Source organism: Somniosus microcephalus, chromosome 5, assembly GCF_052327205.1.
Source record: "Somniosus microcephalus isolate GS21.2 chromosome 5, FLI_Smic_1.0, whole genome shotgun sequence".
Classification (NCBI taxonomy): domain Eukaryota; kingdom Metazoa; phylum Chordata; class Chondrichthyes; order Squaliformes; family Somniosidae; genus Somniosus; species Somniosus microcephalus.
In genome coordinates this window covers 238,293,194-238,365,282 of record NC_140991.1, presented here as the reverse complement: position 1 = coordinate 238,365,282, position 72,089 = coordinate 238,293,194, and positions in this window count along the sequence as shown.

Here is a 72,089-nt window from a genome sequence, read left to right as displayed (position 1 = left end):
GGAAGCGACGTAGTTCCAAACCCATAGCAGTTCCTGGTAGAAGACAGGCAGCTCCCGCAGGCCGGCATGCCTGCCGCCCACTTTCGCGAACAGGAGCTGCGTGTCGTAATTGAGGCCGTGCAGCTGGCGGAAGAAAAACGTCGCCAGCGCACACCATCTCGGAGGATTCTCGATGTATAGGTATCTCTGCAGCGTCTGAAGACGGAAAGTCACAGCCTGGGTGCGAAGGCACACCAGCGCCTGACCGCCCTCCCTAAGCGGGAGACACAGAACCGCGGCAGAGACCCAGTGCTTCCTTTTGTCCCAGAAGAAGTCGATGAGCTTCTTCTGCATCTTGGCGACAAACGCAGGGGGAGGGATCAAAGTGACCAACCGGTACCACAGCATGGCGGCCACCAGCTGGTTTATGACCAGCGCTCGACCCCTGTAGGACAACAGTCGGAGCAGTCCTGTCCAGCGTCCTAGGCAAGCGGTGACTTTGGCCTCCAGCTCTTGCCCGTTCGCCGGCCAGGCATCCTCGGCAGGGCTAAGGTAGACTCCCAAATAGAGGAGGTGCGTGGTGCTCCAGGCAAAAGGCCTGAACTCCTTCGGCAGGGAGTCCACCCGCCACTGACCCACCAGGAGTCCGGAACATTTCTCCCAGTTGATCTTGGCGGAGGATGCGTCCGAGTAAATCTGCTGGCATTCCCGCATCCTCCGCAAGTCAGCAGGATCCGTGACCGTGAGGAGCACATCATCGGTGTAAGCCGAGAGGACCACCTCCACGCCCGGCCCTTGCAGAGCCAGTCCCGTCAACCTCTTCCGCAAGAGGCGCAGGAAAGGCTCCACGCAAATGGCGTATAACTGACCGGACATGGGGCATCCCTGACGCACCCCCCTCCCGAAGCGAAGGGGCGCCGTCAAGGACCCGTTAACTTTAATCAGACACTCCGCGGCGGCGTACAGAAGTCGGATCCAGGCGACGAAATGCGTCCCGAACCCGAATGCGCGCAGAGTCCCGAAGAGATACTCGTGATCCACCCTGTCGAACGCCTTCTCCTGATCCAGGGAAAGGAAGGCGACCAACAGACCAGCCCTCTGGGAGTGGTGGACCAGGTCCCGGACCAGATGGATGTTATCATGGATGGTCCGGCCCGGGACTGTGTAGGACTGGTCGGGGTGGATCATGTGGGCCAGCACGGTGCCAAGGCGAGCAGACATGGCCCTGGCAAAGATTTCATAGTCCGTGCTGAGGAGGGAGACCAGGCGCCAGTTCTTAAGGAGGCAGAGATCGCCCTTCTTAGGCAGCAGGACAATGACCGCCCTGCGCCAAGAGAGGGGCATCTCCCCAGTCACCAAACTTTCCCCCAGGACCCGCACGTAGTTGCCCCCCAAGACATCCCAGAATGCCCTGTGGAACTCCACGGTCAGCCCGTCCAGCCCCGGGGACTTTCCCCTAGAGAGCTGGCGGAGGGCGCCGGTCAGCTCCGCCAGGCTTAGCGGAGCGTCCAATTTTTCGGCGCCCTCCGGGCTGACCTTCGGCAGGTCCTCCCACAAAACCCTGCGCGCATCCTCGCTGGACAGATCCGGAGACAACAGAGCCCCGTAATAGGCGGGTCTCCGCGTTGATTCCCTCCGGATCTGAGACCAGTGATCCGTCATCGGCCAGCAGCCCCAAGAGCTGCTTACGGACCCCCTGTCTTTTTTCCAGCGAGTAGAAGAAGGGGGAGCCGCGGTCCAGGTCCCGCAGGAGCTGGATCCGCGACCTCACGTGCGCGCCTCGGGACCCGACGAGCTGCAGGTCCTTCAGCGCGCCCTTCTTCTCTTCGTACACCTTCCGCAGGGCCGGGTCCTCGACGACCTGACCGAGACGGGACTCCAGGTCGAGCACCTCCTTCTCCAACCGCCCAACCCGGGCCTCCCGCCTCTTGGTCGACCCCTTCGCGTACTCCTGACAGAAGAGATGGATGTGAGCCTTGCCCACGACCCACCATAGCCTCAAGGAGGGGAAGCCCCCCCGCTTCCTTCTCCAGTCAGCCCAGAACCGACGAAACGAATCCCGGAACCACGCGTCCTCCAGCAGCAGGTTGTTAAAATGCCAGTACGCGGACCCCCCCCACGCGCGCAGCGGACTGAGCTCTGCCCACACCAGGTGGTGGTCCGTGCACAGCACCGGCCGCATGGAAGCCGCCGGAACGCAGGAGACGTACGCCCGGGAAATGTAGAGGCAGTCGATTCTGGACCTTCCTCCCCCAGACCTCACACTAGTGAAGGCGCTGGAGTCGGGGTGGAGATTTCGCCAGACATCCACCAAGTCAAAGGACCCGACCAGGTCCCTCAACTTCTCCATCGCCGCCGGGCTTCGCGGGGGACCCGAACGGTCCCTCGCCTCGAGGGTGCAGTTAAAATCCCCCCCGAGGATGACGCACTCGCCCACGTCGACGGAGCCCAAAAGAGCGGACACTTCTTCGAAGAAGCGCACTTGCTGCGCACTGGTCTGAGGGGCGTACATGTTCACTAGATGGAGCGGCACGCCCCCCAGGCGAACAGTGACCTGGAGCAAGCAGCCCGGCACGTGCTCCTTGACCCCCAAGATCTCCGTCTGAAAATGCGGGGCCAGCAAGATAGCCACCCCGCTAGAATTGTTGGAGAGGTGACTCATGCTGACCCCTCCTTGCCACTCCAGGAGCCATGTGGCTTCGTCTCCCGGAACGGTGTGGGTTTCTTGCAGGAAACACACCGCATACTTCCCGTCCCGAAGGACCGAGAAGTTGTTGAATCTGTTGATGTTGAGGCTGGCTATGGTTATCTTCATGTCAGAAGCATAGTGCAACCTTTACCTACACCTAACGGGGGGAGGGAGCGCAGCCGCTGGTCAGCCGCCACTTCCTCAGCAGCCCAGTGAGAAACGTTCTGAGCTGACGCAGCTCAAGCAGGTCCACGCCCTCGTCCACGCCCATGATTTTAACGGCAGTGCGGACGGACACGATGAGCAGCGCCAGCTCCGACCACCTGTCGAGGGCCAGCCGGATCTTATTTTGCCGACCCTGGCACGTGGCCATAAAGTCCCGGAGTTCCCTTACGGGAATGAGGAGAGACTCAGCGAGGGGCACGAGGTCATCCAGCGCCTCGTGGACGGTGGAGTCCAAATCGTCCTCCGTGCCCATCACCAAGTCCCCATCCTCCTCCAGGGGGTCGTCACCAGCGGCCGACCCATCCGTCGCGCAGTGCGCAGCGAACGGCTCGGCCGCACCAGCCGGCCCCGCCTCCGCCCGGATCCCACCCCCAGGATCGGCGGCAGAGGATTCCTCCCTGGGCTCCTCTAGGGGCGCCGGGCCAGAAGACGGCGGCGGTTCGGAGTCCCCCCCCGCCTCAGACGCCAGAACGACCGGAGAAACCGGGGAGAGAACAATTCCCAGCTCCTCCAGTACGTCCGGCACCAGAGACGCAGCCAGGGGGCAATCCTCCTCCCCGCCACCAGCCTCCGACCCAGCGGATGGGGTGTTTTCAATTAAAACCTCCACTGGGACGAGCAGCCCCTGGGAGATGTCCGGGTCGCATTGGGCGAACTCATTTTCCTCGAGCTCGCCCGACCCAGACCCCAGGCCGCCTGACCCGGCGAGGGGTAACGGCACCGATAAAATGTCAATCACCGCCGTGGGTTGTCCCGCACCCACCCCCACGGGCAGGGTCTCGTCCCCATCCCCGGGAGGCACGTGCCGGACAGACCCATCTGCCTCAGCCTCCCGAGGGACAGGCGACCCTTGCCGATCGCCGGTGGTAATGACAGCGGGGGGGGGGGGTGCAGTACCCGCGGCAGGCGACGACTCCCCCTGCTCGGAGGGACCTTCCTCCTCATGGTCCTCCTCCTCTTCCAGGGGGTCGCGCCTTCTTTTTAACGCGGAGGGAGTGAGGGAGACCTCCATGTCTGCAGGGGCCTCCTCGTCCGCTCCCTCCGGCGGAGCAGGTTTGTCGGGTTCCTCGGGTCCGAGCCCAGCCGCAGGTATTGGTGTTTCCGCTACGGCGGTTGCGGCCACAGGCTCGGGCACGAGGCCCCTCCCACTCGCGTCTGCCCCGATTAACTCCGCGAGGAGCGCGGGTGTAAGGGGCGCAAGGGGCAAGGGCTGGCCATCCACGGGGGGACCCGCCCTAAGGTGTTTATTTTTTCACCACGCCTTCTTTCCGGCCAGACGCGCTCCCTCCCCCCCGCCGGAGGCCTTGGTGGCATCGGCCCCCGACGTCGACCGCGCATCAGACATTCCCGACGCGCGGGCAGATCCGGGGGGAGGAGCGGCGGCAGCGCCAGCCTCAGCCACACGAGATGATCCGGCGGCCTTGGAGGCGGGCCACTTTTTCCGGGTGTGCCCCACCTCCTTGCAGGCGTGGCACTGCACACCGTCCGACGTCCAGAAGACGCGATAGGCGGTCCCCTCGTGGTGGACGATGAACGCCCCATCGGTGTCCTCCTCCCGCGCCAGCTGGATAAACAGCTGGCGCCGGAAGGAGAAGACGTGGCGAAGGCTGGCTTCCCGGAAGCCGAGCGGGATGGGCGTGATCCCCGACCTCACCTCCCCAAGTTGGCATTAATGGGGGAGGAGGAGCTCACCAGGAACATAGGGCGGGACGTTCGAGATGACGATCCTCTGCGCGGTGGCCTCGAGAGGCTCCACCGGCAGGAAGGTCCCGCCCACGGTGAGCCCCTTGGCGATGGCCAGGGACACCGCCCGCTCCGACCCCAGGAAGAAAACAGCCTTCCCGTACATTTTTGAGGCCGCGACGATGGCTGAGGGGCCGACAACCCCAGCCATGGCTTTAACGCAGGCCTCAATGGTCATAGTGGGGTGAGTGTAGCTCTTCACCCCAAGCTTTTTTGTCATAAGTTTAAAAGGTGACAGGGCAGCAGAAGCAGCGGGAGCAGCTGTGGCTGTGGCTGCCACTCCCGCATAAGTCCTGGCTGGCCCCGCCACCGGCGAAGATACAGTCGCCATTGTGGGGTGTTTTTATAAGGGCTACACTCATCCCAAGTCACAGGCCTGAAGGTGTTAATGGCCTCAGGTATTTTTTGGTCCTCTATTGAGCAGAGGGAGCTGTTTAAAATGAAGACACACCTCTCCCCTTATTGATTGAAATTGGGAGAGGGGCCTTCTCCCCTCTGCTCAATAGGCAATTAATAAAAAAAGATGAAATTGAGGTGCCTCAGAGAAATAGGCAGAGAGAGACAAAGAGAGAGAGAGAGGGGGGGTGGGAAGGAGGGAGGCCGCAAGGGCAGTGTTGCCACTCAGGATGGTGGGTGGGTGGGTGTTGGCAGGGGTGCACTCTCCGATGGGAATTTAAAGTCTTTGATGGTGGTGGTCTTCTGGCAGGGGGAGAAGATGTCTTCACCTGGGAAAGCTGGAGATGCCCCAGGCTCAGTCCCACACCAGGTCTTAACGATGTAATTGGACTTCACCTAGGCAGCTCCAGCTGTCCCAGGTCAGGCAATAGAAGGGGTGCTTATTAGTGGTGTGTGTGGCCTAGCTTTTAGCAAGAGCCACACACACACACAGACACCCCTTGATGATCCAGCCTTGTTTCTGCTTTTCTCCCCCCACCTAAAATACAAAGTCTTTGGGAGAGTGCCCCAAATAACACCCACCTGTAGATGTTCAGAAAAGATGATGTTGTTCTTCCCTCCTTCCAAACAGTTGGTTGTTGATGGTGGTTTCTCACCCCTGTCTCCCTCTCCTGAATTGGAGGCCAATTTGGGGAAGCAGTGATAGGAAAGGCCTCTCCCCTGGTTGGTGTTGTTGCTGGCCTCCCTTCTCCTTCTCTTCCTCTGTCCTCTCTCTCCAGGCACCTCTGTTGATGTGATGATGATGGTGGAGGTGGTGGTGGTGGCCTATCGTTGTCCTCCTCTTCCTGGTCAGGAGATCACCACTTTCCACTCTCCTGGTTTGGCTGCTCCTTCTCCTCCTGCTGACTGAGGCAGCTGCACAGCCAGAAATGAGGGTAACTTAAGACTGAAGGACAGAAGCCTGCTATGGCTTTATATACAGGGGTGGTCACTGCCGGTACTGCAGTATAGAATCAGTTCTTCTCTTAAAGGTACATACACAACAGAAAGATGATGGCGAAGTTGGAGGTCACCGTAGATCAGAAGCGGTGGAGAAATTTAAACCACTAGTGTAGGGGTCTACGTACTCCTAACAAAATATACTGAACTCGGAGAGGTTCAACAGAAAAGGTTTAATTGTTGAGACTACATGTTGAACACAAAAATGGCGTCAGAGACTACACCAAGTCCGACTGCCTTTCATCAGTCCACCGCTTCGACTGCTCCTCCCCCACTCTGGGCTTAATGATGTTGCAGATCGAGTTTCTTAAAGGTGTGATCCTTCTTAAAGGCATGACGCCTGATTTATAGTCTACGGACCTAAAAGCAGATTGTGTCCTTTCTGTGATCGGTATGCCACACAGCTCCCCCCAGAATCCGCTAGTAGGGAGTGTACGAACCGGCGTGGCGGCTTGATGGCACGGCCGGAACGGCACTTGGCGGTTGGTGTCGGGAGCGGGGCGGTCGGACACGTCGGGCTCTTAGGCGGTCTGCCCTGTGGTGGGGGTTGGCCCACTTGAACGGGTTCGTCGGGCTCTAAGTGCGCCAGCTTGAGCCGGTCGACCGACACCTTGTCAGTTCTGCTGCCCAATTGGAGGAGGAAGAACTTGTTCCCCGTCTGGAGTACCTTGTAGGGTCCGTCGTATGGGGGCCGTAAAGGTCCTCGGTGGGCGTCATGGCACACGAAAACAAATTTGGCCATGTGCAGGCTAGGTGGTACGCGGGTTGCTGGTTCGCCGTGCCGGCCGGTGGGTACCGGAGCGAACTGTTGTGCTCGGTTGGCGAAAGCGCGGCGTTGCTGGTCAGCCGACCAGGGGGTCGTGGCGGTGGGCAGGAACTCTCCGGGTACGCGCAGCAGCTGGCCGTACACGAGTTCCGCCGCCGAGGCTTGCAGGTCTTCCTTGACCGTGGAGCGTAGGCCAAGTAGCACCCACGGGAGGTGGTCGATCCAAGCATCGTCCTCAAGGCTGGCGCGGAGGGACGCCTTCATGGACCTGTGGAATCGCTCGCACGGTCTGTTGGCTTGGGGGTGGTAAGCCGTGGTGCGGTGAACGGCCACCCCGAGGTTTTGGGCGATGGCGGCCCACAGATCAGAGGTGAACTGCGGGCCTCTATCCGACGTCATGTCGGAGGGGACGCCGAACCGAGCGACCCAGGTCCCGATGAACGCCCTCGCGATGTCGGCGGTGGTGGTGGATGTCAGTGGAATGGCCTCGGGCCAGCGGGTGGTATGGTCCACGATTGTCAGCAGGTGCGTGTGACCTTGTGATGGCGGCAGGGGGCCGACGAGGTCGATGTGGACGTGGTCAAACCTTCTTTCTGGCACGGTGAACTCCTCGAGTGGGGCTTTGACGTGCTGGTGGATTTTGGCACGCTGGCAAGCTATGCAGGATCTGGACCAGACACGCACATCTTTACGCAGGCCGCGCCAGACAAATCGGCTGGCCACCAGTCTAATGGACGCGCGGGTGCCGGGGTGTGAGAGGCCGTGGACAATGTCGAACACCCGTTTTCGCCATGATGCCGGGACTACGGGGCGGGGTTGCGCCAAGGAGGTGTCACATTTGACTGTGATGGCGGACGGGCCGCAGGCGACGTCGGTCAGTTGCAGCCCTGGGAGGGTTGAGGACGCGGAGAGCAGATCGGGGTCGGTGCGTTGCTCCGCTGCCAGTTGAGCATAGTCCACTGCCAGGTGGGCGCCGTGGACGGCGGGGCGGGATAGGCAGTCGGCCACCACGTTGTCTCGACCGGAGATGTGCCGGATGTCCGTGGTGAATTCGGACACCGCGGCAAGCTGGCGTTGTTGCCTGGCTGACCACGGGTCCGCAGATTTTGCCATCGCAAATGTCAGGGGTTTGTGGTCGGCAAACGCGGTGAAGGGGCAGCCCTCCAGAAGAAATCTAAAATGGCGGACTGCCAGGTACAGTGCGAGGAGCTCGCGGTCAAAGGCGCTGTATTTGGCCTCCGGGGGGCGCAGTTGGCGGCTGAAAAAGGCCAGCGGTTGCCAGGCCCCGTCGACCCACTGTTCGTACACGGCGCCAACCGTGTGGTCAGAGGCGTCCATGGTGAGGGCCACCCTGGCGTCGGGCTGTGGGTGAGCGAGCATGGTGGCGTCGGCGAGCGCCTTTTTGGTCGAGTCGAAAGCGGTCAACATGTCCGCCGACCACTCGATCGCCATTCTGTCTTTCTTACCCCGGAGTGCTTCGTATAGGGGCCGCATGAGGGAGGCCGCTCCGGGAATGAAGCGGTTATAAAAGTTGATCATCCCCAAGAACTCCTGGAGGCCTTTGATGGTGGTAGGCCGGGGGAACTGCTGGACGGCTTGCACCTTGGCGGGCAGGGGAATGGCTCCGTCCTGCGTGATGTGGTGGCCAAGGAATTCGATCCTGCTGAGGCCGAATTGGCACTTGGCTGGGCTGATGATGAGCCCGTGCTCACTGAGCCGCTGGAACAGGGTGCGGAGGTGCTCGATGTGTTCCTGCTTGGAGGAACTAGCTACCAGGATGTCATCCAGGTAGACAAAGAGGAACTTCAGGTCCCAGAGGACCGAGTCCATGAGCCGCTGGAAGGCCTGGGCCGCGTTTTTGAGGCCGAAGGGCATTCGGAGGAACTCGAATAGCCCAAAAGGGGTGATTATGGCCGTCTCGGGAATGTCCGTGGGGTGGACTGGCACCTGATGGTAACCGCGCACCAGGTCGACTTTGGAGAAGACTGAGCGGCCGGCCAGTCTAGCCGAGAAGTCTTGAAGGTGTGGTATGGGGTACCGATCCGGCGTGGTGGTGTTGTTTAGGCGCCGGTAGTCCCCACAGGGGCGCCATCCCCCGTCGGGTTTGGTGACGATGTGGAGTGGGGAGGCCCAGGGGCTGTTGGAGCGGCGGATGATGCCGAGCTGTTCCATTGTGGCGAACTCGGCCCGCGCGATCTCCAGCTTGGCCGGGTCCAGCCTGCGGGCGTGGGTGGGGATCAAGTGTTCTACCCCATGCTTAGCAACTTTCGCGGAGAAGGTCGGGTTGGTGAGGGCTGGGAACTCAGCCAGGAGTGCTGAGTAGTCGTCCGTTGAGCGGGCGCGGCACTTCCACGCCATTTCGGTGGGTTGGGGGGGGGCCATGGCGCCCGGGATAGGTGACATGGTGTTCATGTCCACGAGGCGGCGCCGAGGCATGTCGACCAACAGGCCGTGGGCGCACAGGAAATCCGCACCGAGGAGTGGGGAGAGCACCTTGGCGGTGATAAACTCCCAGTGGTAGCGGCGGCCTGCGAGGTCGATGGTGACGGTGCGGGTGCCGTACGTCTGGATGTCGGTGCCGTTGGCGGCAGCCAGCACAGGGCCGCGGCCGCCTCGCTGGCTCTCGAGGGCGGACGCGGGGATGATGCTGCGCTGCGCACCCGTATCGCATAGGAAACGGCGTCCGGAGGCGATGTCCGTAACGTACAGCAGCGTGCCTGCTTGCCCCACGGCCATCGTGTAGGCCGGTGTGGGGGCGGTTGGAAACGTGCAGGGATGGCTGCAGCGGCGTGCCCGTGCGCCGAACCGGGTATGGAAGTAGCAGTAGCCCTGGGTCGGAGGGCTTGGGGGACGTGGGGGCCTCGTAGCTGAGCTGTGTGGCCGCGCGATAGAGGGTGGAGCGTGCGCCGACGCTGCGGAGGCCAGGTCGGGGGTGACAGCATGGTTGGAGCCGGCGGACAGGAGCTTATAGGCTTTGTCGGCCAGGTCCTCGAGGTCCGTGAGGCTGGACGCCACGATCGCCGGGCGGATGCTGGGGGGTAGTTGGCGGATAAAGAGCGTGCGGAAGAGGGAGCCGGGCGGTTTCTCGTCGGTCAGAGCAAGCATGTGTGAGAACAAGTCTGACGGCGTGGAGTCACCGAGGCCCGGGAGGTCGAGGTGGTGGCAGTTGCGCACGAATTGGGAGGCTGTGAATTTTTTAAGGAGCGCGGCCTTGAGATGTGCATACTTGCCTTCCTCCGAAGGGTTTTGTAGTGTTGTCCAGACTTTCGTGATTGTGGCGCTGCCCAGGGAGGCGAGGAGGTAGTCGTACATTGTTGCGTCGGCGGTGATGCCGCGGAGTCGGAATTGCGATTCGGCTTGAAGGAACCAGGCGGTGGCTAGTTTCTCCCAGAACTCCGGCAGCTTCACAGAAACTGCGTTTGTGTCAGCCATGGTTACGCTTAGGAGTCGTCCTGAGCGTCGGGGTCACCAATGTAGGGGTCTACGTACTCCTAACAAAATATACTGAACTCAGAGAGGTTCAACAGAAAAGGTTTAATTGTTGAGACTACATGTTGAACACAAAAATGGCGTCAGAGACTACACCAAGTCCGACTGCCTTTCATCAGTCCACCGCTTCGACTGCTCCTCCCCCGCTCTGGGCTTAACTATGTTGCAGATCGAGTTTCTTAAAGGTGTGATCCTTCTTAAAGGCATGACGCCTGATTTATAGTCTACGGACCGAAAAGCGGATTGTGTCCTTTCTGTGGTCGGTACGCCACACAAGTTTGTAAACCAACAAAGCTGAAAAAGCAGTAGAACGAGTCACCCAGCTCAGCAGAGAACAGCAGTGGTGGGGGAAGGGCCGTTGATGACTAAAGTTACTTTAAAATTTTAGCAGCAGAACAGCAAATCAGAGACACAGCAGATGAGTCTTATGGCATAATCCAGTGTAGTCCAGTGCATAAGCATAGTCTTGATGTCCAGAGAAGTACAGGAATTCAGAAACCAAATTTGAGATGAGATCCAGCAGCTCAGTGAGAAATAGAAAGCAGGTATGGGGGTGGGGGATGGGTAAAGGCAGTTTAAAAAACAATTAACTTGTAGTTAACTTGTAGTTAGAGCTAAAATGCAGCAACCAATGGAGCCAGGGGGACTTCAATAGTGAAAGTGAGGTGATTTGGGAGAGAAAGGGCAAAGGATGGCAGCAGATTCCCATGGATAGAGGTAAAGCAATAAGGAGCTCTCTATGGAACTGCCAGCCTAGCTGCAGTCATCTTGATCCAAAAAGATCACTCACCACATAATAACCAGCCTCTGGCTTGCTCTAGTAGCCATGACATTAATGTGACTGGTCCAGTTAAGTTTCTGGGCAATGGTGACCCCCCAGAATGTTGATATTGAGGGATTCGCGGTGGTAATGCTATCGACTGTCAAGGGGAGGTGGTTAGACAGGGAATTCGGTGAAGAGGAGGAAGGAGTTGCCACTTTTTGCCTTTAATACTTGTAGTGGTTTGTGTAAGCTTGAGGTAATAAGTATTTAAAATTTTGTTCAGTGTGTTAGCGCTTAGTGCAAGTTAGTGTGTTTAAAAAAAACCAGACTATCAATAAATATAGATTAAGATAAGGTAAGGACCAAAGATAAAAAACTAGGATAACTAAACTGGGTTTCAAAAAGCGTGAGATTTTCCAGCAGCATCCAGTCCGCTGGGGTAAACAACTCCTGGACCCGGTGACCTCACAGGACAGCAGGTTGGTGATTGGTTGGTGAGTAATACATTTTTTTTGCTCTCTATGCTAGGGGAGTGGTGTAAACTGGAATTCGTAGCCTTAGCGCCACTCCGTAGCGTCATTAAATGGTGCTAAAACGGCAGCGGCTGCTCTTTCGCAAGCTGCTGGCAGGTCCAGCGGCAGCCACCGTTTTCGTCCTTAACTTTGCGCTGCTGGTAACGGGCAGCGTCATCCCGAACAAAATGGTGGTGTTGCGACATAAATCGGCGTGCAATGCCATCTTAACATCACAAGCCAAACTTCGACCCTAGTGCTGAATTCAGCGCTGGATCCTGGTGTGCAAGCAGGCTGACAGTGGGGATGTCTGCACCTCTTAAAGGGACACACCCATACTCCAGGCCCACAGCAATGTGGTTGACTCTTAACTGCCCCCTGAAATGGTCTAAGCAAGCCACTCAGTTGTAACAAACTGCTACGAAAAACAATAAAAAGAATGAAACCAGACAGAACACCCGGCATCGACCTCGGCACCGGCTACGGACACGGCAACGGCACACCCAGCCCAGTCGACCCTGCATTATGCTCCTCACTGTTGAGTCTGTGGTTTCAATTGCAGTTATACTGAATAACAGGACACAGACTACAGAAGTAAACAGGTCTTTAGTGATTGAGGGTCAGGGCTGAACTGGGATACACTTTGCTCTGCAGGGCTTATATACCGGTGTGGTCACCACCGGTACTACAATGTACAGGAGTCATCAAAAAGTAGTCCATCACCTTAAGGTATCCTCTTAAGGTGGTACAGGTTACATACACTACAATTCCTCCCCTTTTAGCTTAACAGTGTACACCCCAAATTAAACATTACATGGATAACATATATACAATTTACACACAACTGTTCAAAGATTCAGTCTCTGAGGAGGCCTCCTGATCCGGCCCGGATAACGCCTTTCAGGGGTCTCTGGTTCTCGTTGCTGGGGTGACTCATCCACTTGATCTCCTATGGATTGAACATCATCAGGTACGTTCGAGTCTGAGGTAGATGCTACAGGCTCAATAAGTTCTTCAACTGGTGTCTCTGCCGTAGACATGGGGTCGACCCTTGTTCTCGATTCCACAAGTTGGTCAGCATGACGTCATATTACGTTCTCTCCAACGTCTACCGTGTACATCAAGGGTCCTTGTTGTGGTGTATGTAACCTGTTCCGCCTTAAGAGAACTACCTTAAGAGATGTACTACTTTCTCTTGGCTGCTGTATACTGTAATACCGGTGGTGACCACACCGGTATATAAGTGTTGTGTAGGGATTTGCTGGGCAGTTCAGCCCTGACCTCCGAATAGTAAAGACCTGTTAAAAGTTATTCTTGTTGTCTGTGTCCAGTGATTGATCATACGCCTAACTGGGACACACAGACTCAACAGTGGCGACGAGTCCGATCTTACCCTGCGACAGTTTTACATCCAAGGCAGCTTCGTCCTCAGAATGGGCGTCGAGAAGAGGCATCCGCCCACATCATCCTGCTGAGCACCATCGCACGGGAGGCATCGAGAACCCGGGTTAAAAAGAAAAAAAAAATTCTGACCACGAAGCCCTCCATCAGCGACAGGCAGTGATCATCCCTTCTACCACGGTGGTGGGTAAGCCGATCAGCGACACGAGCAGAAAGTCGGCCGCGTTGGCTGTGGAGTAGGGGAGGGAAAACGGAGGAATAAGGGCGGAGAACTCGACCACGGCCGGTAAAAAGGGCCAGGCTGCAATCGAGGCCGAGAGGCGCAGCGACTGGGGCAGCTTAAGGCACGAGAGCCGCGGAGAACTCAAACGCAGCCGGTGTAAAGGACCGGGCTGCAAGCGGGGCTGCGAGGCAAAGCAGCGTCGGGGAATTGAGAACCGCTGGGGAGGCGAGAACGGCAGCAGCAAGGCAATTGCCATTGCAGCCAGCGGGGGAAGAAGGCAAACGCGGGAATCTGCCATTGTAATCGGCGGGGGAAGAAGACGAGCGCGGGAAAGACCGCCAAGCGCGGGAAGCCGCCATTTTAGTAGGTGGGGGAAGAAGACAAGCGCGGGAAGCCGCCATTTTGAAGAAAAAAAAAATTAAAAAACTTGCAAGGATGCCTAAACATGGGAACCTTTGATAGCGATATCGAAGATTGGACCACGTATGTAGAACGCATGGAAGTTTATTGTAAAGCAAATTAGGTACCAGATGATGAGAAAGCACTAACCTTATTAAGTTCAATGGGTACGAAGACATACGGGCTATTGAAGCACCTTCTATCACCAGATAAACCAGCGGATCAGACTTTCGCGAATATTGTTACTGTCCTGAAAAATCATTTAAACCCCATGCTGCTGATGATAGCGGAACGATTTAAATTTTACAGAAGAACGCAGCTGAAAGACGAAAGCAACGCTGAATTTTTAATTGAACTGCATAAGCTATCAAAGTACTGTCAGTTTGGAACAGGACTAGCAGATGCGCTGAGAGATAAATTTGTGTGTGGATTGTTAAAAGAAGGAACACAAAAGCGACTGCTTGAGGAGAATAATCTTACGCTTGATAAAGCTGTCACGATTGCAGCATCGCACGAAGCCGCAGCGAGAGGCACAGCGGAAATGCAGCTACGGTCACCGGAACTCAGCACCAATCAAATGGTCTTGGGTACAGTAAAATGTTATAGTTGTGGAAAGACAACGCATGATCAGAACCAGTGCTGGTTCAAAAATCAGGAATGCAGAAAATGTGGCAGGCTTGGTCACATAGCTAAAGTATGCCGGTCAGGAAAGAAGACCAGCAACAAAAAGTCACCGCAGGAAAAGTACAGAAAGGTACACAAGGTGACAGAAAACAGTTCGAACGAACAGAAGTCAGATTCAGACTCCAGCAGTAATGAACTGGGTAGTCTAAGAGTACACAATGTTGGTAAGGAAGCAGACCTCCAAACAATTTGGGTCACACTTCAGATAGCAGGAGTCCAAGTGAAGATGGAATTGGACACTGGGTCGGCATTGACGGTCATGAATAAGCAAGATTACAAAAGGTTATTCCCACATATTCCCCTACGGGATACGGAGATTGTATTGAAAACATACACGGGGCAAAGAGTATACCCCATCGGGAAGATAGAGGTAAAGGTGGTCCACAAGGGCAAAGAAAGCCGAGGAATGGACTTATATGTGCTACCTGAGGGAGGTCCACCACTACTGGGACGGGAGTGGATTAGGAAAATAAATATGGACTGGCATTCCTTAAAAGCACTAACAGTAGATTCCGGTAAAAAAGATGTCAAACCTAAACGATTGTCCAGAATATTGGACGATGCTGAAGAGGTGTTCCAACAGGGACTGGGAACACTGAGAGGAATTACGGCAAATATCAAGGTTGAAGAACATGCAAACCCGAAATTTTTCAAAGCCAAAACCTTATGCGATACGACCTGCTGTAGAAGCTGAGCTGGAAGGGCTAGAACGTTCAGGAGTACTGTCTAAGGTAGACTGGAGTGAGTGGGCCACGCCCATTGTTCCCGTCATGAAGCGTTCATCGAGCAACAAGCCGGGGGAACCGGGGAAGGTTCGCATCTGTGGAGATTTCAAGATCACTGTTAATCCAGTGCTTCACACGGTGCAGTATCCGCTTCCGCGGATTGAGGATATCTTCGCTTCGTTGTCTGGCGGGAAACACTTCACCACTTGGACCTGTGGGAGAGCAGCAGCGCGACCGGCGGCACTTAAAACCGGCGGATTCAGCAGAGGCGAGGTCAGAGAGCTTGGACCTGTGGGAGAGCAGCAGCGCGACCGGCGGCACTTAAAACCGGCGGATTCAGCAGAGGCGAGGTCAGAGAGCTTGGACCTGTGGGAGAGCAGCAGCGCGACCGGTGGCACTTAAAACCGGCGGATTCAGCAGAGGCGAGGTCAGAGAGCTTGGACCTGTGGGAGAGCAGCAGCGCGACCGGCGGCACTTAAAACCGGCGGATTCAGCAGAGGCCCAACCAAATCAACAGCAGAGGAGAGAGGTAAAAAGTAATCAGAGTGTGACGTCACCAGGGAGCAGGTAAGTGATTGGTTGGTGAGTATTTCTCTTTTTTAAACTTTAACTCTGTAGTTTATAGTTACTAGGGTTTTTTCTGGTGTAGCAGGGACTGTTGGTAGACTATACAAGCGCCTTAGAGATATTTTTAATTGGTGATAGTAAATTAATTTAAATTAATTCAAGGGAAGGTCATGCCAGGTGAGCCCAGCCCCGTGATATGCTCCTCTTGCTCTATGTGGGAATTCAGGGACACTGCCCCTGATGACCACGTGTGCCAGAGATGCATCCATCTGCAGCTACTAGCAGACCGCATTGAGGCGCTGGAGCTGCGGGTGGATGGGTTGTTGAGCATTCACGATGCTGAGAGGGTCGTGGATAGTACGTTTAGTGAGTTGGTCACACCGCAGGGAAGGGCTGCACAGGAAGACAGGAAATGGGTGACCACCAGGCGGAGCAATAGAAGCAGGCAGGTAGTGCAGGAGACCCCTGTGACCATTCCCCTCTCAAACAAGTATACCGCTTTGGATACTGTTGAGGGGGATGACTCACCAGGGGAAGGCAGCAGCAGCCAACTTCCTGGCACTGGGGGCGCTCCTGCTGCCCAGGAAGGGGGGAAAAAGAGCGGGAGAGCAATAGTGGTAGGGGATTCTATAGTAAGGGGAACAGATAGGCGTTTCTGTGGCCGTAGACGTGAATCCAGGATGGTTTGTTGCCTCCCTGGTGCCAGGGTCAAGGATATCACTGAGCGGCTGCAGGGCATTCTGGAGGGGAAGGGTGAACAGCCAGAGGTCGTGGTCCACATTGGTACCAACGACATAGGTAAAAAGAGGGATGAGGTCCTGCAGCAAGAATTTAGGGAGCTAGGTGAAGGATTAAAGAGCAGGACCTCAAAGGTTGTAATCTCTGGATTACTCCCGGTGCCACGTGCTAGTGGGTATAGGAATAGGAAGATAGAACAGATGAATGCGTGGCTAAAGGGATGGTGCAGGAGGGAGGGCTTTAGTTTCCTGGATCACTGGGTCTGCTTCTGGGAAAGGTGGGACTTGTACAAGTCGGACGGTTTACACCTGAACCAGAGGGGAACCAATATCCTTGCGGGGAGGTTTGCTAGCACTGCTGGGGGGGGTTTAAACTAACTTGGCAGGGGGATGGGGTACAGAGTGGAGCTATAGTAGGGGGTGATTTACAGCCAAATACAGAGGAAAAAACAAGTCAGCTGGGAAGGCAGAGCAAATATGTGAAGGCAAAAGGGAATATGGCAGGGCTGGAAGGCATTTATTTTAATGCAAGGAGTCTTGCAAATAAGATGGATGAACTGAAGTTGTTGTTGAACACATGGGAGTACGATATTGTTGCTATCACGGAGACATGGTTGAGGGAGGGTCAGGACTGGCAGCTGAATATTCCGGGGTATAGAATCTTCAGGCGAGACAGAGGGGGGTGCAAAAGGGGAGGGGGTGTTGCAATATTAATTAAGGAGTCAATTACTGCTGTAAGGAGGGATGATATATTAGCGGGTTCCTCTAATGAGGCCATATGGGTAGAACTTAAAAACAAAAAGGGGGCAAGCACTTTGCTGGGAGTGTACTATAGGCCCCCAAACAGTCAGGGGGAGATAGAGGAACAGATATGTAGGCAAATCTCAGAGAAGTGTGAAAATAATAGGGTAATAATAGTGGGGGATTTCAACTTCCCCAATATAAATTGGGATAGTCAGAGTGTGAAAGGCTTAGAGGGTGCCGAATTCTTAAAGTGCATCCAGGAGAGCTTTTTGAGGCAACATGTAGAAAGTCCAACAAGAGAGGGGGCGGTACCGGACCTAATTCTGGGGAATGTAGCCGGGCAAGTGGTGGAAGTATCAGCAGGAGAGCATTTTGGCGACAGTGACCATAATTCGGTGAGATTTAAGGTGGTCATGGAAAAAGACAAAGACGGCCCGGAAATAAGGGTTCTAAATTGGGGGAAGGCCGATTTTAATATGATAAGGCAGGATCTGGCCAAAGTGGACTGGGAGCAGCTACTTATAGGAAAATCCACATCAAAACAGTGGGAGACTTTCAGAAGGGAAATAGAGAGAGTACAACGCCAACATGTTCCTGTAAAGGTCAAGAGTGGGACCAACAAGCAAAGGGAACCTTGGATGACAAGGGATATACAAAAATGCATTAGAAATAAAAGGGGGGCTTCTGGCAGTTACAAAAGACTAAAGACGGAAGAAGCCCTAGAGGAGTATAAAAAGTGCAGGGGCATACTTAAAAAAGAAATTAGGAGGGTGAGGAGGGGCCATGAAATAACACTGGCGAGCAAAATAAAGGAAAATCCTAAGATGTTTTATAAGTATATTAAGGGCAAGAGGATAACCAGGGAAAGGGTAGGGCCCATTAGGGACCAAAGTGGCAATCTGTGTGTAGAGCCAGATGATGTAGGCGGGGTTTTAAATGAATTTTTTGCATCTGTGTTCACTATGGAGAAAGACGATGCAGACATAGAAATCGGGCAAGGGGACTGTGACATACTTGAACATATTAGCATCGAGAGGGAGGAGGTGCTAGTGGTTTTAGCAGGCCAAAAAGTGGATAAATCCCCAGGCCCGGACGAGATGTATCCCAGGCTGCTGTGGGAGGCAAAGGAGGAGATTGCAGGGGCTCTGACACAAATTTTCAGAACCTCTCTGGCCACAGGGGATGTACCAGAGGACTGGAGAACAGCTAATGTAGTACCATTATACAAGAAGGGTAGCAGGGATAAACCAGGGAATTACAGGCCAGTGAGCCTAACATCTGTGGTAGGGAAATTATTGGAAAAAATTCTGAGGGACAAAATTAGTCTCCACTTGGAGAGGCAAGGATTAATCGGGGATAGTCAGCATGGCTTTGTCAAGGGTAAATCATGTCTGACAAATCTGATTGAATTTTTCGAGGGGGTGACTAGGTGTGTGGATGAAGGAAATGCTGTGGATGTGGTTTACATGGACTTCAGTAAAGCTTTTGACAAAGTCCCGCATAGGAGACTGGTCAAGAAGGTAAGAGCCCATGGGATCCAGGGTGCCTTGGCACGTTGGATCCTAAACTGGCTGAGTGGCAGGAGGCAGAGGGTGATGGTCGAAGGTTGCTTTTGTGACTGGAAGCCTGTGTCCAGTGGGGTACCTCAGGGATCGGTGCTGGGTCCCTTGTTGTTTGTGATCTACATAAATGATTTGGATGAGAATGTAAAAGGTATGATCAGTAAGTTTGCAGATGACACGAAAATTGGTGGGGTGGTAAATTGCGAGGAGGAAAGCCTCAGGCTACAGGACGATATAAACGGGTTGGTCAGATGGGCGGAAAAGTGGCAAATGGAATTTAACCCTGAAAAGTGCGAGGTGATGCATTTTGGACAGACAAATAAGGCAAGGGAATACACAATGAGTGGTAGGACCCTAGGAAGTACAGAGGGTCAGAGGGACCTTGGTGTACATGTACATAGATCCCTGAAGGCAGCGGAACAGGTAGATAAGGTGGTTAAAAAGGCATATGGGATACTTGCCTTCATTAGCCGAGGCATAGAATATAAGAGCAGGGAGGTTATGATGGAGCTGTACAAAACGCTGGTGAGGCCACAGCTGGAGTACTGTGTGCAGTTCTGGTCACCTCACTATAGGAAGGATGTGATTGCTTTGGAGAGGGTGCAGAGAAGATTCACCAGGATGTTACCTGGGATGGAGCGCCTCAGCTATGAAGAAAGACTAAACAGGCTGGGGTTGTTTTCCTTGGAGCAAAGAAGGCTGAGGGGGGACCTGATTGAGGTGTACAAAATGATGAGGGGCATAGATAGGGTAGATAAAGAGGAACTTTTCCCCTTAGTAGGGGGGTCAATAACAAGGGGGCATAGATTCAGGGTAAGGGGCAGGAGATTTAGAGGGGATTTGAGGAGGAACCTTTTCACCCAGAGGGTGGTTGGAATGTGGAACTCAATGCCTAAAAGGATAGTAGAGGCAGGAACCCTCACAACATTCAAGAAGCATTTGGATGAGCACTTGAAATGCCATTGCATACAAGGCTATGGACCAAATGCTGGAAAATGGGATTAGACTGGACAGGGATGGATGGGCGGCGCAGACACGATGGGCCGAAGGGCCTCTTTCTGTGCTGTAAAACTCTATGAATCTATGACTCTAAGATAGACCTGGCGCAGGCGTACTTACAGATGGAAGTTGAGGAAGAGTCACGCCAGTATCTCACGATCAACACGCATAGAGGCTTGTACCGGTATAATAGACTGGTTTTTGGAGTGGCATCGGCTCCAGCAATTTGGCAGAGGGCCATGGAGCAGGTATTACAGGGAATTCCAGGCACACAATGTTACCTGGACGATATTCTGATTACAGGAGATGATGACGAGGAACACCTTGCAAATTTGGAACTGGTGCTCACCAGATTGAAAGAATATGGACTTCGAGTTAATCGCCAGAAATGTGAGTTCTTTCAGAAGCGGATCTCGTACTGTGGTCATGTCATTGACCAGGAGGGGCTTCATAAGTCTCCTGACAAGATCGAAGCTGTTGTGAAGACTCCCGCTCCGGATAATGTATCCCAGTTGAGGTCGTTCCTAGGGTTGATTAACTATTACCATAAGTTTCTGCCAAATTTATCCACAGTGCTGCACCCGCTGAACGCTCTTTTGCAGAAGGGAGTACCATGGAAGTGGAGCGAGGACTGTAAGAGGGCCTTTCGCAAAAGCAAGGCATTGATCACCTCAGAGGAAGTGTTGGCTCACTTCAACCCAACGCTGCCTATTCGTTTGGCTTGTGATGCTTCTCCATAAGATATTGGGGCAGTACTCTCACACAAGTTGCCAAATGGCCTGGAGAGGCCAGTCGCGTTCGCATCCAGATCATTGACCTCCGCTGAGCGCAACTATGCTCAGATAGATAGGGAGGCTCTCAGCCTTGTATGGGGAGTAAAGAAGTTTAATCATTACCTGCAGGGCCAAAAGTTTACGCTTCTGACAGACCACCAGCCGTTGGTATCCATTTTTAACCCTAAGAAGGGTGTTTCGGTGATGACAGCACAGAGACTCCAGAGATGGTCCCTTTTCCTAGGGGCACATCAATATCAGATTGAATTCAAAGGTACAAAGCAGCATGGTAATGCTGATGGGCTGTCGCGCCTGCCACTACCTACAGAGGAGGAGGCACCGACGGTTGACCCTGTTGAGTTATTTCACTCGACCATCATCGAATGTTTACCAGTCACCAATGCAAGTATTGAAAGAGAAACCAGGAACGACCCGACACTGTCCCGGGTCTACGAAGTGACAGTGAAGGGATGGCCAGCACATGGTGATCCACTGTTACTGGCATTCTCAGCAAGACGAGAACAGCTGTCCGTCTGTCAAGGAACATTGATGTATGGAACAAGGGTGATTATTCCTCCTAAGTTAAGAGAGAGAGTTCTAAAGGAACTGCATGAAGGTCATCTGGGGGGAGTCAAGATGAAAAGCCTTGCTAGGGCTTATGTGTGGTGGCCGGGTATCGACCAACAGATAGAGGATCTGACGAAAAGCTGCTCAGGGTGCCAAAAAGTGCAAAATGCACCTCCGATTGCACCGCTGCATCCATGGGAATGGCCTTCAACCCCATGGCAACGGGTACATATTGACTTTGCTGGTCCATTCATGGACTCCATGTTTTTAATTGCGGTGGACGCACATTCTAAATGGCCAGAAGTAATTAAGATGACTACCACTACCTCGGAAAAGACGATCGCGGTGTTAAGAACGATATTTGCAAGAAATGGATTGCCAGAACAAATATGTTCAGACAACGGGCCACAGTTCGTGTCAGAAGAATTCCAGAAATTCATGAAGAAGAATGGGGTGAAACATTATACCTCTGCCCCATATCATCCGGCTACAAACGGGTTGGCCGAGAGATTTGTACAAACGTTCAAAAAAGCAGTAAAGGCCATGAGCGAAGATCAGATTCCACTACAACACAAGGTGGACAAATTCCTACTGGCATATCGAAACGCCACTCATGCAGTGACAAACCAAAGTCCTGCCATGATGTTCTATAACAGGAGGTTGCGGTCCAGGTTGGACTTGTTAAAACCAAATGTGCGGAGGGAAGTTGAAAACAAACAGTTCCAGCATATAAATAACAAGACCACTCGGAGTTTCGAAATAGGACAACCAGTGTTAGCCAGGGACTATAAAAACGGGAAATGGCAATCTGGAACAATTCGGGCCAGACAAGGACCCCTGATGTACATGGTAGATATTGGTGAAAATGTAATACGGCGTCATGCCGACCAACTGGTAGAATAGAGAACGAGGGTCGAACCCATGGTTACGGCAGAGACAACCGTGGAAGAAGTTAGTGAACCTGAAGCAGCTACCTCAGAAGTGAATGTACCTGATGATGATGTCCAATCCATAAGAGACCAACTAGATGAGTCACCCCAGCAACGAGAATCAGAGACCCCTGAAAGGCGTTATCCAACTCGAATCAGGAGGCCTCCTCAGAGACTGAATCTTTGAACTGTTTTGCACGAAGTTGTATATATATATATGTTATGTTATGTTAAATGGGGATATAACTGTTAAGCTAAAAAGGGAGGATTGTGGTGTATGTAACCTGTTCCACCTTAAGAGAACTACCTTAAGAGATGTACTACTTTCTCTTGGCTGCTGTATACTGTAATACCGGTGGTGACCACACCGCTATATAAGTGTTGTTTAGGGATTTGCTGGGCAGTTCAGCCCTGACCTCCGAATAGTAAAGACCTGTTAAAAGTTATTCTTGTTGTCTGTGTCCAGTGATTGATCATACGCCTAACTGGGACACACAGACTCAACACTTGTCGTGCACAAATTGTTCCAGGTTGCCATTTATCATCCCTATAGTCCCTGGCCAACACTGGTTGTCCTATTTCGAAACTACGAGTAGCCTTGTTAGTTACATGCTGGAATTGCTTGTTTTCGACTTCCCTTCGCACATTGGGTTTTAACAAATCCAACCGGGACCGCAACCTTCTGTTATAGAACATTATGGCAGGGCTTTAATTTGTCACTGAATGCGTGGCGTTTCGATACGCCATCAGGAAATTGTCCACCTTGTGTTGTAGTGGAATATGGTCTTCACTCATGGCCTTTATCGCCTTTTTGAACATTTGAACAAATCTCTCGGCCAACCCATTTGTAGCCGGATGATATGGGGCAGATGTATAGTGTTTCACCCCATTCTTTTTCATGAATTTCTGGAATTCTTCTGACACGAACTGTGGTCCGTTGTCTGAACATATTTGCTCCGGCAACCCATTCCTTGCAAATATGGTTCTTAGAACTGCGATCGTCTTCTCAGAGGTAGTGGTCGACATCTTAATCACTTCTGGCCATTTAGAATGTGCGTCTACTGCTATCAAAAACATGGAATCCATGAATGGACCTGCAAAGTCGATATGCACACGTTGCCATGGGGCTGAAGGCCATTCCCACGGATGCAGCGGTGCAATTGGAGGTGCATTTTGAACTTTTTGGCACCCTGAGCAGCTTTTAGTCAGATCCTCTATTTGTTTGTCGATACCTGGCCACCACACATAAGCCCTAGCAAGGCTTTTCATCTTGACTCCCCCCAGATGACCTTTGTGCAATTCTTTCAGAACTCTCTCTCTTAATTTTGGAGGAATAATCACCCTTGTTCCATACATCAATGTTCCTTGACATACGGACAGCTGTTCTCGTCTGGCTGAGAATGCTTGTAACAGTGGTTTGCCATGTGCTGGCCATCCCTTCACTGTCAAGTCGTAGGCCCGAGACAGTGTCGGGTCATTTCGGGTCTCTCTCTCAATACCCGCATTGGTGACTGGTAAGCATTCGATGATGGTCGAGTGAAATATCTCTACAGGGTCAATTGCCGGTGCCTCTTCCGCTGTAGGTAGTGGCAGGCGCGACAGCCCATCAGCATTACCATGTTGTTTTGCACCTTTGAATTCAATATCATATTGATGTGCCCCTAGGAAAAGGGACCATCTCTGAAGCCTCTGCGCCGTCATTACCGGAACACCCTTCTTAGGGTTGAAAATGGAAACCAACGGCTGGTGATCTGTCAGCAGCGTAGACTTTTGGGCTTGCAGGTAATGGTTAAATTTCTTAACTCCCCACACGAGGCTGAGAGCCTCCCTATCTATCTGAGCATAGTTGCGCTCAGCGGAGGTCAATGATCTGGATGCGAAAGCGACTGGCCTTTCCGAGCCATCTGGAAACTTATGTGAGAGCACTGCCCCGATACCATATGGAGAAGCATCACAAGCTAAGCGAATAGGCAGCGTTGGGTTAAAGTGAGCCAACACTTCCTTAGAGGTGATCAGTGCTTTGCTCTTTTGAAAAGCCCGCTTACAATCATCGCTCCACTTCCATGGTATTCCCATTTGCAAAAGAGTGTTTAGCGGGTGTAACACTGTGGATAAATTTGGAAGAAACTTATGGTAATAGTTGACCAACCCGAGGAACGACCTCAACTGGGATACATTCTCCGGTGCAGGAGCTTTTACAACAGCTTCGATCTTGTCAGGTGACTTATGGAGCCCCTCCCGGTCAATGACGTGGCCGCAGTACGAGATTCGCTTTTGAAAGAACTCGCATTTCTGGCGATTAACTCTGAGCCCATATTCTTTCAATCTGATGAGCACCTGCTCCAAATTCGCGAGATGATCGTTATCGTTATCTCCTGTAATCAGGATGTCATCCAGGTAGCATTGTGTGCCTGGAATTCCTTGCAATACCTGCTCCATGGCCCTTTGCCAAATCACTGGAGCCGATGCCACTCCAAAAACCAGTCTATTATACCGATATAAGCCCTTATGCATGTTGATCGTGAGATACTGACGTGACGCTTCATCAACTTCCATCTGTAGGTATGCCTGCGCCAGGTCTATCTTAGTGAAGTGTTTCCCACCAGACAGCGAAGCGAAGATATCTTCAATCTGCGGAAGCGGATATTGCACCATGTGAAGAACCGGATTAACAGTGATCTTGAAATCGCCACAGATGCGAACCTTCCCAGGTTCCCCCGGCTTGTTGCTCAACGAACGCTTCATGACAGGAACAATGGGTGTAGCCCATTCGCTCTAGTCCACCTTGGACAGTACCCCTGAACATTCTAGCCCTTCCAGCTCTGCTTCCACAGCAGGTCGTATCGCATAAGGCACTGGTCTGGCTTTGAAAAATTTTGGGTTTGCATGTTCTTCAACCTTGATGGTTGCCGTAATTCCTTTCAGTGTTCCAAGTCCTTGTTGGAACACCTCCTTAGCATCGTCTAAGATTTTGGACAGTCGTTTAGGTTTGACGTCGTCCTCCTTACAGGCATCTACAGTCAGTGCTTGTATGGAATGCCAGTCCACATTTATTCTCCGGATCCATTCCCGTCCCAGTAGTGGCGGACCTCCATCAGGTAACACATACAAGTCCATTTTCTGAAATTCTTTACCATTGTAGACCACGTTTACTTTTATCTTTCCTTTGGGGTATACTATTTGCCCCGTTTATGTTTTCAATACAATCTCCGTATCCCTCAGGGGAATGTGCGAGAATAACCTTTTGTAATCTTGCTTATTCATGACCATTAATGCCGACCCAGTGTCCAATTCCATCTTCACTTGGACTCCTGCTATCCGAAGCGTGACCCAGATAGTTTGGTGGTCTGCTGTGTTACCCACATTATGTATTTTCAGACAACCCAGTTGCTTACTGCTGGAGTCTGAATCCGTCTTCTGTTCATCCGAACTGTTCTCTGTCACCTTGTGTACTTTTTTGTACTTCTCCTGCGGTGACTTTTTGCTGCTGGTCTTCTTTCCTGACCGGCATATTCTCGCTATGTGACCAAGTTTGCCACATTGCCTGCATTCTTTATCTTTGAACCAGCACTGGTTCTGGTCATGCGTTGTCCTTCCACAACGATAGCACTTTACTGTGCCCAATGTCATTTCATTGGCGCTGAATTCCAATGGTCTTTGCTGTACCTCTGCCTCATGGGATGCTGCAATGCTGAAAGCTTTGTCCAGCGTAAGGTCCTTTTCCTCTAGCAGTCGTTTCTGGGTTCCTTCCCTTAGGAGCCCACACACAAACTTATCTCTCAGTGCGTCTGCTAGTCCTGTTCCGAACTGGCAGTACTTTGATAACTTGCGCAGTTCTGTTAGGAATTCAGCGTTGCTTTCTTCTTTAAGTTGAATTCTTTTGTAGAATTTAAATCGTTCCGCTATCAGCAGCGGCGTGGAGTTTAAATGCTCCTGCAGGATAGTAACAATATCCGCGAAACTCTTCCCTATCGGTTTGTCTGGTGTTACAAGGTTCCTTAATAACCCGTACGTCTTTGCACCCATTGAGTTTAATAGGGTTAGTGCTTTCTTATCATCCGGTACCTCATTTGTTGTACAGTAAACTTCGATGCGTTCCACATAAGTGGCCCAATCTTCCACATCGTTATCAAAAGCAGTGATGTTACCCGTTTTTGGCATCCTTGCTGAGTTTCTCCTTCCCCTTTGGATATTATTATTATTATTTATGTTTTCTAAATGGCGGCTTTTCCCGCGCTTGTCTTCTTCCCCCGCCGACTCAAAAAGGCAATTCCCGCGCTGTTGCCGTCCGCGCCTCCCAGCGGTCCTTTATTTTCCCCTGCATTGCTGCTCTTGTTCCCCCGCCGCTTTTCTGGCTGCTGCGCGTCTCTGCCCGATTGCAGTCCAGCCCCTGACACCGGCTGCGGTCGTGTTCTCCGCCCTTTTCGTCGTTTTCCCTCCCCTTCTCCCCTGACAACTCGGCCGACTTCCCCCCCGTGCCACTCGATCGGGCTGTCGTAGAAGGGATGCTCACTGATGCTTGACTTCGTGGTCAGCAAACCAACCCGGGTTTCCGATGGCCTCCCGTGCGATGCAGGATGTTGAGGGCGGATGCCCTTTTTCGACGTCCGTGTCTGAGGACGAAGCTTCCTTTGATGCAAAACTGCCGCAAGGTAAGATCAGACTCGTCGTCACTGTTGAGTCTGTGGTTTCAATTGCAGTTATACTGAATAACAGGACACAGACTACAGAAGTAAGTAAACAGGTCTTTAGTGATTGAGGGTCAGGGCTGAACTGGGATACACTTTGCTCTGCAGGGTTTATATACCGGTACTACAATGTACAGGAGCCATCAAAAAGTAGTCCATCACCTTAAGGTATCCTCTTAAGGTGGTACAGGCTACATACACTACACTCACCAACATCTGGGGACTTGTGCAAAAATTGGGAGAGCTGTCCCACAGACTAGTCAAGCAACAGCCTGACACAGTCAGACTCACAGAATCATACCTTTCAGCCAATGTCCCAAACTCCTCCATCACCATCCCTGGGTATGTCCTGTCCCACCGGCAGGACAGACCCACCAGGGGTGGTAGCACAGTGGTATATAGTCGGGAAGGAGTGGCCCTGGGAGTCCTCAACATTGACTCTGGACCCCATGAGGTCTCATGGCTTCAGGTCAAGGAAATCTCCTGCTGATTACCACTTACTGCCCTCCCTCAGCTGATGAATCAGTACTCCTCCATGTTAAACACCACTTGGAAGAAGCACTGGGAGTAGCAAGGGCACAGAATGTACTCTGGGTAGGGGACTTCAATGTCTATCACCAAGAGTGGCTCGGTAGTACCACAACTGACCGAGCTGGCCGAGTCCTGAAGGACATAACTGCCAGTCTGGGCCTGCGACATGTGGTGAGAGAACCAACAGGAGGGAAAAACCTACTTGACCTCGTCCTCACCAATCTACCTGTCGCAGATGCATCTGTCCATGACAGTATTTGTAGCAGTGACCACTGCACAGACAAAGTCCCGTCTTCACACTGAGGACACCCGCCATTGTGTTGTGTGGCACTACCGCCGTGCTAAATGGGATAGATTCAGAACAGATCTAAGGGCTCAAAACTACCATTACCATCAAACCAGGGGACCAACCCTGGTTCAATAAGGAATGTAGAAGAGCATGCCAGGAGCAGCACCAGGCGTACCTAAAAATGAGGTGCCAATGTGGGGAAGCTGCAACACAGGACTACATGCATGCTAAAAAGCGGAAGCAGCAGACTATAGACAGGACTAAGCAATCCCACAATCAACGGATCAGACCAAAGCTCTGCAGTCCTGCTACATCCAGTCGTGAATGGTGGTGGACCATTAAACAACTAACAGGATGAGGAGGCTCCATGAATATCCCCATCCTCAATGATGGTGGAGCCCAGCACGTGAGTGCAAAAGACAAGGCTGAAGCGTTTGCAACCATCTTCAGCCAGAAGTGCCGAGTGGATGAGTCATATCGGCCTACTCCTGAGGTCCCCACCATCACAGAAGCCATTCTTCAGCCAATTTGATTCACTCCACGTGATATCCAGAAACAGCTGAGCACACTGGATACAGCAAAGGCTATAGGCCCCGACAACATCCCGGCTATCGTGCTGAAGACTTGTGCTCCAGAACTAGCCGTACCTCTACCCAAGCTGTTCCAATACAGTTACAACACTGGCATCTATCCATAAATGTAGAAAATTGCCCAGGTATGTTCTGTCCACAAAAAGCAGGACAAATCCAACCCGGCCAATTACCGCCCCATCAGTCTACTCTCAATCATCAGCAAAGTGATGGAAGCTGTCATCGACAGTGCTATCAACCAGCACTTACTCACCAATAACCTGCTCACTGATGCTCAGTTTGGGTTCCAACAAGACCACTCGGCTCCCGACCTCGTTGCAGCCTTGGTCCAAACATAGACAAAGGCGCTGAATTCCAGAGGTAGGGTGAGAGTGACTGCCCTTGACATCAAGGCAGCATTTGACCAAGTGTGGCATCAAGGAGCCCTAGTTAAACTGAAGTCAATGGGAATCAGGAGGAAAATGCTCCACTGGCTGGAGTCATACCGAGCATAAAGAAAGATGGTTGTGGTGGTTGAAGGTCAATCATCACAGCCCCAGGACATCACTGCAGGAGTTCCTCAAGGCAGTGTCCTTGGCCCAACCATCTTCAGCTGCTTCATCAATGATCTTCCCTCCAACATAAGGTCAGAAATGGGGATGTTTGCTGATGACTGCACAGTGTTCAGCGCCATTCACAACTCCTCAGATAATGAAGCAATCCGTGCCCGCATGCAACAAGGCCTGGACGACGTTTAGGCTTGGGCTGATAAGTGGCAGGTAACATTCATGCCACAGAAGTGTCAGGCAATGACTATCTCCAACAAGGGAGAGTCTAACCACCTCCCCTTGACATTCAACGGTGTTACCATCACTGAATCCCCCACTATCAACAACCTGGGGTCAGCATTGGCCAGAAACTTAACTGGACCAGCCACATAAATACTGTGGCAACAAGAACAGGTCAGAGGCTAGGTATTCTGCGGTGAGTGTCTCACTTCCTGTCTCCCCAAAGCCTTTCCACCATCTACAAGGCACAAGTAAGGAGTGTGATGGAAGTCTCCACTTGCCTGGATGAGTGCAGCTCCAACAACACTCAAGATGCTCGACACCATCCAGGACAAAGCAGCCAGTTTGATTGGCACCCCATCCACCACCTTAAACATTCACTCCCTCCACCATTGGCATACCGTGGCTGCAGTGTGTACCATCTACAAGATGCACTGCAGCAACTCGCCAAGGCTTCTTCGGCAGCACCTCCCAAACTCGCGACCTCTTCCACCTAGAAGGACAAGGGCAGCAGGTGCATGGGAACACCATCACCTCCAAGTTCCCCTCCAAGTCACATACCATCCTGACTTAGAAGTATATCACCGATCCTTCATCGTTTTTGGGTCAAAATCCTGGAACTCCCTACCTAACAGCACTGTGGGAGTACCTTCAACACATGGACTGCAGCGGTTCAAGAAGGCAGCTCACCAGCACCTTCTCAAGGGCAATTAGGGATGGGCAATAACTGCTGGTCTTGCCAGCGACGCCCACATCCCATAAAAACGATTTAAAAAAAACAAAAAAAACACACATCATTCAGGTAAGTTTGAAGTTAAGGTTTTGGACTAGGTTTTTTTGATTTTATTGATGTGATGACTTGCTGCAATAGATGTGAATTTTTTTTTTAAGTGTGTAGGGAGTGCTGCTGAATGCTTGCAAAGCTTAGATGGTAAATAAAGGCCTTTGAGAAGACAGGACATGCTGCAAATACTCAACAGGTCAAGCAACATCCGTGGAGAGAAAGACAGAGTTCACGTCTCAGGTCGAGATGCTGCCTGACCAGCTGAGTTTTTCCAGCATTTTATGCTGTAAATTCACATTTACAGCATCTGCTTGCAGAGGGAAGAGGAAGATACATAAGAGGAGGAAAGAAGAAGAGGAGGAAGCCGAAGTGGAGGAATTAGATGGAAGGATGCATTCCAGACAGCCCCTTTGTGGCCGGGATATCCGGGATGGAATCATCCGCCTGCGGTACCAGTGACCACAACCCCAATTCCCCTTTCAACATTTGCCCCACACCTTACCTTCCCTCTGTTACTGACCATTTCAGTCTCCTCTTGACCACGATGCTGAAATAAAAGCCACCACAAAGCAAACTTTCCAATCCACCTATATATGTCTATTCATCCAATGTGACGTCAACAAATCAACTCATCAGCCTTATGCATTCTCTTAGTGAGTGTCTTGTTTGTGTCTTTGCCTATCCTACTGATGTCATGCATTGCTACCCCAGTGTCTGCAGCATGGCTGGTGGAAGACTTTCAGTGGGGGACACTACAAATGTCCTTGCTGGTCGACCTTGAAGAGCTGGTGGCTGGGAGTGTCAAATCAATCTTCTTCTTCTTGTTCTTCTTCACTCTCTTCTCCCTCTTCTTGGTCACTCACTGGCTGGGCAGGCAGCATTTCTTGGATGTGTGAAATGAGGAAGGCACAGGAGTGGAGTTGTGGTGAGGGGAGGGCGGGAAAGCAAGAGGTGCATGCCAGAAGGAGGATAACATACGAGAATACCAGTCTTGCAGTGTTGACACCCTGCACAAAGTTGGAGTGCTGCGTGCGAGACCCTGGGTGCCCCTTCCCTGGCTTGCTGAACCATTTGGGTTAGTGCTGAGGCATTTTTCCCATTTTTTGAGGTTAGGAAGGGAATTCAGCTTTAAGAGCTGAATATTCACATTTAGGACTTCTTTTTAATGTTAAATATTTTTTTAAAGGCAGAAAGAGCTGAAAACTGCATTGTTTCACTTCATTTTGTTTTCTATTGCTTCAGTGTGCATGGTCCCTTTAATTCTCAGACCTTTTCATTGCCCACAATTCCTTGCGAGCACCACAGCCTCGCTCCCAGAGGCTGTGCGAAGCTCCAATGCTGGACCTGGACAGGAACTTCGCCTCGGATGCCTCCAGTAACTCCACCAGGACAGCGTTGCATGGTGCTGCATGGCAGTTAAGCGCTGCGCCAACAATCTCCATCCACCACCCCCCACCCCCCAGACAAATTTTGCTCTGTTAGCGTTGCAGCCATTTCCAGTGGCCGTTAACTCCAGTTGTCGGTGACACCGGCAACTTTACTGGCTGACACGAATTTCTCCCCCAGGAACCTATAGCTAATACTTTATTGTATTAATAATTTAAATTATTAAATTAATCAATTTAAAAAACTAAAATAAACCAAGTGAATTTATTACATAAAACCTTAATTAATTAAATATATAAAACAAGGTTGGATAGAGATGGCAGTGCAGGAGATGTGCCACATCTGTTGGGAGTTTGTGGAGAGCAGCGTGATCCAGGCAGCCACGCATCTGCTGTAAGTGACTGCCACTCGAGGAACTTTGGCTCAGAGTTATTGAGCTGAAGTCCGAGGTGCACACATTGCAATGCATCAGGAAGCGGGAGAGTTCCCTGGACGAATAAAAAAACAATTTTTGACCCAGGAGGCAGTCACACCCCTTAGGTTAGGTAGTGGTTTAGATACAGTTAGTGGTCAGGGACAGGAGGATATGACTGAGACTTAGGCAATTATGAGGACCGCAGATGTAGTGGTGGAGGAGCATCAGCCTTTGCCATAGACCAACAGGTACGAGGTACTTGGGACCGGTGTGGATGAGAACAAAGACTGCAGGGAGGATGGACAAATTGACCTTGGCACCATGGTACAGGAGGACATTCAAGTGGGGAGAGCGAAAAGGAATGTTGTAGTGGTAGGGGATAGTATAGTCAGGGGAATAGATACTGTTCTCTGCAGCCGCGACCGGGAGTCCCGAAGGCTGTGTTGCCTGTCAGGGTTAAGGACATCTCCTCACGGCTGGTGAAGAACTTGGAGAAGGAGGGGGGAGGATCCTGTTGTTGTGGTCCATGTAGGAACCAACGACATAGGTAGAACTAGGAATAAGATTCTGCTGAGGGAGTTTGAGGGGCTAGGGTCCAAATTTAAAAGCAGAACCACAAGGGTAATAATCTCTTGATTGCCAGCTGAGCCACACGCAAATAGGCATAGGGACAAGATTAGGGGGGAAAAATTCGGTTGCATCCTTGCGCCTGAAATTCAATGGTAGTGCCCCAAGCAGGAGGCGGGGCGCTACTGGAAGTGCTCCCCCTCCCTCTTGGGCAGCTCCACGCACGCCGGAACATAGCACTGTGGCATTGCAGGCCTCCCTCCCCTGATTAAAGGGGAGGGCCTAGTGCTGCACGCACCGGGGCCCTGCTGGCCCACCCGGGAGTGGGGTGCCAGCCAAAGAGGCCAGCACTCAAGAGGAATGCCGGGCTGACGGATCGCAGCCGGCACCCTACAGCAGGAGGCTAGAGGGGGCAGGTGCTGGCTGGCGGCCCAAAAAAGTGGCCACCCAGTACCTGCCCTTTAATTATCGCCGCCTCGGCTGCAAGAATGCCCCCCTGACCTTGTCGGACATAGCGTCCGACAGTTGGTATGGTGATGTGAGCCGAGTTTGTGGTCGTGGCGCAACCAGGGCGCTATGCACAGCGATGACGTCATCGCCGGAAGTGTTAGTGGCACCGCGCCCGGGCGCTAGTTGTTTTGCGCTCCGTTAACACAAAGCAACCGAATGTTTCCCTCCTAGAGGTTTAAATGCATGGCTGAAAGACTGGTGTGGGAGGCAGTGGTTTCAGTTCATGAGGCACTGGCACCAGTACTGGGGAAAGAGGAAGCTGTTCCGTCAGGACAGACTCCACTTAAACCGGGCTGGGACCAGAGTCCTGGTGAATCGAATAACTAGGGCGGTAGATAGGGCTTTAAACTAATAAGGGGTAGGGAGGGTTCAGGTAAGGGCAAATTTTTAAGTTTGAAGAGAAAAGTCAAGACTGTAAAGCAGACTAGCGATTTGGGTGAAATCAAGCAGCTTGTGTCAGGAAGGGACAGAGGCCTAGAAATTCGGTTGTTTGCGTTACCCAATGTTCGGGCGGGCGCAATGAAGATAGCGACACCTCCCATATTGAGTATCCATTGAGCGCCTGTGCTAACTCTTAGCGCGCGCCCGCGTGCGCAGGCAGATCATGACGTCCTGAGGAGTTCCGCAACCGCAAGGGGTTCCACTCCCTCAATGTCCAGCTGGTCTGTGACCACCACCAGATGATCATGGCAGTCAACGCACAATTCCCTGGGAGCAGCCACGATGCGTTCATCCTGCGGCAGACCTCAGTTTCTGACCTTTTTGAGGGCTCGGCTCACCCACGAGGCTGGCTTCTTGGCGACAAGGGCTATCCTCTCTGCCCATGGCTCATGACCCCACTCTGTTTGCCCGCCACCCCGGCAGAAGAGCTTTACAACAGCAGCCATCAGGCGACCAGGAACATTGTGGAGCACACTATTGGTGTGCTCAAACAGCGTTTCCGCTGTCTAGACCATTCGGGGGGAGCCCTGCAGTACTCGCCGGAGCAAGTGGGTCGCATCGTCGTCATCTGCTGCATGTTCCACAACTTGGCCATTCGACGAACCCAGCCAATGCCAGCCGACCCTCAAGGTCCAGCAGAGCAGGCGGACGAGGAGGAGGAGGAGGAGGAGGAAGAGCAGGCGGACGAGGAGGAAGAGGAGGAGGAGGAGGAAGATGGGAGGGCTCCTGAAACTGGAAGGGCCGTCCGTCAGAGGCTCATAAGGACTCGGTTCTAGGCCCCTCTGATGGAATGATGGGTGTCATTCATCCTGCGCACTTCGGATCGTACAAAGCCTATGAAGGCCACCATGAGTGTAAATAGTTACGAGTACCATTGTAAATAAAAAAAAATCTTTATTGTCAAAAAAGTGCTTCCTTCCAGCATAACAACGTCATGTCAACAGAAACCATAACTAACAAAATAACAGTTAACTCTCTGGCAAAGCCACAAAGCTAAACAAACCATCACAAACAATCACAACAGGTGAGGGCGTCCTTGAATTTGGAGAAAGAAACGTCTCAGCAACTCCCTCTACTGCTGGCCCCTTGATAGAGACCGACTTCTCTTTCGCAGTCGGCCCCTTCCCTCCCTGCTGCTCCTACGTAATTGAACCCCAGTGGTGGCGTCAAGGCTGGGGGACACCTGCTGACTGTCTGGAAGCGCAGAAGCCCCTGAGGGACGGGCAGGACGACCTCTGGACTTGGAGGGTGCGGAGGCTGGCTGCTTGATCTGGGCATGGCTGGAAGCAGTGTGCAGTGCAGGTGGTGGCAGCTGCACTGCAGACGTTCCAGCGGTGGCATGAGCAATGGTCACCTGCCGAGAGAGGACACCTGCACCATGGTCGGACGACACGCTGGCTCTCTGAGGGGATCGGTTCGGCTCATCCGCCACAATCGCCTGCTCCACTGATTCCTGGCCTTGTATGGTACTGGAAGGGCCTGGGGTGATCCTAGCTGATGCAGATAGGGTGTCAGCAGTGAGAGTTCGCGTTGCCTCAATCTGGGTGTGGACGAGGCCAGCAAGTGACTGCGTGGCAGCAGTGAGGACCTGTGTGGTACCTTCGGAGAAGCCCTGGACAGTTCTTTCCATTGCTTCGGACAAGGCCGGAGCAGTCCGTTCCACTGGCTCGGATTGTCCGAAGCTCTGAACAGTCCTTTCCATAGCGGCCTCGAAGCCCTGGACAGTCCTCTCCATTGCTGCCCCGAAGCCCTGGACAGTCCTCTCCATTGCTGCCCCAAAGTCCAGCACACTCTTTGCCAGTGTTTCTATCGACTGAGGCATCCTCCCCACTGCAGCCATAAGCTCAGTGTGCCTGAGCCGGGCCTGGGTGCTCATTTCAGCCAGGCTACGCACCTCCTCTGCACTCTGTGCAGCAGTCATCGTTCCCTGCCTTGCCCTCCGGGGAGCCGGTGCCCGAACTTGCCTACCCCCCTCGCATTGCTGCAGGCCGCTTGTTCCGGCAACTGGCTCCTCATCAGAGCCTCCCCCCCTCCCCTCCAGAGAACTACTATCGCCAGTCTGCAGATGTGTAGGCTCCCCTGAGGCTGGAACTGATGGTCCGGCTTCCTCCTGATCCTCGCCTCCGGAGACACTGGCACTGGCAGCTTCAGGGCCCAGATCCCGAGTTGGTGATGCAGCATCTGAAAGCAGGGAGGTGGAAGAGTGGCTTTAGCAAAAGGACAGGTTGGCAGCAAGGCATGCCAGATTGCGGCAAGGCTATGACATGGCTCCACAGTGAGAAAGCATGCTGGCGGGGGGACCAAGTGGAAGGAGATAGCTGTAAAAGGTGAGAACCTTACCATCGCTGTCGACAATGGGGTCAGCAGCTGCAGTGGTAACAGGACCACTCAGACGTCCTCCAAGAATCTGGTGCACTCTCTCCTCGAGATCCGTGAGAGTGACCACTTGTGGAGGTCCTCCACCGGTTCGAAGCTGGTCTTTGCGAATCTTCGGCAGCTTGGACTGCAGGGGAAAGAAGGGGAAGTTATGTTACATGATGCCCTGAGTGATCATCTCATGCCCCCCATGGTGGAAGAGCCCTTACATGATGCCCTGAGTGATCATCTCATGCCCCCGTGGTGGAAGAGCCCTTACATGATGCCCTGAGTCAAATGTGCATGTGTGTGCCCAGAAAGGGCCATGGGTGCTTGCTGACACATGGCCATTGGGGCATCGCGCACCCTGTAGCCATAAAGTCAGGTGCAGATGGAGGGAATCAGAAGTTTGCATAAACACCACTCACCCTCACGACCCGAGTGAGGTTGTTGAATTTCTTCCTGCACTGTACAGGGCTCCTGGTCACTATGCTGCTGGAGTTGACCCTCTGAGAAACATCCCTCCAAGCTCGGCGGTATTCCTTTTGATTCGGCCTCCTGCCATTGTCTGGATACAGAACATCTCGACGGTGCTCCACTGCGGCCACCAATTGCTCCAGAGCCTCATTGCTGAAGCGCTCTGCTCTCTGTCTCACCTTCTCCATCTGGTCCAAGTTTTTTGCGCCAGAGAAGGGCCTGCGCCGATTCTGAGGCCTACAAGGCGCTGAGTGTGGAAGCTGAGGCTGACTGACCCACCCCTTTAAGAGCCGGCCGGCGCCTGGAAGTCTCGTGGTTATCGGTAATTGAGAGCACCTGCGCTGCGCCCGTCTGCGCCGATATTGAGTCCCGTGCAACATCTGAATTCGCGCCTCAATCACCTTTGGGGGCGATGCAACCCAATATCGCACCAGGCGGCGATAAGTTGCGTCTGGCTATAAACTTTGCGCAGCGCCAGCTCTAACGCCTCAAGCGGGGCTATACCCAATTTCTAGGCCAGAGGGTTTAACAACGGTAATATAGCATTAGCGACTAAGGCCACAACAGGAAAAATAGCAAAAAGTAACAATTAGAGGCACTATATCTGAATACATGAAGCATTCGTAACAAGATAGATGAATTAATGGCACAAATAGAGATAGTAAATGGTTTAGATCTAGTAGCCATTTCTGAGACGTGGTTGCAGGGTGATAACTAAATAGTCCAGAGTACTTGACTTTTAGAAAAGATAGGCAAAATGGAGAAGGAGATGGGGTAGCCCTGAAAATAAAGGATGAAATAAAGGCAGTAATGAGAAAGGATCTTAGCCCAGAAAAATCAGGACGTAGAATCAGTATGGGTGGAGCTAAGAAATAACAAAGGGCATAAAACACTGGTGGGAGAAGTTTATAGGCCCCCGTCACAGTAATCATAATGTTGGACAGAGTATAAATCAGGAAATTAGAGGAGCATGTAACAAGGGTAATGCAATAACCGTGGGAGACTTTAATCTTCATATAGACTGGGCAATCAAATTGGCAAAAGTAGCTTGGAGAACGAGTTCATGGAATGCATTCGAGACAGTTTTCTAGAACAACATGTCAAGGAACCAACTAGGGAACAGGCTATTTTAGATCTAGTATTATGTAATGAGACAGGGTTAATTAGTAATCTTATAGTAAAGGATTCTCTGGAGAAGAGAGATCAAAATATGATAGAATTTCATATTAAGTTTGAGAGCAATGTGGTTAAGTCTGAAACTAGGGTCTTAAATTGAAACAAAGCCAATTCTGGAAGTATGAGGGGTGAGTTGGCTAAGGTAGATTGGGAAATTAGATTAAAAGGTATGACGGTACATAAGCAATGGAAAACATATGAAGAAATAATTCATAATTCTCAACGAATATATATTCCCTTGAGCAATAAAAATGCCACTGGAAAAGTGGTACAACCGTGGCTAACTAGAGAAGTTAAAGATTATATTAGTGTAAGGGGGGCATCTATTAATTGGTTTATGGTAACATACCTGGCCAGCAGCCTTTTTGCCTGCTGCACCGTAAACCAATTTTAACAGCGGTTCCGAATCCCTACCCCACCTTTCAGTTCTGACTGGAGGGCTTATAATTAATGATATTAAAATGGACAATTGGTTTGGATGTGAGCAAAATTTATTAAACTAAAGAAACCATAATCAAATATAAACTATTCCACACGAACACAGTAAATGCAGTAAAAGTGTATAACGGGGGTGGGGGGGTACAGACGGCGAAAATCTTAGCAATTCCCTTAAATCACCACCCCAAACTCCTTGCTAGGTTGTCTTGTTGAGAAGTCAGAACACCCTGCTCACCTGTGGTCCAGCAAAGTAAAGAGAGAAAGATAGCTTCTCAACAGCTATCTTTATACCTCTGTGCTGCTGCCGCTCTGTCTGGAAAATTTCCCGCCTAAAGTTCCAGTACACAAACAAAAGGACTGTGATTGGTTGCTGAATTGCTTGTTTAAACATAGCCAGCCATAATCAGCCTCGGGTCAAGTGGGCAACTCCTGACCTCCCTGGTTTGATTGACAGGTCTTTCACACAGACACATTACAAGCTGCCTAGCTGACTGTGATTGGTTACTGAACATAGCCAGCCATAACAACCTGTCTCTGTGGCCTCGGGTCAAGTGGGCAACTCCTGACCTCCCTGGTTTGATTGACAGGTCTTTCACACAAACACATTACAAGCTGTAAACCTCTGTGTTTGACCGGGCTCAAAAGCACAAATTTTAATCAAGATGTTCTTTCTCAATGTGTGTGAATACTTCCACGAATTTCCTCGATTCCATTTTAGTCCAGCTCAGCCCAGCTCAGCAGTCTTTCGTGGTTCTGAGCATGCTTTAAAACATTGATCTGACCCAGAGGCAATTCAAAACACATAAATCTTCATCCACGGTGTGGACCAATGTTTCTCTTGTTTTCAGGGAAATTAGGGGAATTTTGCGAAACCCCTACATTCCCCCCTTTTGATACTTCAAACTTGATTGTAGTATTGACTCGAAGGAGTGAGCAAAATTCTCTGAACCCCTCACAAACAACCATCCCCTGTATTTACCTAATAGCTATCTGCCACTGATCCCCGTCCCGTCTATTCCCCTCAAATTCGAGAAAAACCGTGGTATGGTAGGCATCTTACAGATACATCAGTTTTCAATAAGGGGTCTCATACCCCTACACGCTTGTAAAATTATACAATGTAATCCAAATTTACAAACTTTTTACATTATAACTTATTACAAAATGTTACAATCTTAGTTACACAATGTAATCAAAATGATCCCAAGCACGGAGAGGGTCCTACGCCTCTGCTCAACTTGTGGCTATAACACAAAATACAAAAAACAACTCCATTAAACATTTTAAACAAAATGCTGAAATAGAACCACAACCATCCCATGCCAATGATAAGTCGCGAAACTCGAGTGGGTAATGCTCCTCCCACCCAGGCAGTAAATATTCCTTCCACCCCCCCCCCTTTAATGGTCTTAAACTTTAAAAACAGACAGAATGGATTTTCCCGAACAGTCTGCTCCACCAGCCCCGAGCCATTCCCTTGTCCCTTTGTGGAGGCGGGGTACCCCTCATGTTTAAAATATATCTTAGAACAGACCGAGACCGGGGAGCATGGGATCTCGACTCCCAGTCTTTCCCCCTCCCGTCTACCCTCGACTGGCTGTAGAAAATGATGGGTGCCTGTGTGGCGGTTCTCCCTGGCCCCACACTCAACCTTGGATCCCAGATCCGGCCACCCACTCATCCTCCCCAGCCACACTTACACTCTAACTTTGCCCGTGGGCCCCCCGGGTGAGGTCCTCCCTCCCCCGAACGCACCCACATGACTCTTGGGCCTCCCCTCCCCTATCCAATCTTTCCCGGGCCATCGCCACCCACTCCCGGGGAACGCGTCCTTATCTGACCAGGCGCCCGCGCTTCCCCACCATGACTCCTCAACAGCGAGGTCTCCCGCAAGTGAACTTCAGTCAGGATAGTGCTGGGTTGGGGGCCGTGCCCCACCCAGCTGGGGCCATCTCCTCCCCGTAGGAGAAGTAGGCAAGTTCCTCCGGACCCTGTCTGGTTTTTCCCGAAGATCGCTGTGGGGTCTCCTGGATTCGTCCAGTGGCGAGGTGATCCCCAACACTCTGTCTCCATATCTTCATTCGATGCCCAGCTCGGGCTGGGCGAACAGTGCTGCTCCTTGGTTTTCGTCCATTCTCCTGCAAAATATAAAAGGACATGCAGCCAGGTCTCTCCCTGACCTGCTGCTTTAGGTGGAGGCGTGGTCGGATCCCTCGACCTCAGACCAAAACACAAACATTTGGCACACTTGTAAACTTAAACTTACACTTAAACTCAAAACATTTGAAAACATTCTAAACTTAAAATACATCTTAAAAGCACGCTACGATCAAGACGCAATCAATACAAAGCTATAATACAAATGCCGCCCGTCTCTGGGCGGCCAGGCTAATCTCTGGCCCCGTCGCAGATTGCTGCTGGCTGCAGCGAAGCTGGACTGCCTCCTGCTGCTGGTCCCTCGCAGCTTCTGGCTGTTGAGTGGGGACCTCTGTTCTTTGGCTTCTCCCTGGTTCGGGAGACCGCCCTACTCCACTGTAAAGTGGGTGACCATGCTTTCTTGGGCTGGGGCACCCGAAGAGACCTTCTGAGGGGCGTCTCTGTGAGGGAAACTTTGGCAGGCGGACCCTGAGCTTGGGTCACAGCCCTAGCTGGCTGGGAACCTTCTCCCCCATGTCCAAATAGCCCGCACTGTATAATATATCTGGCAGCCTGCCGGTACAAATCTCTCTCTCCTGATCCAAAACCTGGTGTCAGCTCCCTCTCTATGTCTACTGCAAGAGGGATTGCTATCCCTGCCCCCCCCCCAGGCTCCCACATCATAGGGGGAACCCCCCTAGAGGCTGGCTGAGAAGCTGGTCCCTTTAAACAGGCGAGTGCGCCTGCGCGAATCTCCTCTTAGCAAAACTCTCCCCTCAGGCGCACGACCGCGCCTGCGTGGGAAAACTGAGGAAGGTCCGCTGGGGGTACGGGCTGGGGAACCGTGCCTGCGCGAGCAGTTTCAGTGGATGGAGTGGCAGCAGCCTGCAGATTTCTGATCCCAGGCTGCTGTTTCTCTGTTCCTAAGCCACCTAACCAATTCAAATTCGAACTTTTGCCAAAATTTAGGTCCCATTGGGGCGGGGAAGTGTCCCAACTTGTGGGTTGGGCAACTTTTCCCTGAAAACAAGCCACAGCACCTGTCTTTACAGGCTGTGAACTTGAACTTGACTGGTGGGCAAACTCATGTTCCCTTACCTGGGTGGCTTTAAATGGGAAATTTTGGACCTGCCTTTGGTTTGGGGCCAAAACTATCCCCTTTGTGCCTCCCTTGTCCCGGGTTTCTGCTACTGGACCTGCTCTACAGGGGTCCCAGAACTCTCCTTCCCTGTTCCCTGGCTTAAACAGCTTACTCTGCCCAGGGATGGCTCCTCCCCCCACACAAGCCACCGCACTTGCCTGTGAACTTGTACCTACTGTGGGCTGAGGATTCCTAGTCTCAGGCTCACTCCCAGCTGCCTGGTTGGGGTTGACTTTAAACCCCTTTCGTTCCAATCTTTGTGGGGAGGCAGAGGTGGGCGAGGGGGTTGCAGCACCACTGATGGCTGCTACCTTTCCCTGGTTGGTCAGGAGAAACCGCATTGCCTCCAGTAGCGACTCGACTGAGGCGGGGGAAATTCCTGTCTCTACCCTTTGGGCTGGGGCTGTGGGATTCCTGGCTGTATCATTTCTCCCAGGCTTTTTACAATCCCTGCGCCAGTGGCCCTCCTCCCCGCACTTGTAACAAGTGACCTTGTTCTGGGAGGGATGGCTCCCCTCCTGGCACCTCTCTTTCTGATATGGAGCCCCAGGTTTATCTAACTCCCTATCCAGCACCGTTCTGGGTGCTGCCTGTGGGATGGTTCTACTTGGGCTGCCAGTAAAATCCGGCTGACCTGCCTTCGGGCTGATCAGGCAAATCATTCCCCTTGCTCCCTTTAAAGCCACGTTAAGGCTTTCTATCTCTGCCCTACAGGGGCCATGATCTGCTTCCTCAAACCTTAGGTCGCAGGCCAGCTTACAAGCTGCCTTTACCTCCCTAACCTTCTCCTCCTGCTCTGTTACTTCTGAGGTGAGGCGGGCATTCTCTTCCCGCAGTCTCATCTCACTCCTCTTTGCTTCTATAATTTGGTACTTTAGGAATTCTATCTCGTTCCTTGCATGGCTTTTTCCCTCGCTAGCTTCTTGGGTGAGGTGTGCGATTTCCTCCTGTAGCCTCATCTCACTGTCCCTCGCCTCTGTGACTTCCTGCACAAGGTGCTCTATAAATGCCTGGCATTTCTCAAACTGGGACTCCTGACTCTTGGCCTCTTTAACCTCCTCCTGCTCTCTCCTCTCACCCTTCCTAACCCAGCCACCTATACCCCGATAGGTCAGCCTACACGCTGCCACTACCTTCCACAGGACTGCCCACAGACTGAAAGTAAGAAAAAGAACAGCTGATGCTTGCTGCAGATCCAAACCACTCATCATATCAAAAACGGCCTGCAGTCCCATTTTGTAAGGGGGGCATCTATTAACTGGTTTATGGTAACATACCTGGCCAGGAGCCTTTTTGCCTGCTGCACCGTAAACCAATTTTAACAGCGGTTCCGAATCGCTACCCCACCTTTCAGTTCTGACTGGAGGGCTTATAATTAATGATATTAAAATGGACAATTGGTTTGGATGTGAGCAAAATTTATTAAACTAAAGAAACCATAATCAAATATAAACTATTCCACACGAACACAGTAAATGCAGCAAAAGTGTATAACAGAGGGGGGGTACAGACGGCGAAAACGAGGGGTACAATGGCTACAATGTTATTTAAACAATCTTAGCAATTCCCTTAAATCACTGTTAGATCCGTGTATCTTAATGTTGTGCCCTTCAATAATCAGACAACAGGCTGCAGGGAACGATTCAACAGGTGTTTACTGAATGAGGGTTACTCTAGAACTAATTGTACAGATCACTACTCAGGGTTTATATACAGGTGTGGTCACTGCTGGTACTACAGTATACAGGAGCTGTAAAAAGTAGTTCTCCCCTTAAAGGTACATACATTACAATTCCTCCCCTTTTAGATTAACAGTACCATAACACTCATTTAACAATTAAATATCAAACTAATTACAATTAACACTTTTAACATGCAACATTAGCTGAAAATAGTCTATTTATAAATTCAGTCTTTGGGGAGGCTTCCTGATCCTTTCTGGATAGCGCCTTTCCCGAGTGTCTTGCTCTTGGTGCGGAGGCGATTCTGGCCCCTTGTCGTCGGTTGGTTCGTCAGCTTCCGATGCTCCTGTTTCTGGGGTAGATGCTACCTGTACGTTGGGTTCATCACCAGGTATGTATGGGTGAGGCATGGGGTTGACTTGTTCCTGTGACTCTAGGATCTGGTCAGCATGGCATCTCACGATGCTCTCCCCAACGTCCACTGTGTACATTAGTGGGCCCAGCCGTGTGCATATCGTTCCTGGCTGCCATTTTTCTGTTCGGTAGTGGCGGGCCAAGACTGGTTGCCCTATATTGAAGCTCCTTGTTGGCTTCTCATGGATGTGCTGGAATTGCTTACTCTCAACATCTCTTCGTACGTTTGGTCTGAGCAAATCCAGGCGAGATCTTAACCTTCGGTTAAAGAACATCATGGCTGGGGCCTGGTTGGTGACTGCATGTGTCGCATTCCGGTAGGCGAACAGGAAATTGTCCACCTTGTGCTGCAGCGGAATGTTGTCATTGTACATAGCCTTTATTGCCTTCTTAAAGGTTTGTACGAACCTCTCAGCCAATCCATTTGTGGCTGGATGATACGGGGCGGATGTGTAATGCCTTACCCCATTCCTTTTCATAAATCTTCAAAACCCTTCGGACACAAACTGTGGTCTGTTATCAGAGCAAATCTGCTCTGGCAAGCCGTTCCTGGCAAAAATGGTCCGTAGGACTGCAATAGCTTTCTCCGTGGTGGTGGAGGACATTTTGATCACCTCAGGCCATTTCAAGTGCGCATCCACGGCTATTAAAAATATTGAGTCCATGAATGGACCAGCAAAATCAATATGCACCCGTTGCCATGGAGATGAGGGCCACTCCCATGGGTGTAGAGGGGCATGTGGTGGTGCATTTTGGACCTTCTGGCATCCTGAGCAGCTCTTTCTCAGGTCCTCGATTTGCTGATCGATCTCCAGCCACCACACATAAGCCCTAGCAAGGCTTTTCATTTTCACCCCTCCCAGATGACCTTCGTGAAGCTCATTGAGCACTCTCTCCCTTAACTTGGGTGGAATTACCACTCGGGATCACACATCAAGGTCCCCTGGCATACTGACAGCTGTTCTCTTCTGGATGAGAATGCTGGCAACAGTGAGTCGCCATGTGCTGGCCATCCCTACACCGTCAAATCATAGACCCGAGAGAGTGTTGGGTCATTTCGGGTCTCCTTCTCTATACCAGTGTTAGTTACTGGCAAGCATTCAATTATACTCGAATGAAATATTTCGACAGGGTCCACTGCTGGTGCTTCCTCCGCAGTAGGCAGTGGCAGGCGTGATAGCCCATCAGCGTTTCCATGCTGTTTCGTGCCCTTACACTCGATTTCATATTGGTGCACCCCTAGAAAAAGGGACCAACTTTGTAGCCGTTGTGCAGTCATCACCGGAACGCCCTTCTTTGGATTAAAGATGGAGACAAGTGGTTGGTGGTCAGTCAGCAAGGTGAACTTCTGCCCGTGCAGATAGTGATTGAACTTTTTCACTCCCCACACTAGGCTGAGGGCCTCCCTGTCAATCTGGGCGTAGTTACGCTCGGCTGAGGTTAGTGATCGTGACACAAAGGCTATTGGCCTCTCTGAGCCGTCCGAGAATTTGTGCGACAGCACCGCTCCAATGCCGTAGGGTGACGCATCACATGCCAACCGAATTGGTAATGCCGGGTTGTAATGGGCCAATACCTCTTTCGATGTGATTAGTGTTTTGCTCTTCTGGAAAGCTCATCTACATTCGTCACTCCACTTCCATGGCACCTCAGTTTGCAGTAGGGTGTTCAGTGGGTGTAGTATTGTAGACAAATTTGGCAAGAACTTATGGTAGTAGTTTACCAGCCTGAGGAACGACCTCAGTTGTGACACATTTTCCGGTGCTGGAGCCTTGACCACTGCCTCAATCTTCTCTGGGGACTTATGTAACCCCTCTTTATCGATAACGTGGCCACAATACGAGATCTGTTTTCTAAAAAACTCGCATTTGGGGCGGTTAGCTCGGAGCCCATATTCCTGCAATCTAGTGAGCACCTGCTCCAGGTTGGCAAGGTGATCACTGTCATTTTCGCCCGTGACCAGGACGTCGTCCAAATAACACTGGTTCCCTGGGATCCCTTGCAGGACTTGTTCCATTGCCCTCTGCCAAATAGCCGGAGCTGATGCTACCCCGAATACCAGCCGGTTGTATTGGTAGAGACCTTTATGGGTGTTGATTGTGAGGTATTTTTCTGATGCTTCTTCTACCTCCATTTGCAGATACGCCTGGGCCAGATCAATCTTAGTGAAGCGTTTCCCTCCAGATAGCGAGGCAAAAATATCTTCAATCCGCGGAAGTGGATATTGTACGGTGTGAAGGACCGGGTTCACTGTTACCTTAAAGTCCCCACAGATGCGAACCTTCCTTGGTTCCCCAGGCGTGTTGCTCAATGACTTTTTCATCACAGGGACGATGGGTGTAGCCCACTCGCTCCAGTCTACCTTGGACAGTACACCTGAATGTTCCAGACTCTCCAGCTCTGCTTCGACGGCTGGGCGGATCGCATCTGGCCTTAAAACATTTTGGGCTTGCGTTTTCTTCAATTTTAATCATCGCTGTCATGCCTTTTAGTGTTCCGAGTCCTTGCTGGAACACTTCTTTCACGTCAGTTAGGATCTTTGACAGTCGCCCAGGTGTGACGTCATCATCCTTTTTGTCAGCCACAGTCAGTGCCTGTATGGAATGCCAATCTAGCTGTATCTTCCGGATCCATTCACGTCCTAGTAGTGGTGGTCCTCCATCTGGCAATACATATAGGTCCATTTTTGGTGTTTCCTTGCCGTTATATATAACGTTCACCCTTATTTTTCCTTTGGGGTAGACGTTTTGCCCCGTGTACATCTTCAAGACAATCTTTGTATCTCTCAAGGGTATATGTGAGAATAGCCGCTTGTAGTCCCTTCGCTTTATGACTGTTAGGGCTGATCCTGTGTCCAATTCCATTTTCACTTGGACTCCTGCTATCTTGAGCGTGACCCAGATAGTTTGGTGATCCTCCGTTTTGATCACATTATGTAGTTTCAGACAACCCAGCTCCTTGCTTCCGGAGTCTGTATCACTCTTCTGTTCGTTTGAACTACTCTCCGTCACCTTATGTACCTTCTTGTACTTCTCCTGTGGAGATTTCTTGCTGCTGGTTTTCTTTCCCAACCTGCAGACTCTTGCTATGTGTCCTACTTTTCCACACTGTCTGCACACTTTGTCCTTGAACCAGCAATCATTATGGTCGTGTGTTGTTCTGCCGCAGCGATAGCACTTCACTGTTCCATATGACATTTCATTTGTGCCATATTCTTGCGGTCTCCATTGTATCTCTGCAGCGCCCCGTGCTGCTGCTTCGTGTGATACTGCAATGCTGAAAGCCTTGTCCAGCGTAAGATCCTTTTCTGATAGAAGCCGTTTCTGGGTTCCTTCACTTTGAAGCCCACACACAAACTTGTCCCTTAAAGTATCTGCTAGCCCCGTTCCAAACTGGCAGTGTTTCGATAGCTTGTGCAGTTCCGTTAAATACTCAGCATTACTTTCATCTTTATGCTGGTTCCTTTTGTGAAACTTAAATCTTTCTGCTATCAGCAGCGCTGTGGGGTTTAAGTGGTCCTGTAGGATTGACACTATGTTTTCAAAATCTTTTTCTACTGGCTTCTCTGGGGTTACTAGGTTTCGTAGTAAGCCATACGTTTTTGCACCCATTGAATTCAACAATACCAGTGCTTTCTTGTCATCTGGCACTTCATTCGCCTTGCAGTATACTTCTATGCGTTCGACATATGTCGTCCAATCTTCGACTTCATTGTCGAATGCTGTGATACTGCCACTCTTCGGCATTTTTGGGTGTGGTTAGACTGGCTTAAAATGGCATCTCCCGCGCTTTCCTTTCTTCCCCGCTGCAGCTTAAAATGGCGTCTCCCGCGCTGCTGCCAACGCCGCTCTCGGCGGTCCTCGTGGCAAATGGCGACGCCCTGTGGGTTTCATGCGCTGCTCCTGCGCTGCTGCCAACGTCGCTCTCTGCGGTCCTCGTGGCAATGGCAGCGCCTCGCGTTTTCCTGCGTGCCTCTCTCTCCCATTGACGCTGCTCGGCCCTTGAACACCGGCTGCGCTCTGCGCATTTTCCTGCGCGCCTCTCTCCCCCGTTGACGCTGCTCGGCCCTTGAACACCGGCTGCGCTCTGCTCTCTCTCGCCTCTCTCCCCCGTTGACGCCGCTTGGTCCTGAACACCGGCTGCGCCCTGTGCGCTCTGCCCTCTCTCTCTCCCCCGTCGACGCTGCTCGGCCTTTTTCTGTGCCGCTCGGTCGGGCTCTAGCCCATCGCTGTCCGGGAAGGGTCTGCGCAGTACCTGTTGCCAGCCCGTTTCGCTGGACCACCGTGACTGGAAAGCCAAGCTTGGCTCTCGACAGCCTCCCCTGCGATGCTCAAATCTCCACTGGATGACTGGGCGGTTGCCCGTGGTTGACGCCCGTGCTTCTGGACTCGACCTTCTTCCACTGTTCTCCAGGAGCGAATCCGTGGGAGGTGATGCAGAGTTGCAGGTAGGTTCGAATCTGCTCGTCGCCAATGTTAGATCCGTGTATCTTAATGTTGTGTCCTTCAATAATCAGACAACAGGCTGCAGGGAACGATTCAACAGGTGTTTACTGAATGAGGGTTACTCTAGAACTAACTGTACAGATCACTACTCAGGGTTTATATACAGGTGTGGTCACTGCCGGTACTACAGTATACAGGAGCTGTAAAAAGTAGTTCTCCCCTTAAAGGTACATACATTACAATCACCACCAACAAACTCCTTGCTAGGTTGTCTTGTTGAGGAGTCAGAACACCCTGCTCACCTGTGGTCCAGCGAAGTAAAGAGAGAAAGATAGCTTCTCAACAGCTATCTTTATACCTCTGTGCTGCTGCCGCTCTGTCTGGAAAATTTCCCACCTAAATTTCCAGTACACAAACAAAAGGACTGTGATTGATTGCTGAATTGCTTGTTTAAACATAGCCAGCCATAATCGGCCTCGGGTCAAGTGGGCAACTCCTGACCTCCCTGGTTTGATTGACAGGTCTTTCACACAGACACATTACAAGCTGCCTAGCTGACTGTGATTGGTTGCTGAACATAGCCAGCCATAACAACCTGCCTCTGTGGCCTCGGGTCAAGTGGGCAACTCCTGACCTCCCTGGTTTGATTGACAGGTCTTTCACACAAACACATTACAAGCTGTAAACCTCTGTGTTTGACCGGGCTCAAAAGCACAAATTTTAATCAAGATGTTCTTTCTCAATGTGTGTGAATACTTCCACGAATTTCCTCGATTCCATTGTCGTCCAGCTCAGCCCAGCTCAGCAGTCTTTCATGGTTCTGAGCATGCTTTAAAACATTGATCTGACCCAGAGGCAATTCAAAACACATAAATCTTCATCCACGATGTGGACCAATGTTTCTCTTGTTTTCAGGGAAATTAGGGGAATTTTGCGAAACCACTACAATTAGATTTAAAAAAGAGGCTTGCAATGTTGTCAAAAAGATTAGTAAGCCTGAGCATTGGGAGGGTTTAAAAAATCAGCAAAGGATGACCAAGAAATTGGTCAAGAGAGAGAAAATCGAATCTGAGAGTAAACTAGCAAGAAATATAAAAACTGATTGGAAGTGAAAACACCGGCAGCTGCAGGAGGCGTTCAATGGGAGACCGGGCGCTTCGGGGGCGATACTTAAAGGCGAGGTGGCTGATGTAGTGTATGTGCCTTTAAGAGCCCCCTGTGTACTGTAATGCCGGTAATGGCCACTCGGGCTATATAAGCCTGTATATTGTGTTGTATCAGTTAGTTCCCCTCCAGACTTTGTTCAGTAAACACCTGTGAAACCAACTCCTGTCTTCAGTGTCTCTATTAACACACGGATACAACAGTGGCGACGAATTGGAAACGGACTTACCTGCAATTCGGCAGCACCTCAAGGACATCGATCCCTCTGGCGTCCAAAGTCGAAGAAAATCAAGAAAAAGAAAAAGCTGTGGTTTCACCAGCTAGCCGAGCTGGTGGCAGGTACTGCAATAATCCTTCCTGGGCTTTGGGCTGGGGCTCCAGCGGCTGGCTCTGCAGCTAGGCCAAGCAGCGAAGGCGGAGGCAAGCAGTAACAGACGAGGAGGGAGCACTCGGGAGACGGCCGGCGCTGCAAGCAGGTCGGCGTTCAGACCTAGCAGAGAGAGTCTGGCGGGAACGAGTCTCCACCTGAAAGTAAATAAATAAAAAGGGAAACCCACGGGAAACAGCGTTGTCATCGGCAGCAGCAGCGGGGAAGCGCGGGAAGCGCCATATCTTTTCTGCAGAAAAGAAAGAAAAGCACGGGAAGCGCCATTTTTTTTCTAGGATGCCTAAGTCTGGCAATATTGATGCTTTTGATAACAAAATAGAGGATTGGACCACATATGTGGAAAGAGTGGAGGTATATTGCACCGCAAATGGAATAGAAAATGAAAAAAAAGCGTCAGTACTTCTAAATCTAATGGGCGCAAAGACATACGGGCTGTTACAAAACGTAATCACTCCAGCCAAACCAAAGGACAAGAATTTTAAAGAAACTGTTGATACCCTACAGGAGCACTTAAACCCAACACCGCTGCTGATAGCAGAACAATTCAAATTCTTCAAGAGGAATCAACACAAGAATGAAAGTAACGCTGATTACCTCACCGAATTAAGAAAGCTATCAAAGCACTGCCAATTCGGGGCAGGACTAGCAGATTATCTTCGAGACAAATTCGTCTGCGGTCTCCTAAGTGAAGGAACACAAAAAAGGCTGCTTTCTGAAAAAGATTTAACACTGGACAAGGCTTTCAGTATGGCTGTATCATACGAAGCAGCCGCAAGAGGAGCTGCAGAGATACAACAAAAGACACAGGACTTCGGCACCCATGAAATGACACAGGGTTTCGAGAGATGTTATCGCTGTGGCAGGTCCACCCATGACCAGAGGGACTGCTGGTTCAAGGACAAAGCATTCAGGCAATGCGGAAAGATTGGACACATTGCACGGGTATGCCGATCTGGACAAAAAAAATCCACGGACAGGAAAAAGAAAATCAATAAAGAAAAGTACAGAAAGGTACAAATGATGACGGACAGTAGCTCCGAAGACCAGAAGAGCGATAGCGACTCCGAAAACAAGAGACTAAGCTGTCTCAAATTACATAATGTAATTGCCAAAGAAGATTACCAGGCCATTTGGGTTACCCTCACGATAGCAGGGTCCCCAGTTAAAATGGAGCTAGATACAGGATCAGCTCTGACCGTCATAAATCGACGGGAATACGAGCGGCTATTTCCGCATATACCTTTAAAAGACACATCCATTGTCTTGAAAACATATACGGGGCAGAAAGTATACCCCAAAGGAAAAATAAGGGTGCCTGTTGTATACAACGGCAAGGAAATACAAAAGTTGTATTTATACGTTCTACAAGATGGTGGTCCACCGCTGTTGGGACGTGAATGGATCAGGAAAATACATTTAGACTGGCACTCCATTCAGGCACTGACGGTGACCAGTAAGGAAAAAAACGATGATGACATCATACCTGAACGATTAAAAGACATCTTGGCCAACGCCAAAGAAGTGTTTCAAGAGAAACTAGGAATCTTGAAAGGCATCACCGCCTCAATAAAAGTGGAAGATGCGGCAATTCCCAAGTTTTTTAAGGCAAGACCGGTGCCATACGCAATTCGTCCAGCAGTCGAGGCAGGGCTGGAGAATTTGGAAAAGGCAGGCGTATTACCCAAAATAGATTGGAGCGAGTGGGCAACACCCATCGTCCCAGTCATGAAGAAAGCGTTGAATAATGATAAATCTGAAGAACAGAGAAAAATTCGCATCTGTGGAGACTTCAAGGTAACTGTAAACCCGGTCCTTCACACGGTACAGTATCCTCTTCCGAGGATAGAAGATATTTTCGCCTCACTATCCGGAGGGAAACGTTTCACCAAAATTGACTTGGCACAGGCATATCTACAGATGGAGGTTGAAGAAACCTCTAAAAAATATCTCACAATAAATACACACAAAGGTCTGTACCACTACAATCGACTGGTTTTCGGAGTAGCATCCGCTCCAGCTATCTGGCAAAGAGCTATGGAACAAGTCCTCCAAGGGATTCCGGGGACTCAATGCTACCTAGACGACATCCTTGTAACAGGAGAAAACGACAACGAGCACCTTGCCAATTTGGAGCAGGTGCTCACTAGGCTGAGAGAACGGGGCCTACGAGCAAATCGCCCCAAGTGCAAATTTTTCCAGAATCAAATATCATATTGTGGCCACATAATTAATAAGGAAGGGTTGCATAAGTCACCTGAAAAAATTGAAGCGGTCATAAAAGCCCCAGCACCTGAAAATGTTTCACAATTAAGGTCGTTCCTGGGATTAATAAATTACTATCATAAATTTTTACCGAACTTATCAACTCTTCTGCACCCTCTTAATGAACTGCTACAAACAGGAGTAATTTGGAAATGGAGCGAAGACTGTAAACGTGCCTTCCATAAATGCAAAGACTTAATCACGTCCAAAGAAGTTTTGGCTCATTACAACCCATCACTGCCAATCAGACTGGCGTGCGATGCATCCCCTTATGGCGTAGGAGCAGTATTATCGCATAAATTCCCTGATGGCTCGGAACGGCCGATAGCTTTTGCGTCACGCTCATTGAACTCAGCTGAGCATAACTATGCCCAAATCGACAGGGAAGCACTCAGCCTGGTATGGGGAGTGAAGAAATTCAACCATTACCTACATGGACAAAAATTTACCTTGTTGACTGACCATCAACCCCTCATCTCCATATTCAACCCTAAAAAGTGTGTTCCCATTATGACAGCGCAAAGGCTACAGAGGTGATCCCTTTTTCTAGGGGCGCACCAATATAACATAGAATACAAAGGATCAAAACAGCATGGGAATGCTGACGATTTATTGCGCCTACCGTTGCCAACGGTAGAAGAAGCACCTACCGTAGACCCAGTGGAGATTTTCCACTCTACCATAGTCGAATGTCACAGAATCACAGAATCACAGAATCACAGAAACCCCACAGTGCAGATAGAGGCCATTTCGGCCCATCGAGTCTGCACCGACACATATCCCACCCGATTCCCGTAACCCCTACACCAACACATATCCCACCCTATCCCCGTAACCCCATGTATTTAATCCCCCTAACACTAAGGGTCAATTTATCATAGCCAATCAACCTAACCCGCACATCTTTGGATCTACCAGTAACAAATTCTGCCATTGAAAGGGAAACTAGAAATGACCCGACTCTCTCACGAGTCTACGATTTAACAGTGAAGGGATGGCCAGCACATGGCAAACCACTGTTGCCAGCATTCTCGCAAAGAAGAGAACAGCTGTCAGTGTGCCGAGGAACCTTGATGTGTGGATCCAGAGTGGTGATTCCACCCAAACTCCAGGATAAAGTTCTAAAGGAGCTTCACGAGGGGCATCTGGGTGGAGTGAAAATGAAGAACCTAGCCAGGGCATTTGTATGGTGGCCAGGTATCGATGGAGACATCGAAGAAATGACCAAGAGCTGCCTAGGATGCCAGAAGGTCCAAAATGCTCCACCGCAAGCCCCTCTACATCCATGGGAGTGGCCCTCATCTCCCTGGCAAAGGGTACACATCGACTTTGCTGGTCCATTTATGGACTCAATGTTCTTAATCGCGGTTGATGCACACTCCAAGTGGCCGGAGGTAATAAAGATGTCCTCCACCACCACGGAAAAAACCATCACAGTATTAAGGACCATATTTGCCAGGAATGGGCTGCCTGAACAGATCTGTTCTGATAATGGACCGCAATTTGTGTCCAAAGAATTCAGGAAGTTCTTAAAAAACAATGGGGTTAAGCACTACACGTCCGCCCCATACCATCCCGCCACCAATGGATTGGCTGAAAGGTTTGTCCAGACCTTCAAGAAGGCCATAAAGGCCATGGGTAATGAAGACATAAAACTTCAGCATAAGGTGGATAACTTCTTGTTTGCATACAGGAATGCAACACATATGGTTACGAACCAAACTCCCGCCATGATGTTCTTCAATAGAAGCCTAAGATGCCGGCTGGATTTGATCAAGCCAAACATCAGAAGGGACGTGGAGAACCGGCAATTTCAAGGCATGAATGAAAGGCCAACTAGAACCTTCCAGATAGGTCAACAAGTTTTGGCCCGGGACTACCGTACCGAGAAATGGCAGCCTGGAACTATCTGCACACGACTAGGAACGCTGATGTATACCGTGGACATCAGAGAAAGCATAATAAGGCGCCATGCTGACCAAATCATAGAGTCATCCGAAAAGGGACAACCTACACCACAACTCTATACGCCTAATGATGAAGTAGAGATACCCATATCTACCTCCGATCCGGTGATACTGGAACCCGATGAACCCGACACTGGCATTCAAGCCGAATCAGCCTTGCCAAAAGAACCTACTACACCACCAGAAACTACTACACCACCGAGGCGTTATCCGGACCGAGTCAGGAAGCCTCCAGAGAGACTGACTTATAATTAATTAACTGCAGCAATATGTAGATTATTTTTCTTGTAACATGTAATTAATGATTACTTAAAATATTATGTACTGGTTGGCTAAAAGGGGAGGAATTGCCTTTAAGAGCCCCCTGTGTACTGTAATGCCGGTAATGGCCACTCGGGCTATATAAGCCTGTATATTGTGTTGTATCAGTTAGTTCCCCTCCAGACTTTGTTCAGTAAACACCTGTGAAACCAACTCCTGTCTTCAGTGTCTCTATTAACACACGGATACAACAGCTGAGGTAGGAAAAAAAATACTCAAAAGCTCGTTCTCTATTTTTTTTGCTTTTTTTCTCCAGCGCTCGATCAGCCCGGCACTCTGCTGCAGTGTATCGGGCTGATCAGGCCGGATCGCGGCTGCCATCGGGGACCAGGTTGGTTTTCCCCTTGCAGAGCCTGCAGCGATGGTCCTTCCCTTTAAGGGAGGGAAGGAGCCTTCCAACGCGGCAGTGCTGCACACCTACCGCCCCGCCTGCTGCCTGTTGCGCTCCAGGAAGGAAGTGGAGCGCTTGATTTAATGCTTGATTTAGCGCTCCACTTCCTTCCTGGAGTGCAAACCCTGAATTTTTTAAAAGTTGGAAAGCATTAGCGCCTGGCGTTAATTCTTTCTACTTTTAAAAGTTAGTGCCCCAATTGGGGCGCTCCTGAATTTCTCCCCCAAAGTAAATAATATTAGTAAAGAAAAGGTACTGGAGAAATTAATGGGACTAAAAGCCGACAAATCCACTGGACCTGATGGCTTACATCCTAGGGTTTTAAAAGAGGTGACTACAGAGATAATGGATACATTGGTTTTGATCTTCCAGAATTTTCTACCTTCTAGAACGGTCCCTGTGGATTGGAAGGTAGCAAATGTAACCCCGATGTTCTAGAAGGGAGGGATAGTGAAAACTATTTAGCCTGATATCAGTAGTTGGGAAAATGCTAGAATCTATTATTAAGGACGTAGTAACAGGGGACTTGGAAAATCACAATATGATTAGGCAGAGTCAATAGGGTTTTATGAAAGGGAAATCATGTTTGACAAATCTGTTAAGAGTATTTTGAGGGCGTAAATAGTAGGTTAAATAAGGGGGAATTCGTAGATATAGTATATTTGGTTTTTCAGAAGGCATTCAATAAGGTGCCACACAACCACACAAGAGGCTGTTACACAAGATTCGGGGATTGGGGGTAATATATCAGCATGGATTGAGGATTGGTTAATGGACAAAAAACAGAGAGTAGGAATAAACTGGATATTTTCAGTATGGAAGAGTACAACTAGTGGGGTGCCTCAAGGATCAGTGCTTGGGCCTCAACTATTTACAATCTATATCAATGACTTAGATGAGGGGACCGAGTACAATGTATCCAAGTTTGCTTACGATACAAGGCTAGGTGGAAGAGTAAGCTGTGAGGAGGACGTAAAGTTGCTGCCAAGGGATTTGGTCCAGTGAAGTGAGTGGGCAAGAAGGTGGCAGATGGAGTATAACATGGGGAAAGGTGAGGTAGGAATAATGGAAAAGCAGAATATTTTTTAAAAGGTGAGAGACTAATAAATGTTAGGTTTCAGAGGGATTTGGGTGTCCTTGTACACAAATCATAAAAAATTAAGATGCATGGATCCGGGTAGTTAATTAACTTTGTTGCTCAACTGAGCAATGATCTATTCTTAAATTTGTTTCCATTATTTCTACACGGGGGAGGTGTAAATCAGGTGGGTGAGCAGTAAAAAGTGCCCCGGGGTTACTTACCCATGGGAAAACTACCCGGATCCCGTTGCTTGTGATTTAGAGGAACAGTTCTGAACGGGTGGTGATGTCGCCCACCCAAAGCTGGCAGGATCCTAATTGAAAGATATGCTAATTGGGGTCTGATGACGTCATTTGTTGATGATTTCAATTTTGGCCTGGGCAGGGAACAAGCTGTGGCTTTTACGGCAGGTGAAGGCCAGTGTAAAGAGGATCAGGAAGCTGCAGAGGCCTTGCAGATAGGTTTCTACTTTCCTTTGTATTCACCAAGGGTTTGTGGGTGGGTTTTAGAATGTATGGGAGAAAAATTCAGCATCGACCATTTTGGGGTACTAACATCGCCCGGGTGCAAAACTTTAGCTACCGGCGCTAATTAGCGCCGGCGACCACGAAATTCAGTTTTAGCACCCCAAGGGGGAAGTGTAGCGCTAAATCAAGCACTACACACTTCTCTTAGGGCGCTAATGTCGGAGCGTGGCGCTACTGCAGAGCGCTACTCAAGTTCAGGTGCTGCCAATTACAAGTACTCCGACAGACTGGCACCTTCCAGTTCTTAAATGGGAAACCCCCAGTCATGCTGCACAGCCTCACTCTGATCATTGCTGCTTGTGACCTGGGCCTGCAAGGAGCTGCAATCCATCAACCATAAATCTCAAGGCTGATCAGAGGCCCAGGGAGAGAGCTTGCCAGTTCAGCAACCAGGCTTTGGTGGCTCTGGTTGTGGCTGTGGAACGCCGACGGGCAGTGCTGTTTCCAGACACTGACAGGAGGCCATTGCCCCGGGAGTTCACACGGGTGTGGAGGGAGGTGGCCCAGTACGTCTTGACCAGAAGCCTGGTCCACAGGACTCACACCCAATGCCGCAAGAAGTTCAACGACCTCACTCGGGTGGTCAGGGTGAGTAGATGCTTGAAATAACTCTACATCCCACCATCTCAACCTCACTCTGTGCACAAACGGTATAAACTGCCAAATCCCCAACACTCACCCAACAACTATGCCCATCTACTAAAAGTCACATCCACGTCTCACGCCTTGCAGACATTAACAGCTATTCAACTATGGTAGGCACATCTGCCAAACACATGGCTGCACGCTCACTCACACGCTGTCCTTTTTCTTGCAGGCCAAGCTTTCTCATAACAGGAGGGAGCAGCAATGCATGGGAGGCGGTCAGGTGGAGCTGCACCCCATCACACAGCTGGAGGAGTGAGTGCGCAGCATCATCGCAGTCCAGGTCGTGGGCACTGTGGCAATTGGGTAGGTCGACCCTCTTGGGGACAACAATGGTATGTTCATACCACTCTCATATCACTTCCCCCTCACAACTCAAGCCCTTCCTACTTTTCATCTAAGTATACTGTCTCCATTACTTGCTCCCTTCCTGCCCCCCTCCCCTGACGTTAAACACACTCTTGTGCCTTAATGCTTTCAGATAATCAGCCACCATCTGACCAGCCTGTCCCTCAGCCTCCCAGTGACAGTGATGCGGGAGAGGAAGAGGAACACCAAGCCACAGCCTCACTGCCTGCATCTCGCGAGGGCGAGACATCCGATAATGGGGCCACATGGTCACTGGAGGGGAGCAGAGGAATTGGCTCTTATATGGGTGAAGCTCCGGGACCCAGCGGGCTGCAGCAACGCCATGGGGAAGGGGAAGCTCGGGGGCCATCCCCCTGGAGGGTGAGTGCACGCATGAGTTCTGCTGCACAGGACTTGGATGAGGACCTCGATGTTGAAGCGATGACCACACAGGTGATGGGCATGCATACTGAGCTCATGGGTGCAATGGCAAGGGTGCCCGAGAGCATGGATGCACTGACTAGGAGCGTGGAGGAACCCGCCTCCAGCATTGTTCTCATCTCTGCGCAAACCTTCGAGCCCATCCTTGGCACTTTGTAGAGGATGGTTGACTCGCAGAGAGACCGTGGGGACCCAGACCTCATGCCGCATGTCATGGGTGAAGTGGCAGCAGCGATTGCAGCACAGGCCAAGGTAACGCAATGGCTTAGTGCTGTAATGGAGTCAGTGGTTGGTGGCATCCAATCTCAGACTGCTCTCATGCAGTCTCAGATTGATGCCACGCAAGCGCTGACTGCTGCCATCGTCGCTGGGTCGCACACAGTCCACCGGAGATCTCACAGTGCCGCAGCAGTCCAGCAATCTGTGCTGAGGTTCTGCCCCGGGGGAGTAGCAGTGTGTTGGTCGAGCAGGAAGGTGCTGTCCTCTCTCAGGATGACAGCATTCCTGCTCCCACCACTGACACTCCACCATTACACTTGTCGCAGCCTGTAACCCAGCCAGCCCAGACTGCTTCCACCCATGCAGAGTTGGTGCAATCTACAGCCGGGCCTTCCAGGCCCAAAGCTGGCCGAGGGCGTCCTTCAAGGCCATCTGCAGTCTCTGGCTCCCAGACTCAGCAGCCTTCCACCAGCCTTGCAGCAGCCACTGGGGCCACATTACGGAGGAGCAGTAGGGTTGGGAGATGGGAATTGCAAAGGGGAGGAAAATCATTGGGGAAAGCCCAGTAAATAAAATGTTAATAGCAAATAGGGGGAGTGTGTGTATAAAAGTTGATGGCCTAGAAATTGGGTATAGCTTCGCTTGGGGCGTTAGAATTGGCGCTACGCCAATTTTATAGCCAGACGCAACTTATTGCCACCTCGCACGATATTGGGTTGCAGCGCCCCTAAAGGTGATTGAGGCGCAAAATCAGGCGTTACATGGGGCTCCTAAGGCGCTAACCTGGCGGCGCTACTCAATATCGGGGCGGGCGGGCACAGCGCTGGTGCTGTCAATTACCGATGACCACGAGACTTTCAGGCGCTGGCCAGCTCTTAAAGGGGTGGGTCAGTAAGGATCAGCAGCCACACTCTGCGCCTTGTAGGCCTCAAAATCGGAGCTGGCCATTCTGTGGCGTTACAAACTTTGAGAAGATGGAGAGGGTGAGGCAGAGAGCGGAGCGCTTTACCGATGGGGCATTGGATGAATTGGTAGGCGCAGTGGAGCGCCGGTGAGATGTGCTGTACCCCGACAATGGCAGGAGGCCTAATCAGAAGGAATACCGAAGAGCTTGGAGGGAAGTTTCTCAAAAGGTCAACTCCAACAGCATGGTGACCAGGAGCCCTGTGCAGTGCAGGAAGAAATTCAACCTCACTCGGGTCGTGAGGGTGAGTGGTGTCTCGGCAAACTTCTTCATCCCTCCATCTTCACCTAACTTTATGGCCAGAGGGTGCGCGATGCCCCATTGGCCATCTGTCAGCAAGCACCCATGGCCCTTTCTGGGAACACACATGCACATTAAACTCAGGGCATGATGTAACGGCTATTCCACCATGGGGAGCATGAGATGACAACTCAGGGCATCATGTAAGGGCTCTTCCACCATGGGGGGCATGAGATGACAACTCAGGGCATCATGTTTCATCACTTCCCGTCCTTTCTCCTGCAGGCCAAGCTGGCGAGGAACCGCAAGGAGCAGCTTTGCACCGGAGGAGGACGTCCTCAACTCCAGACTCTCACAGATCTCGAAGAGAGAGTCCACCAGATTGTTGGAGGCCGTATGATTGGTCCTGTCACCACTGGAGCTGCCGACCCCATTGTGCACAGCGATGGTAAGGTCCTCACCTTTTTGAGCTGTCTCCTTCCACTTGTTACCCCCACCAGCATGTTTTTTCACTCTGGACCCATGTCATAGCATTGCAGCAATCTTGCATCCCTTGCTGCCACCCTGTCCTTTCGCTAAAGCCACTCTTCAACCTCCCTGCTTTCAGATGCTGCATCACCAGCTCGGGAGCCGGGCCCTCAAGCTGCCAGTGTGTGGTAAACCACTGTTTGTATTCCACTGTGTACATGCCTGTACATGTCTCGGCTGACTCCTCCCACGAGTCCAGGTATAAAGGTGACTGCTCCACAGTCCCTCTGTATTCTGGACCGGTCGACCACTCGAGGCACACCTTCATTCTCTTGTTAATAAAAGCCTGTTAATTACTCGCTTAATCTCAGTCTTTTGAGTTATTGATAGCGCATCAATTTTATTAACAAGATTTTTATAATGGAGAAGATCCTCACACCAGCATGCCTGGACTTAGATCATCGGGAGGCGGACTCATCCACCAAGTTTACTCACTGGCTTAGGTGTTTTGAAAAATTTCTGATCGCCTCCGCTGAAACGGTCAAATCGGACGAGGACAAACTGGACGTCCTGACCTCCAAAGTGAACCACCGAGTGTACTCGGTCATCCAGGATGCGACCTCGTACGCGGATGCTATCAAGCTCCTCAAGGACCAGTACACGTGCCCAGTGAATGAGGTGTACGCTAGGCACCTCCTGGGGAGTCGTAAACAACAACCTGGGGAATCGACCGAGGAATACCTTCAGGCACTGTCTGTGCTTGGCCGGGCCTGTGGTTGTAAGGATGTAAAGGCCGCCGTGTACACAGAGGAACTTATCCGGGACGCTTTTGTAGCGGGCCACAGGTCCAATTACACCCGACAGCGACTGTTGGAGCAGAGTGACCTCGATCTCAACAAGGCCTCTGAACTCGCACTATCATTGGACGCAGCCTACCGGGGCATGGACGCCTACTCCTCTGCACCGTGGACGCCGCGGGGAACGACAGCCTGGGACACAGTAGGACCGTCTCATAGCGCCGTGCCACCCCAGCCACATCCCAGCAATGGCCCAACTACCGCAGCAGTGTCCCAAGGCCAGACAGCAGTGCCCCAAGGCCAGAAATGCTACTTCTGTGGCCAGGCCAAACACCCCAGAGCGCGCTGCCCGGCGAAAAATGCGATCTGCTCGGGCTGCGGGAAGAAAGGACACTACGCCAGCATCTGCAGGGCCAAAGCCACCCCGAACCCCAGCAGCGCCGCGTGTGGGCCGTGCGGGCCGCCATCTTGGGCCTCCCCAGCCATGTGCGAACCACCGGAACAGCAGCCATTTTGGACGCCTCCAGCCACATGGGGATCATGGACGCCGCCATCTTGGATGACAGCCAGGACGCAGCAGGCCCCCAACACCGCCTCATCTGCTACCCGCAGCGACACACCGACCCCTACGCTGGCCTCCGTTACGCTGGACCAAGCAAGACCGCACCAGCTGGCCCGGTCCACAATGGACATTAAGGTAAATGGTCACGAAACAATCTGCCTTTTTGACTCTGGGAGCACGGAGAGCTTCATCCACCCCGACACGGTGCGGCGTTGCTCTCTCCCAGTCCTGCCTGCGCACCAGCGGATTTCTATGGCCTCTGAGTCCCAGTCGGCGGACATTGGCAGCTACTGCGTGGTGACACTCATAGTAGACGGGACTGTGTACAATAATTTTAAACTTCTGGTCCTGCCCCACCTCTGCGCTGCCGTTCTACTGGGGTTAGATTTTCAGTGCCACCTTAAAAGTGTTACGATGGCGTACGGTGGACCCCTCCCCCCACTCACAGTCCGCAGCCAGCAGCTTCCAAATTGCCCGCCGCGCACCAGGTGCAACCTCTCCACACTCAGAGTCACCCCCCCCCCCGCCACTGTTTGCTAACCTCACCCCCGACTGTAAGCCCATCGCCACAAAGAGCAGGCGATACAGTGCCGGGGACAGGGTTTTCATTAAAACCGAAGTGGAGTGGCTCCTGAAGGAGGGGATTATTGAGGGCAGCACCAGCCCCTGGCGAGCCCAGGTTGTGGTCATTAAGACCGGCGAGAAGCAGCGCCTGGTCATCGACTACAGCCAGACAATAAATCGCTACACCCTGCTGGACGCTTACCCACTCCCCCGTATAGCTGATATGGTCAACCAGATCGCGCAGTACCGCGTCTTCTCGACCATTGACCTGAAATCAGCGTACCACCAGCTCCCTATCCGCCCTGAGGACCGCCAGTATACTGCCTTTGAGGCAAACGGCCGCCTCTATCACTTCCTTAGGGTTCCCTTTGGCGTCACCAACGGGGTCTCTGTCTTCCAAAGGGAGATGGACCAGATGGTCGATCAAAATGCGTTGCAGGCCACCTTCCCATATCTGGACAATGTGACCATCTGCGGCCATGACTTGCAGGACCATGACGCAAACCTCGAAAAATTCCTCTGCACCGCCAAACTCCTCAACCTGACGTATAACAAGGAGAAGTGCATATTCCGCACAACCCGCCTCGCCATCCTTGGCTGTGTTGTGGAACACGGAGTCATCGGTCCCGACCCCGACCGGATGCGTCCCCTTATGGAACTCCCACTGCCCCACTGCCTCAAGGCCCTGAAGAGGTGCCTAGGGTTTTTCTCTTATTACGCCCAGTGGGTCCCCTACTATGCGGACAAGGCCCATCCGCTGATCAAGTCCACCTCTTTTCCCGTGATGGCAGAGGCCCGTTTAGCCTTCCACCGTATCAAGGAAGACATTGCCAAAGCCACCATGCACGCAGTGGACGAATCCATCCCCTTCCAGGTGGAAAGCGACGCGTCCGACTTTGCCCTGGCCGCTACCCTTAATCAGGCGGGGAGACCCGTGGCCTTCTTTTCACGAACCCTCCAGGGCCCGGAGACCAGACACTCCGCTGTTGAGAAGGAGGCCCAGGCTATTGTGGAGGCTGTGCGTCATTGGAGGTACTACCTGGCCGGAAAACAATTTACCCTGCTAACTGACCAGCGTTCAGTTGCGTTTATGTTTAACAACAAGCAGAGGGGCAAAATCAAAAATGACAAGATCTTGAGGTGGAGAATCGAACTTTCCACCTACAATTATGAGATCTTGTACCAGCCCGGGAAGCTCAATGAACCCCCGGATGCTCTATCGCCTGGCACCTGCGCCAGCGCGCAGATCGATAGACTGCGGGCCCTCCACAATGATCTCTGCCACCCGGGGGTCACCAGGTTCTTCCACTTCATCAAGGCCCGCAACCTGCCTTACTCCATTGAGGAGGTCAGGACCATGACCAGGAACTGCCAAGTCTGCGCTGAGTGCAAACCGCACTTTTATAGACCAGACAGGGCTCACCTGATAAAAGCCACTCGCCCCTTCGAGCGCCTGAGCATTGATTTTAAAGGGCCTCTCCCCTCCTCCGACCGCAATGTGTACTTCCTCAACATTATTGACGAGTACTCCCGTTTCCCGTTCGCCATCCCCTGCCCGGACATGACCAGTGCCACGGTCATTAAATGTCTGAACGACCTCTTCACCCTGTTCGGTTTCCCCAGCTATATCCATCGCGACCGGGGCTCATCGTTTATGAGCGACGAACTCCGTCAGTACCTGCTCGCTAGGGGTATTGCCACAAGCAGGACCACCAGTTACAACCCCCGGGGGAACGGACAGGTGGAAAGAGAGAATGCGACAGTTTGGAAGGCCGCCCTGCTAGCCTTAAAGTCTAGGGGCCTTCTGACCTCCCGCTGGCAGGATGTGCTCCCTGATGCACTCCACTCTATTCGGTCACTGCTCTGCACTGCCACGAACGCCACCCCTCATGAGAAAATGTTTGTCTTCCCAAGGAAGTCCACATCGGGGACATCGCTACCGCCATGGCTGACGTCCCCAGGGCCGGTCCTACTGAGAAGACACGTGAGGACCCATAAAATGGACCCCCTGGTCGAAAGGGTCGACCTCCTCCACGCCAACCCCCAGTATGCTTACATTGCGTACCCGGACGGGCGGGAGGACACAGTCTCCATACGAGACCTCGCACCCTCAGGGGCCGCAGTAACCCACTACCCACTACCACCCCCCCCCCAACGACCCGATATCCAGCCCCAGCAGACGGCGGGCCTGGGCCCTGTGACCCGCTCAACACCTACGAGGACTACACACCAGTGCCCCAGCCTACGCGGGACTCGACGCCGGAAGCTTCACTACCCCTGCCGTCGCCACGTCGATCACAGCGGCAGACAAGACCTCCGGAGAGACTCCAATACACTAACTTTTAATACACTTCACCCCGCCGGACTCATTTTTAAACAAGGGGTGAATGTGGTAAACCACTGTTTGTATTCCACTGTGTACATGCCTGTACATGTCTCGGCTGACTCCTCCCACGAGTCCAGGTATAAAGGTGACTGCTCCACAGTCCCTCTGTATTCTGGACCGGTCGACCACTCGAGGCACACCTTCATTCTCTTGTTAATAAAAGCCTGTTAATTACTCGCTTAATCTCAGTCTTTTGAGTTATTGATAGCGCATCACAGTGCCACTTCCTCCGGAGGCGATGAGCAGGAGGAAGCCGGAACATCCGTGCCAGCCTCAGGGGAGCCAGCCCATCTGGAGACTGGGGATAGTAGTTCCCTGGAGGGGAGGGGGGGGTCTCTGATGAGGAACCAGTTGCAGGAACCAGCGGGCTGCAGCAATGCGAGGGGGGTAAGGAAGCTCGGGGGCTGTCTCCCCGGAGGGCGAGGTAGGCCACGATGACTGCTGCACAGAGTGCAGAGGAGGTGCGTAGCCTTTCAGAAATGAGCGTCCAGGCTCGGCTCAGGCGCACTGAGCTGATGGCTGCAGTGGGGAGGATGCCTGACTCCATCGACACACTGGCAAAGAGTGTGCTGGACTTTGGGGCAGCAATGGAAAGGACTGTCCAGGGCTTCGGGGCAGCAATGGAAAGGACTGTCCAGGGCTTCGGGGCAGCAATGGAAAGGACTGTCCGGGGCTTCGGGGCAGCAATGGAAAGGACTGTCCAGGGCTTCGGGGCAGCAATGGAAAGGACTGTCCAGGGCTTCGGGGCAGCAATGGAAAGGACTGTCCGGGGCTTCGGGGCAGCAATGGAAAGGACTGTCCAGGGCTTCGGGGCAGCAATGGAAAGGACTGTCCAGGGCTTCGGGGCAGCAATGGAAAGGACTGTCCAGGGCTTCGGGCCAGCCCTGGAAAGGTCTGTCCAGGGCTTGACTGAAGCAGTGGAAAGGTCTGTCCCGGCCTTGTCCGAAGAAGTGGAAAGGGCTGTCCCGGCCTTGTCCGAAGAAGTGGAAAGGGCTGTCCCGGCCTTGTCCGAAGCAGTGGAAAGGTCTGTCCCAGCCTTGTCCGAAGCAGTGGAAAGGGCTGTCCCGGCCTTGTCCGAAGCAGTGGAAAGGGCTGTCCCGGCCTTGTCCGAAGCAGTGGAAAGGGCTGTCCCGGCCTTGTCCGAAGCAGTGGAAAGGGCTGTCCCGGCCTTGTCCGAAGCAGTGGAAAGGACTGTCCCGGCCTTGTCCGAAGCAGTGGAAAGGACTGTCCCGGCCTTGTCCGAAGCAGTGGAAAGGACTGTCCCGGCCTTGTCCGAAGCAGTGGAAAGGACTGTCCCGGCCTTGTCCGAAGCAGTGGAAAGGGCTGTCCCGGCCTTGTCCGAAGCAGTGGAATGGACGGTCCAGGGCTTCTCCGAAGCACTGGCACCTGCCGTGTAAGTGCTCAGTGCTGCCACGCAGTCACTTGCTGGCCTCCTGCACACGGAGATTGAGGCCACGCGAACACTGACTGCTGCCACCCTAGCTGGATCAGGCAGGATTACCCGGGGCCCTTGCAGCACCACAGCAGGCCATCAATCTGTGGACCAGCCGATTGTGGCGCATGCTGCGGTGCTGCCCCGTCAGAGTGCCAGTGTGTCGACCGACCACGGAGCAGGTGTCCGCTCTCAGGATGTAAGCATTCCTGATGCCACCGCTGGCACGTCTCCACTGCAGCTGCTGCCACCTGCAGGACAGACTGCTTCCAACCATGCACAGTTGGAGCAGTCAGCATCCGGGCCCTCCAAGCCCAGAGGTCGTCCAGGCCGTCCCTCAGGGGCTTCTGTGCTTTCGGACACTCAGCAGGCGTCCCCCAGCCTTGATGCAGCCACTGGGGTCCAATTACGGAGGAGCTGCAGGGAGGGAATGGGCCGATCTCGTAAGAGATGTAGGTCTCCATCAAGGGGTAAAGAGTAGAGGGAGCTGTTGAGACGTCTCATTTGTAGAATTCAAGGCCGTCTACACCGGCTGTGAATGTTAGTCATGTTTTGGGTAGTGTCGCGGGTTTGCCAGACAGTTATGTGTTAGTTCGTTAGTTATGCTTTCTGTTGCCATTGCTTTGTCATGCTGGAAGGAAGCACTTTTTGGAAAATAAAGAAAATGTTTTATTTACACTAGAACTCTAGACTATTTACAAGCATGGTGGCCTTCATAGGCTTTGGGCGAACTGGAGGGCACTGCTCCAATTACACCCAGCATTCCGTCAGTGGGGCCTAGAACCGAGTCCTGATGAGCCTCTGACGAACGGCCCTTCCAGTTTCTGGACTCCTCCCATTTTCCTCCTCCTCCTCCTCATCTTCCTCCTCCTCATCCTCGTCTGCCTGCTCTGCTGGACCTTCAAGGTTGGCTGGCATTGGCTGGGTGCGTCGGATGGCCAGGTTGTGGAGCATGCAGCAGACCACGACGATGCGCGACACTTGCTCCGGCGAGTACTGTAGGGCGCCCCCCGAATGGTCGAGACAACGGAACCGCAGCTTGAGCACACCGATTGTGTGCTCCACAATGTTCCTGGTCGCCTGATGGTTGGTGTTGTAATGCTCTTCTGCCGGGGTGCTGGGCAAATGGAGCGGGGTCATGAGCCATGGGCAGAGAGGATAGCCCTTGTCACCAAGAAGCCAGTCTCGTGGGTGAGCCGGGGCCTCAAAAAGGTCAGCCACTGAGGTCTGCCGCAGGATGAACGCGTCATGGCTGCTGCCAGGGAATTGGGCGTTGACTGCGATGATCATCTGCCAGTGGTCACAGACCAGCTGCACATTGAGGGAGTGGAACCCTTTGCGGTTGTGGAACTCCTCGGGATTCTGTAATGGCGCCCACAAAGCCACGTGTGTGCAATCAGTGGCGCCCTGCACCATGGGGAAGTCCGCTATAGCCGTGAAGCCCTGTGCGCGCTCCCCCTGCTTCTCCAGGGTCAAAGGGAAGGTGATTAATTCCCGCCTCCTTCTATATAGGGCAGCTGTAACTTGCCAGATGCAGCAATGCACCGCAAATTGAGAAATATTTGCAATGTCCCCAGTTGCTGCCTGAAACGAGCTGCTGGCGAAAAAGTTTAGGGCAACAGTGACTTTGACGGCCACCGACAGAGAGGTCCTGCACTGTAACCGCGGCTGCAGATCTTCAGCAAGCAGGTGGCACAGCTCAGTCACCACATCCTTTCCGAATCAGAGCCTTCGCATACACTGCTCCTCCGACATGGCAATGTATGACACCTGCTGCCTGAAAACCCTGGTAGCGTACGGTCGCGTTTGGCGACGTCCATTGCCCCTCCTCCTTCTGGCCATTCCCGGCCCTCTCTCCCTCCGCCTCTGTGCCCTTGCCATATGTTCAGCCAGCAGGACGTTCCCCTCCAAAGCAGCTCCCATTATAACGTGAAAGAAGTAAGACACAGTAATATCTCACCAGCAAACTGTTGAGGACAGGGCTGAAGGTCCAAAGGCACCGCTGGCTCAATGAAAAGTACGCTCTCCCACTGAAGGTCAGCAACTCTCTCCAACAATCAGCAAGATGCCCACCCAAAATGGCTGCCGCTTTTATACTAGTACAGTCCCCTTTAAATAGCGCCCCCCTAGCCCGAGAAGGACTTGGGAACATTCCAGCAAGCTGTCACTATTAGCGCCAGGCGGAATGGAGGCAGGCGCCACTCAATTTCCGGTCCGGGGTGCCAAAAAGGTGTTGCACACTGAAATGATGTCATGATCTGCCTGCGCCCGCGAGCGGGCGCTAAGATTTAGCGCCGGCGCTAAAACCCACTCAATATAGCAAGAGGCGCTGGGTTCACTGCGCACGGGCGAAAATTGGCTAATGCCCCACTTCTCGGCCTCTTTAGGCGCTAATCGCTGGCGCAACCAACCGAATTTCTCCCCCGATGTGTTTGCAACTATATTGTTCAGTTTGGTAAGAAATAGTTCCGTTTGCTAAAAACCAGTTGTGTTTGCTCATAAATTGTTGTGTTTGTTTATTATTGGTTGTGTTTGACAAGAGAGAGTTGTGCAGAATAATAAATGTTTATTTCGACGTAGCAAATTTTGTGATGTTTCTCATTTGAGCTTTGCCCGGTGATAGGGGCTGCGGGATGACTGTAATGATGTGGTTGTTGATCCCAAATGCCATCTGCTCTCTCATTTATTGGAAGCGCTGTCTTATGAGGTGTTCACGAACAGCCTTTGCAGAAGCACTTTTACATTGCACATTAGTGCTACTCCTTCTCCTCTTCATCCTCCTCCTCTCTCTCCTCCTCCTCCTCTCCCTCTTCCTCCTCCTGAGGTGGTCCACCAATCCCTGGTGGCAATGGCTGGGGCCTCAGAATGGCCAGGTTGTGCAGCATGCAGCACACAAGAATGAAAATGGAGACTCGATCAGAGGAGTACTGCAGGGTTCCTCCACAATGGTCAAGGCAGCGGAACCATTGCTTTAGCACGCCAATAGTCTGTTTGATCAGCTTTCTCACTTTACAACAGTGACTCCACTTCAAAAGTACTTCATTGGCTGTAAAGTGTTAAGTCTGTGTGTTCTAGTTATGGTTAATAAGAATCACTGCACACAGACCACAAGAGTAAATTCAACAGGTCTTTACTAGTCGAAGGTCAGGCTGGACTGCCCAATAAATCATTACACAGCACTTATATACCGGTGTGGTCACCACCGGTATTACAGTATACAGCAGCCAAGATAAAGTAGTGCATCTCTTAAAGGTGGAACGGTTACATACACCACAATCCTCCCTTTTTAGCTTAACAGTATATATTCCCCATTAACATAACATAATAACATATATACACAACTTCATGTAAAAACAGTTCACAGATTCAGTCTCTGAGGAGGCCTCCTGATCCGAGATGGATAACGCCTTTCAGGGGTCTCTGGTTCTCGTTGCTGGGGTGACTCATCTAATAGTCCTTCACTGGACTTAACAGCTTGAACTTTCGTAACTTCAGAACCAGCATTGTTGACTTCTAAAGGCTCGAGTACCTTGGGAAGTTTTTCTGCTTCCAGACTGATTTGGCTCAGTTCGGAGGGACCACGTGCGTGACCTGGTAGGGGTGATAATGGTTCAGATGAGTCATCATCTTCTGCTTCCTCTCTATTGTCTTCTATTTCCTCCATCACTTCAGCTTTTGCCTCTGCCACCAATTCCCTGAGTGGCTTATTACTGCTGACACTGCTCACAAAAGGGTGCTCTTTCTTCTTAGCTTTCAACTGATCGATGAATTTGACATATTCCCTTTCTTGCTCAGCTTTGATTCGTTTGGCCTCATCGCGCAGACGGTTTGTGTGTTCCTGATCCATTTTCTCAATCAGCTGCTTCTGCTGTCTTCCCAGATTCTCCAACTCTGTGTCAAAGAACTTTTTCTTTGCATTCATCTCTTGCTCAAAACGGCGAATCATTTGTTCTAATTGCTGTTGTAGTTTGAAATTGAGTTGAGTTCGAGCCCGGTGTTCCTCCTTCTGAAGCAACCGCAACTCTCGCAGCTCCTGCCGCCTTAGGAATCGCATTTCCTCAGCTTTCTTCTCATCCTCACCAATAATCTTTGAAGTAGTGACACTCACTTCCACTCCATCGACAACAAATTTTCTAGTTCGTTTCAGAGTTTTGTTGTATGCTTGGTTACGCCGTATTGATAGAGAGCCACTTTCCTTGTTTAAAGAGAGATCACCTGAAAGGGAAATGTTCAAGTCAACGCTATCGGATGCAGATATGCTACCCGAATCAGAATTTCTCTTTGACTTTCTATTGGTAGAATCTACTGCTCCATTGAGAGTTAATGAATCCGGGACCAGAGTGACTTGTTTATCAGATTTACTTTCCTTTTAATTTCTGGTTAGCAATTCTTTTTCATTCTTTGAATCAGCAGTGCCCTCAGAGATGTGCATGTCTGTAGACTGGACAGACTCAGAATTCTCTGTCAAACTATGTTGTTGTTGTTCAGTGGAATTCTGTTCTGATACTTTGTTCTCTTCTGAAGCATTTATGCACTCCTTCGTTTTTCCATCATTAGTCTGCAAGTCCATTTTAGACTTGTCTTTTGCACATGGGCTGGTCTTACCATCATCAGTTCCAGAGTCTGAGCTGATTGTCTTCACCGAGTTCTCACTCTCTGCTTTGTCACTGTCACTGCTGCATATGCCCTCATCCAATATTCTGGACAATCGTTCAGGTTTGACATCTTTTTTTCCGGAATCTACCGTTATTGCTTTTAGGGAGTGCCAGTCCATATTTATTTTCCTGATCCACTCCTGTCCCAGAAGTGGTGGACCTCCCTCAGGTGGTACATATAAGTCCATTCCTTGGTGTTCTTTGCCCTTGTGTACCACCTTGACTTTTATCTTTCCGATGGGGTATACTCTTTGCCCCGTGTATGTCTGCAATACTATCTCCGTATCCCGTAGGGGAATATGTGTGAATAACCTTTTGTAATCTTGCTTATTCATGACCGTCAACGCCGATCCGGTGTCCAATTCCATCTTCACTTGGACTCCTGCTATCTGAAGTGTGACCCAGATAGTTTGTAGGTCAGCTTCCTTACTCACATTGTGAATTCTCAGACTACCCAGTTCCTTGCTGTTGGAGTCTGAATCCGAATTCTGTTCATCCGAACTCTTCTCAGCCACCTTATGTACCTTTCTGCACTTTTCCTGCGGTGACTTTTTGTTGCTGGTCTTCTTTCCTGACCGGCATACTTTAGCTATGTGACCAAGCTTGCCACATTTTCTACATTCCTGATTTTTAAACCAGCATTGGTTCTGATCGTGTGTTGTCTTTCCACAACGATAACATTTCGCTGTACCCAAAGCCATTTGATCTACGCTGAGTACCGCTGCCTTCAGCTGCATTTCCGCAGTGCCTCTCGCTGCGGCTTCGTGCGATGCTGCAATAGTGACAGCCTTATCAAGTGTAAGATCATTCTCTTCAAGCAGCCGCTTTTGTGTTCCTTCTTTCGACAATCCACACACGAATTTGTCTCTCAGTGCCTCTGTCAGTCTTTCCCCAAACTGACAGTATTTCGCTAGCTTACGCAGTTCAATTAAATACTCCGCGTTGCTTTCCTCTTTCAGTTGCGTTCTCGCATAAAATTTAAATCGTTCCGCTAACATCAGCAGTGTGGGGTTCAAATGATTTCTCAGGACAGCAACAATATTAGCGAAAGCCTGATCCGCCGGTTTAGCTGGTGATAGAAGATGCTTCAATAGCCCGTATGTCTTCACACCCATTGAGTTTAGTAAGGTTAGTGCTTTATCTTCATCTGATATTTTATTTGCCTTACAATAAATCTCTATGCGTTCTACATATGTGGCCCAATCTTCAACATCGGGATCGAAATCGTTGATGTTACCACGCTTAGGCATCCTCGCAATCTTCTTGAGAACAAAAAGAAATTTTTATTTATTTTTTTCAAAATGGCGGTTTCCCGCGCTTGCCTTTCTCCCCCGCTGGCTGTAATGGCGATTGCCATATTGCTGCGTTCGCCCTCCCCAGCGGTTCTCAAATCGTGCCTCCCAGCCCCTCTTGCAGTCCGGTCCTTTCCCCCGGCTGCAGCTGAGTTCACCGCGTTTTAAAAAAAAAAATTTATCCCGCGCCTCGCGGCCTCGGTAGCTGCCCTGCCTTTTTCCCCGGTCGCGGTCGAGCTCTCTCTCGACGCTGTTGCGTCTCCCAGCCCGCTTGCAGCCCGGTCTTTTTACACCGGCTGCGTTTGCATTCACCGCGGCTCCCGTGCCTTACGCTGCCCCAGTCTCAGTGCCTCTGGCCCCGACTTCTGTCCGGCTCTTTTCCCCGGCCGTGGTTGAGTTCTCCGCCCTTATATCCTCCGTTTTTCCCTCCCCTACTTCACAGCCAACGTGGCCGACTTGCTGCTCGTCGCTGATCGGCTTACCCACCACCGTGATAGAAGGGATGATCACTGCCTGTTGCTGATGGAAGGTTTCGTGTCAGGATTCTTCGTTGCTCTTCAGACCCGAGTCTTTTCTCAGCAGGATGATGAGGGCGGATGCCTCTTCTCGACGCCCGTTAAACTGCCTTGGATATGTCTCTGCCGCAGGGTAAGATCGTCATCGTCACCACTGTTAAGTCTGTGTGTTCTAGTTATGGTTAATAAGAATCACTGCACAAAGACCACAAGAGTAAATTCAACAGGTCTTTACTAGTCGAAGGTCAGGCTGGACTGCCCAATAAATCATTACACAGCACTTATATACCGGTGTGGTCACCACCGGTATTACAGTATACAGCAGCCAAGATAAAGTAGTGCATCTCTTAAAGGTGGAACGGTTACATACACCACATAAAGCGCTTTGCGACATCTGGTGGTTGTGAAAGGAGCTATATAAATGCAAGTATTTATTTCTTTTTCTTGGTGGTGCTATGGTTCTCATTTTATGCGTGTTGAGCAGGAGTGTTGGGGTTGTGGAGGGGTGTCCTCAGCCAGGTGGTAAGTGGGTAAACCTTGTCCCCGAGGAGCCAGCCGCTAGCTTGATGCGGTGGTTGGAACATTGCTGGGACACCAGTCTGTCGCAGGATGAATGCATAGTGGCTGCTGCCAGGATAGCGGGCATTAACGGCGAGGATGCGCTGTCTGTGGTCGCACACCAACTGCACGTTCAGAGAGTTGTAGCCTTTGCAGTTGCAGAACACCTCTGCATTGTGATGAGTAGCCCGCAATGCCACGTGGGTGCAGCCAATGGCGCCCTGAACCATGGGGAAGCCCGCTATCCTTGCAAAGCCACATGAGCGTTCATGTTGTTTGTCTCTGGTTATGGGGAATGAGATGTACACCCTTCTCCTTCTGTACAGAGCATCTGTCACCTCCCAGATGCGGCAATGGACGGCGAACTGTGAAATATTTGCAATAACCCCTATCGAAGCTTGGAAGGAGCCGCTGGTGTAGAAATTGAGAGCGACTGTGACCTTCACTGCCATTGAGAGAGACATCCTGGTTCTGAGCTGAGGCTAGAGCTCTGACTGCAGGAGGTGGCAGAGCTCTGTGACCACCTCCTTGTTGAAGCAGAGACTTTGAAGGCACTGCTCCTCTGACAGATGAATGTAGGAGAACTGCTCCCGGTACTAGAAAGGCTGGAAATGCTTAGAGTGGACAAGTTGCCTGGTCCAGATGGCTTGCATCCCAGGTTACTAAGGGAATTGGGGGAGGAGATAGGTTGCCATAATTTTCCAATCACAGAATCACAGAAACCCCACAGTGCAGATAGAGGCCATTTCGGCCCATCGAGCCTGCACCGACACATATCCCACCTGATCCCCGTAACCCC